The sequence below is a fragment of the Salvia splendens genome, chromosome 1, assembly GCF_004379255.2.
Source record: "Salvia splendens isolate huo1 chromosome 1, SspV2, whole genome shotgun sequence".
In the NCBI taxonomy this organism is placed as follows: Eukaryota; Viridiplantae; Streptophyta; class Magnoliopsida; order Lamiales; family Lamiaceae; genus Salvia; species Salvia splendens.
Genome location: NC_056032.1, coordinates 122,494 through 183,698, shown reverse-complemented (window position 1 = coordinate 183,698; position 61,205 = coordinate 122,494). Strand labels below are relative to the sequence as shown.

At 35.1% G+C, this 61,205-nt stretch overlaps 11 protein-coding genes across 22 annotated transcripts; 5 read left to right on the top strand and 6 right to left on the bottom strand.

Annotated features, from left to right (window-relative positions):
• The first annotated feature begins 2,199 nt into the window (after window positions 1-2,199).
• LOC121805698 (DExH-box ATP-dependent RNA helicase DExH8-like) lies at window positions 2,200-14,964 on the top strand. 9 transcript variants are annotated; one of them, XM_042205709.1, is made up of 18 exons: window positions 2,316-2,453; window positions 3,024-3,145; window positions 3,237-3,329; window positions 3,614-3,791; window positions 5,063-5,236; window positions 5,354-5,501; window positions 5,767-6,081; window positions 6,237-6,383; window positions 6,459-6,639; window positions 6,984-7,264; window positions 7,362-7,481; window positions 7,581-7,716; window positions 7,784-8,052; window positions 8,134-8,328; window positions 9,099-9,626; window positions 9,740-9,954; window positions 13,124-13,176; window positions 14,718-14,964. In XM_042205709.1, exons 4-18 carry the CDS (start codon window positions 3,712-3,714, stop codon window positions 14,912-14,914), a joined length of 3,039 nt encoding a protein of 1,012 aa, XP_042061643.1. In that variant the 5' UTR covers window positions 2,316-2,453; window positions 3,024-3,145; window positions 3,237-3,329; window positions 3,614-3,711; the 3' UTR covers window positions 14,915-14,964. The 9 variants fall into 9 exon arrangements, with proteins under 9 accessions (XP_042061586.1, XP_042061602.1, XP_042061626.1 ...); XM_042205700.1 differs by lacking the exon at window positions 3,237-3,329; XM_042205652.1 differs by lacking the exons at window positions 3,024-3,145; window positions 3,237-3,329 and having other exon boundaries at window positions 2,200-2,453.
• A 3,857-nt stretch (window positions 14,965-18,821) lies between these two features.
• Window positions 18,822-20,797, bottom strand: LOC121805667 (outer envelope pore protein 16-4, chloroplastic-like). Of its 2 annotated transcripts, XM_042205617.1 has the most exons (7): window positions 20,588-20,797; window positions 20,446-20,497; window positions 20,090-20,121; window positions 19,957-19,990; window positions 19,701-19,768; window positions 19,349-19,424; window positions 18,822-19,061 (listed from the first exon to the last, which is right to left on the bottom strand). In XM_042205617.1, the coding sequence occupies exons 1-7, from the start codon at window positions 20,657-20,659 to the stop codon at window positions 18,973-18,975; spliced, it is 423 nt and encodes a 140-aa protein (XP_042061551.1). In that variant the 5' UTR covers window positions 20,660-20,797; the 3' UTR covers window positions 18,822-18,972. The 2 variants fall into 2 exon arrangements, with proteins under 2 accessions (XP_042061551.1, XP_042061558.1); XM_042205624.1 differs by having other exon boundaries at window positions 18,822-19,424; window positions 20,588-20,795.
• Window positions 20,798-20,862: 65 nt separating this feature from the next.
• Window positions 20,863-22,885, top strand: LOC121805683 (60S ribosomal protein L22-2-like). Of its 2 annotated transcripts, none has more exons than XM_042205635.1 (3): window positions 20,863-20,990; window positions 21,088-21,336; window positions 22,507-22,885. In XM_042205635.1, exons 2-3 carry the CDS (start codon window positions 21,101-21,103, stop codon window positions 22,649-22,651), a joined length of 381 nt encoding a protein of 126 aa, XP_042061569.1. In that variant the 5' UTR covers window positions 20,863-20,990; window positions 21,088-21,100; the 3' UTR covers window positions 22,652-22,885. The 2 variants fall into 2 exon arrangements, with proteins under 2 accessions (XP_042061569.1, XP_042061575.1); XM_042205641.1 differs by having other exon boundaries at window positions 20,876-21,011.
• Window positions 22,886-25,060: 2,175 nt separating this feature from the next.
• Window positions 25,061-27,981, bottom strand: LOC121792870 (U1 small nuclear ribonucleoprotein A-like). The gene is made up of 5 exons (XM_042190993.1): window positions 27,825-27,981; window positions 27,551-27,723; window positions 26,498-26,591; window positions 25,805-25,893; window positions 25,061-25,539 (listed from the first exon to the last, which is right to left on the bottom strand). Exons 1-5 carry the CDS (start codon window positions 27,922-27,924, stop codon window positions 25,255-25,257), a joined length of 741 nt encoding a protein of 246 aa, XP_042046927.1. The 5' UTR covers window positions 27,925-27,981; the 3' UTR covers window positions 25,061-25,254.
• A 1,459-nt stretch (window positions 27,982-29,440) lies between these two features.
• On the top strand, window positions 29,441-31,361 carry LOC121805649 (protein SENESCENCE-ASSOCIATED GENE 21, mitochondrial-like). Its single transcript, XM_042205593.1, has 2 exons — window positions 29,441-29,622; window positions 30,954-31,361. Exons 1-2 carry the CDS (start codon window positions 29,549-29,551, stop codon window positions 31,153-31,155), a joined length of 276 nt encoding a protein of 91 aa, XP_042061527.1. The 5' UTR covers window positions 29,441-29,548; the 3' UTR covers window positions 31,156-31,361.
• Window positions 31,362-31,543: 182 nt separating this feature from the next.
• Window positions 31,544-33,481, bottom strand: LOC121805657. The gene is made up of 2 exons (XM_042205606.1): window positions 32,882-33,481; window positions 31,544-31,745 (listed from the first exon to the last, which is right to left on the bottom strand). Exons 1-2 carry the CDS (start codon window positions 33,178-33,180, stop codon window positions 31,565-31,567), a joined length of 480 nt encoding a protein of 159 aa, XP_042061540.1. The 5' UTR covers window positions 33,181-33,481; the 3' UTR covers window positions 31,544-31,564.
• A 287-nt stretch (window positions 33,482-33,768) lies between these two features.
• On the bottom strand, window positions 33,769-34,224 carry LOC121757191 (uncharacterized protein At5g01610-like). The gene has a single exon (XM_042152710.1). The coding sequence runs from the start codon at window positions 34,222-34,224 to the stop codon at window positions 33,769-33,771; it is 456 nt and encodes a 151-aa protein (XP_042008644.1).
• Window positions 34,225-37,276: 3,052 nt separating this feature from the next.
• On the bottom strand, window positions 37,277-39,263 carry LOC121792861 (ADP-ribosylation factor 1-like). Its single transcript, XM_042190984.1, has 6 exons — window positions 39,101-39,263; window positions 38,616-38,686; window positions 38,022-38,141; window positions 37,815-37,933; window positions 37,662-37,743; window positions 37,277-37,572 (listed from the first exon to the last, which is right to left on the bottom strand). The coding sequence occupies exons 1-6, from the start codon at window positions 39,246-39,248 to the stop codon at window positions 37,567-37,569; spliced, it is 546 nt and encodes a 181-aa protein (XP_042046918.1). The 5' UTR covers window positions 39,249-39,263; the 3' UTR covers window positions 37,277-37,566.
• A 6,448-nt stretch (window positions 39,264-45,711) lies between these two features.
• LOC121757181 (transcription factor JAMYB-like) lies at window positions 45,712-46,671 on the top strand. The gene is made up of 3 exons (XM_042152700.1): window positions 45,712-45,877; window positions 46,090-46,219; window positions 46,290-46,671. The coding sequence occupies exons 1-3, from the start codon at window positions 45,712-45,714 to the stop codon at window positions 46,669-46,671; spliced, it is 678 nt and encodes a 225-aa protein (XP_042008634.1).
• Window positions 46,672-47,686: 1,015 nt separating this feature from the next.
• LOC121804851 (probable pectinesterase 53) lies at window positions 47,687-49,137 on the top strand. 2 transcript variants are annotated; one of them, XM_042204549.1, is made up of 5 exons: window positions 47,687-47,934; window positions 48,005-48,115; window positions 48,193-48,391; window positions 48,485-48,720; window positions 48,969-49,137. In XM_042204549.1, exons 2-5 carry the CDS (start codon window positions 48,078-48,080, stop codon window positions 49,132-49,134), a joined length of 639 nt encoding a protein of 212 aa, XP_042060483.1. In that variant the 5' UTR covers window positions 47,687-47,934; window positions 48,005-48,077; the 3' UTR covers window positions 49,135-49,137. The 2 variants fall into 2 exon arrangements, with proteins under 2 accessions (XP_042060483.1, XP_042060491.1); XM_042204557.1 differs by having other exon boundaries at window positions 48,188-48,391.
• A 4,335-nt stretch (window positions 49,138-53,472) lies between these two features.
• On the bottom strand, window positions 53,473-55,744 carry LOC121804311 (gibberellin 2-beta-dioxygenase 2). Its single transcript, XM_042203806.1, has 3 exons — window positions 55,340-55,744; window positions 54,012-54,357; window positions 53,473-53,924 (listed from the first exon to the last, which is right to left on the bottom strand). Exons 1-3 carry the CDS (start codon window positions 55,714-55,716, stop codon window positions 53,685-53,687), a joined length of 963 nt encoding a protein of 320 aa, XP_042059740.1. The 5' UTR covers window positions 55,717-55,744; the 3' UTR covers window positions 53,473-53,684.
• Between the last annotated feature and the right edge of the window lie 5,461 nt (window positions 55,745-61,205).

The window sequence follows — 61,205 nt, the reverse complement described above, 5'->3', positions numbered from 1 at the left end:
CAAAAAAATTAAAGAGAATACTTTTTAGTGTGGATTTATAGATGTATTTTGAAAATTTTGGAGGATAAAAAATGAAAAAATTAAGTGAATATATTTATTGGGTAAGAAATCTAATTTGAATTCAATAATAATTTTTTAACTCTTTTTAAAATATTTGAAATGGTCGAAATAGAAGCCCACTTACAATGGAGCGAGTGGGCTGCACGGGCCCGAGGAGAGGTTGTGCATGGCAAGACCTTTGATTCATCATTGCAGCAAAAAGGGCGATTTCGTCGCCTTGGCGGCCCCCACACTCCGGCCCAACATCATGTGAGAGGGTTCAATCAGGGTACGCAGTAGCCCGTAAAGGGGGAGGTCTTAACCCACTGGCTGCCAGAAGCCCCCACACTCCGGCCTGACATCATGTGAGGGGGTTCAATCAGGGTACGCAGTAGCCCGTTAAGGGGGAGACCTTAACCCACTAGCTGCCAGAAGCCCATCTCCCAATGCCTCACAATTGTGTCTGAGAGATGGAAGCAATTACACGACAGCAGAGGGATTCGAACCCATGCTCATTGCAGCAAGATCTGCCCCTCCGTTGTCAACTGCGCTACGCCCCTGCAGGCAGCAAGACCTTTGATTCATCATGCTTCTTCAAATGGTGGGAGTCAATCGAATTGGATTTGCCTATTTCTGCAAAATCATTTTTGTACCACGAACTAAATTTATAAAAATTGATATTTTAAGATATTTTGGTATGAGCCACTTTTTGAGTCCAATGTAGTAGTATAAATTAAATTTGTACTAATAAATAAGTTATATATTTTTTTACTTTTAAATAATAATAATAATAATAATAATAAATTTTCAAATATAAAATGTTAGTGGAATAAATTGGTGTAATGTGAGACCTACTTACCATTTATGTTAAAAATGAAATACTCCATCCCCGTCCACAAAAAATAGGGCACATTTGCCATTTTTGGCTGTGCACGAAAAATATGACACATCCAAAAAAGAAAAGTTTTCAACAACTTTTCTCTTACTTTTTTCCCTTCTCTCTTACTAATAATATGGATCTCACATTCCACTAACACTACTTCTTTCTTACTTTACCAATTTTACATTAAAACCCGTGTCATTCACAAAATGTATTATTTTTTGTAGCCGAATGGAGTATGATTTTATTATGTAACGGACCGAAATAATAAAAAATTTGTATGATATTTATAATACTCATAGGCCATGTTTGGTTGCCAGGATTCTGTCTGGGAAAGTAATCTGATTACTTAAATTTTAAATTCATGTGTTTGTTTCCGTTTTTAATCAAACTGGGAAAATAATCAAAATCTTGAAACAAGAAAAGTTAGTATAACTTTCCAGGATTTTGAATCCTAACTTTTCTTAGGTATTCTTTTTCCCAGTTTTAGGATTCTTACATATTTAATGCAATATAATACAATTTATTATTATTATTATTATTATTATTAGTATTATTATTATTAGCATCATCATCATTATTATTGTTATTATTTATTACAATGTTTTAAAAATAATTTAAAAGTATAAACCATACTTAATTTCAGGATAATAAATAACTATAATTCAAATTATCATAATTATAACTATGTTATTAATATTTATTTTTATTTTTATTATCATAATAACAAAAAATAATTTATTAAATAATTAAATATAATTATAATTATATAATAATATAATAATTATTAATTTATAAATTAGTAGTTAACAATAAAATTGTAGTGAAATTTTAAATTATAAAATTTATTCAATTAAAAAAAATTAAATATAATGAGAATAATAATAATAATCTTATTTATTATATTATTATTATTATATATTATGATATATAATTCATATTTAAACTATCCATCGTAATAATAAATAAAATAATATAATTATTATCATTTGTAATTAATAATTTATTAAATAATATGTATTATTATTTTTTATAAAAAAAATGATAAGTATATTTTTAGTTTAGTGTTAAAATCAAATATATACTTTCAAATCTTGATATTTTCCAAACACAGGAAAGTAAAGTTATTAGAAATCATATTCACGGGATTCATTTTCCCAGGAATCATTTTCCTTGCCAACTTGACTTTCCTGCCAACCAAACATGGCCATAGGGTTCTTTAGTAACAAGCCTATATATTAGGACAAACACGCGTCGAGGAGCGCGTCCTCGAAGCAAAAGCACCCTGGTGCACGAGAATAGACTCGTCGTTTACTCAGACAGCAGAAAAACCTCGCCACAACTCCACTAGGCAAGGGTTTTTGCTGGTTGCAAGTTTGATTGCTGATTTTTGTCGAAAAAATGGCGTCACCTCCGACGCCGTCCTCGCCTCAGTCGAGTTTCTCTGAACTTCCGGTTGCGGCGATGCGAAATAAGATTGTTGAGAAGATTTTGGAGAATCGCGTAACTTTCATCGTCGGCGAAACCGGCTGTGGTAATTGATTTGACTGTTTTTACTTGCGTTCTTTAGTACGTGGTTGTTGCATTTGTAATCTGTAGATGCTCGTATTTTTCCGAACTACAGTACTTCTGATTTTGATTCTCCCACTGTTTCCAACTGCTGGTTTTCGCTTTCGCTGTTTATTGCGCGACAATTTCATTTGAAACCGGTTCCATGGTTTGTATTCATGATCAGCAAAACTAGCTACGGCAATTGATTTATCGCTTCAACCGCATTTGGTGTCATTTGATATTATGCATTTTAAACTGTTCTATCTGTCATTTGTTTTAAACCGATTTTATTTGCATTCATTTCCCGATTACCTTTGCCAATTTTGGATTTGATAATTCCTTCTCCTTCCGTTCAGTTCTGCAATACTTGTTTTAAAATCGTCCTTTACTTGGCAAGTCACTGCCTATCAAGCTGTTCACTAAATTCTTATACCTTAGACAGCAGCTTTACTGGTACGGAATTGTTGTTGTGCAAAACTGCATAAAACATGATGGCAACATTTCATTGCTTGAATAATGTTATTGTACCATTGATTTGATTTGACTTGGTCAGGCCATTCACCTGGATGAACTGTAGTGTGGTGCGGAGTGGATGGCACAAGTTTTAAAAATATTGGGAGATGCATTTTAAGTGGAGATGAGTCTCAAGCAGTATTGAATGTTGGATACGTATTGGTTAGTGGTTTGTTGAGCCCACGAAAATTAAAGAACGTGCAGGGTTTATTTTGTAAATACTGATATAAGGAGTTATTATGTCTTAAAACAGAAGTACCACACTCTTGGTGTATAGATGAAAATGTCATAAGACCCCACTCTTTGTGGATGGAGGGAGTACCACTTTTCGGATCATGTGGAAACTGTAAATCAATTATTCTATAATAGTAGTCATTTGATTACATGACAAAGATTGGTAAATGTGTTTTGGCAATTATTTTCTATGTATGTACGTATAGATTGTTTCATTAGTAGACTTTTATGAGCCGTGTGGTTTCCTAGAAATAGAATTTTTCTTCATCCTAGTTTTGTCTACTTGCATTATTTTCAAATTTCCATAATGGTCTTACACATGGATATTGATTCCTCTTGTTGTCTACTTAAAATCAACTGCTTATATTATGATATTTTTTTTTCCTCAATTTCAAGGAAAGAGCTCCCAGATCCCACAATTCCTACTAGACGAAAATATAGAGCCCATACTTTGCACACAACCGAGGAGATTTGCTGTTGTAGCTGTTGCTAGGATGGTAGCAAAGGCCCGCAATTGTGAAATAGGTGGAGAGGTCGGGTACCACATTGGTCACTCACGGGTCTTCTCAGCTAGGTACTTTTGTTGTTAATGTTTCTGCAGCGATAATTTGTAAGTCCTCCAAAGGCTATTATGTAATCATATTTCATTAATTTGGGGCCTCTTGGGAGTCAACTTCCCTCGATCACAAGGAAAGTGTTTCTGCATATGCAATGCCCAAAGCACCATGCTTGGATACTTGGTGATCTTCATGATCTGTTTCAATTTCATGATTGTAGGACTTCAAATTTATTTATTAAACAGGTTTCTTTAATTTCCATGTATAGGCATTAGATTAGTAAGCTTTAGTAAGGGGAAACGAATGCTCCCTCTGTCAGCAAAATGTTGTCCACATTTGAATCGACGCGGGTTTTAAGAAATGTGAAAAAAGTGAGTGGAATGTGAGTTCCACATTTATATATTAGTTTTATAATAGAATGTGAGTGTAAAGAGTTAGTGGAAAGGAGACTCCATTTACCAAAATTGAAAAAAAGCAAAGTGGGCAACATTTTGCGAATGAACCGAAATGGCAAAAGTGGACAACATTTCACGGACGGAGGGAGTATTAGATTATATGACTTAGTTTGATCTTTTAATGTCATTTCCTTCTTAATTAGGTCTCATATTACGCGTCATATCATGAGGCGGCTTAGGGTGGAATTGACAAGTCATTGGGAGAATGATTCTGAAAAGTATACTGCGAATTTTGGCTGAGAGTTGATTAATGAATATTAGTTTTGCATTGTTACTCGAGCTATAAATTGACTTTGAATAGCAATTACACTCTTGAAGAAATTAAAGTAGAAATAATACAACAATTTTTTGGTTTTTAACTTTAACGGTCCGCATTATCTCATATGTGGTGCCGCAAATATCTCATAATGGTGGTTCAAGTTCGATCTGATTTTAGGCTTTTCCTCCTCTGCATATCACTCTTGCATGGTTGATATCAAGGCTTAGTGTGCCTTATGATACTTAAATCAATGAAACACTAAACCAGGGTACTGAACACCTCATGTTTAAATGTCTCTTTCCTCTTTGTGCCTGCCTTAGGATGTAGGGTATTGTTACCCTTTTTATTATATTGCAACAGCTTATCCTCTAACCCATCTTCTTGGTTCTGAATGTCGGTCTAATCATTTATCATCAATCAGGGTCTTTCCCTGTTCTTTCTGCTTACTATTATTGAACTTAAAGTCCTTGTGTCGTTTCTTATTTGTCTGTACTCTGTAATTATTAATCACCGTCTATGCTGCTTTATTCAGCCGCTGTTATTGTTTTCTGACTAGATATATTTTCTCTTTCAGCTCCAAAATTGTTTTTAAAACAGCTGGGGTTTTGTTGGACGAGATGCGAGAGAAGGGATTCAAAGCCCTTAGATACAAAGTTATTGTTCTTGATGAAGTGCATGAAAGATCAGTGGAGTCTGATCTTGTTCTTGTTTGCATAAAGCAGTTTTTACTTAGAAACAAAGACTTAAGGTTAGCAGCTTTTTTCATTTAACTATCACTCATTGTTATCCTAATATATACAGCTCTATACAAAAGCCAACATGATAGTGAACCTTGATATGATTGATTCCTTCATGTCGTTTGTAGGGTGGTTTTGATGTCTGCCACTGCAGACATTTCAAGATATCGCAGATACTTTGGGGATCTTGGTAGGGATGAAAGATTAGAAGTTTTGGCAATCCCAAGCACTGAGATGACCACCATATTCCAAAGAGAAGTATTGTACCTTGAACAGGTATCACTACTAGAGTTTATTGGGTTTTCTGTCAACATGCTGGTCATTTTCAGTTGAAATTTCCCGGCATCGTAGGTTCATAATTATAATAGATTTTCATACTTTTCCTTCTTGCCAAATATTGTTATTTTCTGTTTTTTGTCTTTTTACTCCCCAAACAGTGGACAAAATCTTTTCTATATATTACTTTCTATATTTCAATGTTATGCCGATTTTGTGATCAGAAGCAGCTATTATGCTATTAAAAGTCTCTCTGTGTTGATAGATAAGTGAGCTTCTTGGAATGGAAAGTGAGAATCTTTCTTTGAAATACTGTTCCGCGCCAAGCCCGAAAATGGCCCAAGCTGATCTGAATCCTGAAGTGCACAAGCTTATCCATGATTTGGTGCTTCACATTCACAAAAATGAACCAGATATAGGGAAGAGTATTTTGGTTTTTCTTCCAACATACTATGCACTGGAGCAGCAGTGGTTTCTCCTGAAACCCTTTGCGGAGTCCTTTAAAGTTCACATTTTGCATCGTAGTATTGATACTGACCAAGCGCTCAAAGCGATGAGAATCTGGAAGTCCCATCGCAAGGTAATATCTGTTCTATGTCCCATTGCAAGGTAATGTTTGTGGATGATGATAAACAAATACACATTGTTCAAAGCCAAGACGTCTCTGCAATATTATCTCAGAAATTTATAAACTTAAATGTTCTAATTTTAGCTGAAACATCACTGTTGATGCAGGTAATCCTAGCCACAAACATTGCAGAGTCTTCAGTCACAATTCCCAAAGTAGGATATGTCATAGACTCCTGTCGTTCTTTGCAAGTATTCTGGGACGATAGTAGGAAAACTGATTCAGCAGGGCTTGTTTGGGTTTCAAAATCTCAGGTATAGTGACCTATGTATGGTTCATCTCATGTTTGCTTGGTGGTATTTGTTGACACTTATTTTTGCATGCCATAGGCTGAACAACGCAGAGGGAGAACTGGTCGGACTTGTGATGGCATTGTGTATCGGATCGTGACTGGTTCCTTCTATGGCCAACTGGATGACTATGAATCTCCAGCAATTCTGAACTTATCATTACGAATGCAAGTCCTTCTCTTATGCTGTGCTGAATCTAAAGCTATTAACGAACCTAAAGGTGATTACCTTTTAGATTGAACTTCTTTATCTCTGAGAAGATGATAATTGTTTTACAACCTTTCTCATTGACTTCCAATATCATGAAACAGAGTCAAAGTGTGAGGCAACTTGCAGATATGGGTTTTGAGTGATAGATGATAAAATTTGCTAATAATGGATCACCTTTTACACTATGTTGTGCCACGCTTGTATTCCTCATGTGTTTTACCATCTTATATTACCTTAAAGTTTTGTGTCCGTTGTCAATTCAATGTCTCACATTGATTGAATGGGAAGAATGCTTTTATCTTATATCCCAGTCATGCTTGCCAAATATGACAGATATATGTATTGTTTTATTAGTGTTGTTACAGAAGGCCATGGATCCTCCAGAGCCTTTTATTGTTGAGGACGCACTAGAATTGCTGGTTCACATGGGTGCATTGGAGAAGTCATCTTCTAGGGGACGTTATGAGCCTACCTATTATGGACGCCTGCTAGCCAGCTTTGCTTTGTCATTTGATGCTTCTGTCCTTGTTCTAAAATTTGCTGATATTGGAATGGTACGTGAAGGCATTCTATTTGGTATATTGCTGGATCAACAGCCTCTGCCTATTCTGCGTCCTTTTGGTCTGGACAATCAGGTATCAGCTGCTTAGTGGTTACTGGTAGAGCTTAGCTTTTGGTTTCTGACCTCCTAGCTATCTCTTATATACTGATTGTGATGCTTTATTTCTTTAGTTTGCGGAATATGCCAATAATTATTATAGTGGAAATAGTAAGATTACTAGCCTTGGTAGGAAGGAGGTGTCATACATGGGCAACTTCTGTGCATTTCAGTTTTGGCAACGTATGTTGAAGGTAATTATTACTCATTTATGTGCTTTGTTGGATTTGAATCATACTAATATTTTCAAATTATTTCATTTTAACCATGTTAGTTCAATGTCTTTCGTATAGGACAAGTTCCGGGTTAAATACCTCATGAACATCGTTAAGTCAGATGAAGCAGTAGATGTGGAACTTCAGAGTGAAGAAGAGTGGTGTTCATTTCACAACCTTGTCCTACCTGCTCTCAATCTTGTTAATGAGACGTGTAAGATTCTTCATAGCTCCATGACACCTGGTTTTCATTTGCTTTATCCCGAAAATGTTGTTTGCAGATCACGATATCCTGAATTTGGTGCACCGTTTTCGACCCAAGTTTCTGGCGATGTCTAACAGTATACCAATTCATTTTGACCCCTTTGACTTTCATCATTCCTGTAATCTCAAATTCGTTGAGAGCAAGGAAGCCAATGCTTTGATAGTGAAGGATGAAGAGCTTGAGCATGATAATGTAACAATGAAATGCGGTGCTGTTCCCTTTGTTGGACCTTATGACTTTCATGCAGAAGAGGTGGCGAGAAAGTTTGAATCTATAGTCAAAGAGGTAAAATACAATTTGGTTTTCCACATGTAGCTTTTTGCGACATAAAGATGACCCCTTCTTAAATTTCCGTGCTAAATATAGATGAGAATCAAGCTTACTGAAGATGTATCAAGAGAACAGAATACGTTGACCTACGATAATGGACCATACACTGCTGGGGGTGCAGCACTGTGTAGATATTTTGTCAATGGCTTGTGCAACAGGGGTATCCAATGCCCGTTTTCTCATTCACTTCAAGCGAAAAGACCCATATGCAAATTCGTTTTCTCATTGCAGGTATATGCTCCAGCCTTTGCTGCAAATGCATTTACCTTAAATTTGTTGTCTTTAGCCTATAATGAATTAATGAAGTCTCCACATATGATTGGCACCAATCTCTAATAACTGCTGTGAATATAACTTTCTGACAAGTGGTCTGATGCAGAGCATTTAATGATCTTAGGTTTTGAAAGAGCAAGGCATTTTGCTACTTTCTTCTATCATTCTAAGTTCTCTTCTTGGTAATAGGAACCTTATCCAGCTTCCTTCCTTTTTCCCTTTTCACTTTCACATAAAAGATGATGACTTGCTATAAAAGCTGTTGGAGCCGGTGAATGATGTCTGCAGCTGTTAACAACAGCCTGAAGAAACTTCATCTTGAACAATTCGTGGACCACGAATCCAAACTAATTAGTAATCCTCTTTCCCTCCATGCGCCTGACCTCTGTAAGATGTCTAGCTGGTGAACTTGGGCAAGAAGGTAAAAGGGAGTTATTTATGGAAAGTGATGACATCTCATCCTTTTGATGTATCTATCTAGTGAGATTGGTAATACATAGAAATATGTGTGTGTATATGTAATACTATGATGTAGTATAAGATAAGCACCAAACCTAAGAGAAGCAACCATTTAGTCTATACAGTAGTAAACTATTTCAGGATTTTCATGGTATTCTAAGTTGAAAATAAATTTTGTTTCACTTAATAGTTTGCTTTTCCATAAAATTTCCTACTTCGGAACTCTATCATTCCTGCTATTGCATTTGATGAGTAGGACATCTTTGCAGGGGTGCCGTTATGCGGATTCATGTTTCTATTCTCACGATGCTGATTCCATAACTATTTCTTCTAGTCAATCGAGTTTGTGTCTCCCAGAAGATGAAGATGTCAGTAAAGAGTTCCTTCTGCAATTCTTCCCTTCATCTTCTGATGAATGTGTGCTACTATTAGATGACATTAAACTTCATTTTTCTTCATACTTTGCTCAACTATACAATCGTTCCTCTATAATATCCACCACTTCCGAGACTGATCCCTTCCCTATCGATTCACCGATGAAAAGCATAAAGGTTCTGTGGGGACTTAGCCACCCGTGCGAAACGATCATATCTACAGAAGCAAACAATCTGATTCCGTGGAGTAAAGTCAAATGTGTGCTCTGGTTTCCTAGATTTGGTCCTGAATATGGGGAAGGACACCTGAAGAAACTGGTACAAACTTTTTTCAGTTATCTAGCCATCCGGATTTTGGCAGATGACCTGAAGGAAGTGCATGTTATCCTGACCATGAACAATATGAGATTTTCAAACTTAGAGGTAATTGAAATGAGCATTTGGTTGAGTCCTTACATATGGAGGTCAGGCACTATCAGTCTTACATTTGGGTCTTATTTGATGTGTATATATTGAGTGTTTCAATGTTGTATCAGGTGGAAAAACTGGCTAGGGAAAGCTTTTTCTTTCTTAAAGCATCAGTTGGGTTTGATGAATCAAGCTTCGGGGAGTTGTTTGATGAGGTTACCACGAAAAAGTCGATGTTGGTATCAAAGCCCATCTCTTACGTTTTTGAACTGTACCCACCCTCGGACATACAGTTTGGTGACTTTAAAGCTTTACTCTGCCAGCAGCTACATGGTGATAAACTGTAAGTAGTTTCATTTTTAACTGTGGCAGATTGTTTCACAGAGGTTATCCGGTGATAGATACTTTTATAAAAAAAATGTGTATATACTCATGCGGCATTACTGGCAGTGTTTAACTTGTCCTGGTTTCCGCTGGAGAAGAGACATATTTCTGGGTTTTGATATCCATTTCGACACAGGAGGCAGAGAGATACTATAACTAACTTTTATGTTGTCTTTTTGTGAATGGCTTTATTTCATTTCCTATTCCTATTCCTATTCCTATTCCTATTCCTATTCCTATTCCTATTCCTATTCCTATTCCTATTCAGTCGTAATACTATCATGGTACCAAAAGAGTGGCTGGTCCCACCCTCAGTCGACAAATCTAATCAAGGATTTTGTGACAACGACTATTTTCCGGCATTTGATATCAAGTCGTTTGGCAGAATTAAGTCTGAGCTCATCTTCATCATTTTGAGTTCGCTGTACAACTATTAATACTATAATGATGGGAACAATACTTCATCAACGATAATTAGTGCTTCAACTTTTTCTAATTAAAAATTAATAAATAAAATGACAAATCACCTGTTTAGTTGCCTTCTCTTTTTCCATAAATTAATTCATTTGTATTTTTTTAAATATTTTATTTTCTCTATTATTTTAGTTTTCACACCTTTTTGCTTTATTATTTTTCTAATAAATTCAGTAAACATTATTGTCCCACAATAAGAGTTCTTTTTTTGCTATTTTCGGTCAATTTTTTTTATTTTTACACATTCATTAATTCATTTTATTTATATTATAAAATTAATATATAAAATATGACTCATATTTTATTAATTTTTCACTAACTTTTTTTATTACATTTTTTTAAAACTCGTGACAAGTAAAAAGAAGTATTCTAAATTTCTAATATTATAGGGTGGGGGGAGTTGTATTTTCTACTCCAAATTAGTATATTATTGGTTTAGTAAAATACAGGCTATAAACTAAATTTGCATTATAAATAAACTTTTTCGAAATATAACTAGTCATACTATTAGCCAAAACATGTTTATTTGCACTAGGAACTTTTAGCAACAAGAGGGGAGATCGGCCGGTAACTTGTGCTTGCTAGCCTTGAAATGCGATAAAAAAATCCCGTCACCTTATTTATAGGAGTAATATTTATTTTTAATCGAATATATAATGCAAATAAGGAAATGACTAATCACTGGCGATGAATATATATATATATATATATATATATATATATAGTTGTGATCATATGATAACCCCTAAATCACGTAATAACTCTATAATCAAATCTGAACCACACATATTTTCTAATCTTGTGGTTGAGATTCAAACTTAAATTTACTACATAAAAAAGTCGCAGAGGCTAAATATGTCATTTCCCTCATTTAATTTCTGAATTTCGCTCCATTCTTTCACTATCTCTCAGTTCGATTCTCTCTTCTCAGCGATTTTGTTTCCATATTTCTCGCCTATTTTATTTACATAGGCTCCAGATTTTCTTCCGATTTGGTTTATTATTCCATAATCTCCAGATTTTGTTTCCATATTTCTCGCATAATTGTGACCGGGAAGATATTTACAATTTTGCATATAAGTTGATAAAATGATACTTTAACCTGACAAAATGACATATTATGCATTGCCGATTATGTGTTAACATGATACTTTTGGCTTATAAATGTTAGGTTTACTGCATAGAATGATAGTTTTGCCTGATAGAATGATACTCTGAGTTGATAAAATGATAGTTTTGCCGGATAGAATGACACTCTGAGTTGATAAAATGATAGTTTTACTGATTTGTAGGTATGTACATTCCTGTTTGTGATGATGCTTTGAAGCCAATGATTGGTATGAAATTAAATACATTAGTAGAAGCAGTTGATTTCTATCACTGGTATCATTTTATCATTTGAAACTATCATTTTATCCCCTGAAACTATCATTTTATAATTTAAAACAATAATTCATCATGGAATAAGGCATGAATTGATGATACAAAACCAAGTATGAAGTAAATTCAAAGTAAATTCATCATGCTGTCATATGTAACTCTAAATCTACACTAAAAAACTATAGAATCTAAAAAAAACGAGAATCTCTGGCAAAATGATAAAATCGAGCAAAAACAAAAGTGAAATAAGTAATAAACTTAATCCAGCCTTCCTTCGATGATGCTTGAGCGTTTTCCTTCGACACATTCCAGAATTTGGATGATTTTTCCTTCGAAACTGAAGAAGCAAGGGTTTGAAATGCGATTCGGAGGGTTTGAGTGTGAGAGAAATTGAATGCAGTGTTTAATTCACGTTTTCTTCTTACCCGCCCAATTTTATAACTAAATGACAATTTTGCCCTTAATATATCCGAAATATGATAGTTTTATTTGATAAAATGGTAGTTTTGTTAGATTAAATCCAGACCACATATTTTTAAAATGTGTGGTGGAGATTTAGTTATAGGGTTATCACACATATTGGAGTTATCATTATAATGCACCCCTATTTATATATATATATATATATATATATATATATATATATATATATATAGGGGAGCATTATTCTCCTTTTCATCCCTAAGATCATTTTCTCTTCTTAATATTACGCGTTAGATCTTATGCATCAACGAATCAGATTGATTCTACAAATCTAGTTCCGCGTTGCATTATAGAAGGTGTCGTTATGCATTACAGGGGTAATATAGACATTCGGCAGAAAATGAACCACCATATTTTGTTAATTGCGAATTTTGAGGGATTTGAAACAATCCGTCTATTCATCTTTTCTCATTCGTTAATCACACATCCGAAACCACTCCCTCCACTCTCTCCACTACCGAAAACCCTAGATCTCACTCCCCTTCGCCTTGTGTGAAGAATTAACAGCAATCTACCACGCGTTCGGCGACAACTAGCCACCGGCGCTAACATCTGCTCCAAAACACCGATACCTTTCGACTAGGTAGTTTTGAAAAGGGATTCCGGTATTTTTGTTTCGTGATTTTGCAGACACGAATAGTTATAATTGAAACTTTGAATATGTCGAGGATCATAAATTTCAGACATAACTTGTTGTTTATTTATGGTTTTCTCTGAATCTGTCGTCTACACATTGGGTTCGGTTAAATAGTCATGAATCCCAGTATATTATGTTTTTTGTTTTCTGCCAGATCCAAAATGCCTAAGAGAGGCATACCGCTCTCTCAAGTATCAGAGGCTGCAGGTAAAATTTGCGTCAAACCTTATGCAATTCAATATCTTATTTGTTGATTGTGTGAAAGGGTATTAGCAACTCGGTTGATTCTGCATTATCCATGTTTTGTGGTGTGGTGACTAAAACAGGAAATAGTTCATATGTGCATTTTTTAGTATAGACTATGCATTATGGACCATAATTTATGCATTATGTGTACTAAATTTAGCATCACTCGGGATATTGGGAGTGTTGTAATATATGCTCAGTTAGGATTCATTTTTTTATTATGTTGTGTGGGCAATGCATTGTGCAAATGTAATCTTACATTTTTTTAGTATGGGCTACATTATATGCATGTTATTATTTATATAGTTTAATACATTTTGTGTGTAACTCCTGTGCATTTTCATTTTGAGAAGATGCATTATCAGTTCCTATGTGCATATTTTAGTATAGACAATGCATTATGGAACATAATTTATGCATTATGGTTACAAAAATATGCATTAGGTAGGGTATTGGATGTGCATTTTTTAGTATAGACTATGCATTTTGGAACATAATTTATCCATTATGTGTACTAAATTTTGCATCACTCGGGATATTGGGAGTGTTGTAATATATGTTCAGTCAGGATGCGTTTTTTTGTATTATATTGAGTGGGCAATGCATTGTGCAACTGTAATCTTGCAATTTTTTGAAGTATTGTCTGCATTATATGCATGGTATTATTTATATAGTTTAATACATTTTGTGTGTAACCCCTGTGCATTTTCATTTTGAGAAGATGCATTATCAGTTCCTATGTGCATATTTTCGTATAGACAATGCATTATGGAACATAATTTATGCATTATGGTTACAAAAATATGCATTAGGTAGGGTATTGGATGTGCATTTTTTAGTATAGACTATGCATTTTGGAACATAATTTATGCATTATGTGTACTAAATTTTGCATCACTCGGGATATTGGGTGTGTTGTAATATATGCTCAGTCAGGATGTGTTTTTTGTATTATATTGAGTGGGCAATGCATTGTGCAACTGTAATCTTGCAATTTTTTGTAGTATTGTCTGCATTATATGCATGATATTATTTATATAGTTTAATACATTTTGTGTGTAACCCCAGTGCATTTTCATTTTGAGAAGATGCATTATCAGTTCATATGTGCATATTTTAGTATAGTCAATGCATTATGTTTACAAAAATATGCATTAGGTAGGGAGGGTATTGGATGTGTTGTAATATATGATCAGTCAGGATGAACTTTTTTTGTTATGTTGTGTGAGCAATGCATTGTGGAACTGTAATAGTGCATTTATTTGTAGACTTGTCTGCATTATATGAGTGTTATTATGTATATAGTTTAATAAATTTTGTGTGTAACACATGTGCATTTTCATGTTGAAACAATGCATTGTTTGTAATATTTAATGCATTATTAGGTTGTGTTATTCATTAATTCATATGATATATGCATTAATATGTAAACATCTGTAAGCATTTTGTAGTCTACTTTATTGAAAACGTTATGATAGATTACTTTGTTTGTTCAATTTCAGAGAAGCGTCTAAGAACAGAAATCGACGATGCAGTAGATGATGTTATTCCAGTTGCGTTGGCTAAGAAGTTGAGGGATAGGTTGGCAGAGGGTGTCCCTAGTACGTCCGCAGGTGATGGTGAACAAAAACAGATTAAGGGACGAAAGAGTGATCGTCTGTACTGTAGGCGAACATTCAGCCGAACAGTATGTGAATGATGTTTATTCAAATTGCATTTATTTTAAACGCGGTTTACGTTAATTTGCAATCCAGTGTGTATTATTTTATTTATCTATGTAGATGTACGATTAACTCTCATAATCCTGAACATAAACCACATAATGTACAAATCCTTGTGCATAATGCAATGCCTACACTAAATAATGCATTTGTATATTATACACTAAATATATTAATCCATATACAGAATTCGACTCAATATGTTGTGCATCATATATGCATATAATGGCATTATTTATAAAAGATTATGCATTATTAAACTTTGTGTGTGTATTTGGGTGAATTGGTTTTGTGGTAAGTCACATGGATTAAATTTTATAGTTTATGTCGTTAACTTGCGTTTGGGATATTAAATTATATAGCAACCTATGTCAGCACGTATCAACTTAAAAATTAGTGTGCATTATTTTAATTGACTACATAGGTTTACTGTTAACTCTCATAATGCTAAATGTACACCCCATAATGTATAAAGCATTGTACATAATGCAATTTCTGCATCATATAATGCACTTATATATTATACACTAAGTATATTAAGCCATATACAGAAAACGACTAAAAATGCTTTGCATCATATCTTTATATAATTGCATTATTTGCAATAGATCATATCTTTATATCAGCGGGCTCTCGGGAAAGAGAGATTGAGTTAAACTAATGCTTATTAATAGAGTAAGTGACCAGTTTAAAATCTACTAACAAACCAAAAAATGGTTCTCAAAAAGCAAGTAAACCTTGAATTTCTATTACAACCATTCGACTAACGAGAAATATATGACCAAAAAAAGAACAGTGTTGTCAAGTTCTTCGACGCAACCTACGAATGCACGTAACACCTCGATGTCGAACTCAAACCGTCTAAGAAACCCATAAAACATCGAAATCGCCTGCTTAGACACAGTTTGCCTATCGTCAACGGAGGAATGGGTAAGCAGGGGATCCTGAAACTCCCCATGTACAGCCTTGGCTAAGGGAGTCTTCATCCATCGGCTTTCACAGTATTTCTCCAGAATTTTTTTCACCCTTCCTCATCGCTTGTTTGCGCGTATCAAATCCAACTACGCGGGCATATATCTCGTAAAAAGTGAAAGTAAATTCCAATGAATGGAATTTCTGACCAACCACATGCTTCAGCTCGGGAGAACATTCAGGTATAACAACCACTGTACAGAATAGGAAAAAAAAATGGGTCAGCATAAAAGTACAACGTTGCCATGTAATATGCTGACAATTAATGCACGATTTTCATAAATTTATTCGGTAAAATATTTAAATTGGACAATTACGTGATTTATGTATATGTCAAACGCACGCTATTCTTAAACGTTGTTTTTAATGTGTACATACTATACCCTACCCAAAACAAGAAACGTGTGCCAAATATCAAAACTACTAACCGATATTTAAGCCCTAGAGGAACGACGAATACTAGCGGTCCTATATTTATTCGTACATCCTATACATTGCAAATAACATATTATGCATTATACAGACAATATAATCCATTACGCGTATTCAATTGGTGCATCATTGGTACCAACTTTATTCAGTATACTATGTACATTGGAAACTTACGTGATTTAGTTATAGGTCAAACACAAGCTATTCTTAAACGTTGTTATCAATGTGTACGTACTATACCCTAGCCCCTAGGCTTATTAAACCCTTGGGGAAACAAGAAACATGTGCCAACATCAATACTACAACCCAATACTTATACCCTATACATTGCCGCTCACGTATTATGCATTATATAGTCAAAAAAATTCTTTATACTTCATCATTTTGTGCATTACATGTATCGTTTTAAACTACTACCCTAGATAAGCCGAGAGCGAAACCCTGAAGGAATGTTTCATAATCGCGGTCGCTCATTATTTACTCTATCCTGTACATGGCATTTCATATATTACGCATTGTATAGTCTATATAATTCATTATACATTACTATTTGGTGTATTGTTAGTATAAAATTACAGTACTACACTAGCAACGCCGTTATCTACACCCACAAGTACTGATACATACTAACGGGCCATCATCATGGTTTTGTCTCTCACCCTATACTAAATCAGCAATCCCCCAAAATTGGGCAACCACAGGCCATAACAAGAACCTATCGGACAACAATTGAAACCTGGGCAAAAATTTTTTCGCAATATAGAACAATACACGAAATACGTGATCAACAAGTATCGGGTTAAAAAAACGGATCTGAATTGGTATTCATACCGCCGATTGATACACAAATACACGCATACGAATAAAAAAGAATTGAATTACCTTCCATTATTGAGAGAAAAACGATTGCAACAACGCCAGCGAACCAAGATCGAAAAACCTAGTATCCGACAACCGAGAGTCGACAATTGCAACGTCGAAAATACTAACATAAAAAATTGCAACGATGGAAGACGGAAAAAATTGATTCTGGAACGCGTGGGAATACTGAAAAAACCGTAAGATCTTCCAGGGAGGATTTCATGGAAATTTCCATAACCACCAACATATTATTTCCCTAATATGCCCTTACACGAATTAAAATTGATTAAAATGTAATATTTAAGTTCAATATTTTCGGCCTTAGGATGATGAAAATAGACGGTTGAGATCAAGAAGGAAAGAAGAGGAAATATGAGAAAAGCAAATGAATACATCCCTATATAGATATATATGAAATTTCCAAGTTTACTAAGAAAATGAAGGATTGGAAACTAGTACTGTAGTTAAATTGGAAAGAGATTTGTTTTGAAATAGGACATCCCTTTATTTGTGCATCTGTAACTGTAATCAAACAATTGATTTGCAATCAAAACAAATTAATTTGGTTAACCGTTACTATTTTTTCAAAGTAAAACGCAATAATAAATCAAATATAATACCAACATTAACATAATTTCTACTCATAAAACTTGTTTACGCTCTCAATAAAAGGATTCCATTGGAAATCAAAGTATAACAAAAAAATTTGAAATCCACAAAAGTAAATACTACTCCACAAAAGATGTCTTACTTGGCCATAATCTTTGTTTGTCTAGCAATATTAAGCCAATGCCAAGCTGATTTGATAGGTGATTTTTGCACCAGATCCAGCAATCCCTCTGTATGCGGTCAAGTTATAAGATTTGACCCTCGGTCAAATGGAGCAGATGCTCGAGGACTGGCTGAGATCGCACTTGAAAATGCAGTATCGGACACACAAGCCTCGATAGACGTGGCCAAGACGGTGTCCAATCCTAGTAACAAAGGGATAATCGACACATGCATTGAGGTATTCGGCGATGCTTTGGACACACTGAATCAGTGCAAGTTGTTGATACCGAAGCAAGATAGGAGTAGCATCAGTTCACTAAGAACCAAAGGATCAGCAGCTCTAACTGATGTTAATACATGCAACGATGAATTTGGAGCAAACGAGCCACCTCAATTGACACAAGCCAGTGCTAGGGTAGGGCCTATACATTTGTTCAATTGCTTCTCATTATTGCTAATACTTTGCAATAGCCAATTCATTGCAAGAATATGCTTGTGTTGTGTGCTTAGTATGGCCACTTATTTATTTCCACTTTGAGATTATATAACAAGTGATTTGGCATGACAAATGCGTATCGTCGAGTAATATTTTTTTTACCGTTACTGATATATCAAATCAAATAAATGATAGAAACCTCATTTCCTTGTACTTTCTTTCACCTGTTTGAATATCAAACCTCACTTGCGTATACTTTCAGATTTAAAGTATTCTATACTTTCAGAAAAGAATGTATTCTAGAAAACCAATACAGTACTAATTTAATCTTGTTTTTTTAACCATAGTCGACCCATTTTGAATACCATCCGCATGCATCGAATATATACTTGAATCAAGTTAAATATGAGATGTAACGAGATAATGAACCGATAAAATCATACCAACAAATCCAACCAGCAAGTTTTACAATGCGAGTCAACCTCAGAAAAACTTCCTTATGATACCAGTCAAATAAACATCCATATTTTGTTTACAATCCAGTAAACTGCACAGCTGCAAACATTACTGTCTCAATCTAGCGTAGGCATGGTAATCATCAATGACAGCTTGAGCTGAATGAGCTCCATTGCATTGTGGAGAAGAGTAGCTGCCTGTGCCAAATGTCTACATAAAACTGAGTGGCAAACCAATCGCACCAGAAACACAATTGGTAGAAATGAGCGCACATCCAAATACACAGGAGTGGGTAGAGCAGAGAATTTCATAGAAAATGAATATCAAATGAAGAAAACTGGACTGGGAATGGAAGATGTAAAAGTAATATAAGAGTCATGTTGACTTGCTTTGCTTGCCTCTATGGACTTCTTGAAGATTAAGCATCATACAGATTTTGAGTCTTTAACTAACTGAAAAAATGTACAAGACAGCCCAGTAATACCAGCGACTTGTTTCCAGTTCCGGGTTCCAGCACCAAAAGCTGCCCCAGCAACAACACCAGCTGACAAAGTATTAATCTACAATCATTTCAAAAGAATAATGGTTACAAAATTCCATTCATCAGCATCGTCTACGGGCCATGAGTTGTCCACTAACCCCTACCGAGATGGTCAGATGCCAGATAAAATGGACCTTCTACACTCAATTTGACAACTGTGACTTTTCTCAATCATCATGCTAATTGGTTGAGAACTACAAACTTGTACTATTTGATCTACTACATTCATTGTCATACTCTTCTACATGGAATCCCATATCATAAAGTGAAAAAAAGCAAGTATATATCGACTAACCCAGTCATTCCGGCGCCGATATCTTTGTATTCCACAGTGAGAAAAAGAAAATATTGCAGCAAATAGTCCTAGAATTATGAGAAACAGTAGAAACAAATAAACATTAAACGTTCTCAATATTGGTCAGTGAGATTTTAGCAAATAAAATAATGATATATCCAAAAGTTGAACATAACTCTTCAAAGGTGTCTACTTAGCAATTGTTTGAAGTAAACAGAGTGATCTGTTGACATAAATAGACAGGGTGATTATTTACCGCAATAAAACCCGCACTTGCCAACAGTCTTGGCCTGCCAACAGAATCATAGAGCATGAAATATTAGATTAACAGAAATCACAAATAACCGTAAAAGTTGAAATCTATAAAGATAAGTGCCAACGAAGCTTACAATGTGCGATGCTCGGTAGCTTCCAGATAGACCTACAAGTATTCCCAAATCAACATAAGCCCAAAATTCGTAATAGAATGTTAAGAATTGAAATCAAGTTCCAATTTAAACAGTGAAACAGTACAATGAACACAAAGCTCAAATAATTATTTCTTTCACCTAGCAAATGCATACTCGCCCTATTTCTACATTCACTTGAAAAAAGCGGACAAAAATTCATAAAATTTATATACGCCGTTGAGAAGTAACAATGAAATACTAGTATGAAACTAGACATGATTCCGCTCATCAACTCCCCCAAACACCTTACACAAAAACAAACAAAGAGCAACTGCAAAAGAAGAAGTCAAATTTACCTAGTCTTTTAGCATCAAAAGGGCCATAGCAAGCACCCCAGATAGCTCCAGCCTGGAATAAAGTTTGTTCGTTTTACACAAAAAAAAAAGAAAAAAACAGTCGAACCACTCGATCGAGAAAACGCCGATTTAGAATACTTACAGAGCCTAGACGTAATACGGAATCGACTGCGATGGAAGAGCATGGGATGTGAACCACTGGATTCGCCTCCATATTTTGATGGATTAATTAATTAGCTCCAACGGTGATAAGCAGCTTCTTTTCAATCAGCATCCGCCGGGGAAGAGAGGCGCGCCACCGCTGTGTAGTTTAATTTCTTTTACTATAGGAGAGTACCAAATGATTCCTGCTTTTGGATAGTAAATAAATGGGCTGGGTCATATATGGAAGCCCACGGGTAGTCCTATGTCATCCCCCTTGTTGTACGACCCGGTTTAATCAACCCGGGAACCCAACAATACCAAAACCCTAGCTCTCCCTCTTTTATTCTCTCTCTCATCTCGTACACACACGCACAACGCAGTTGGTGGTCGACTCAATAGACGTAAGCTCAACTCCATCTCCAGTAACTACTTTCGCCTCTAATGACATGTATCTAAGCTCGCACGAGCTCAATTTGAAAATTTCTGATTCGGTTGCAGGAAAGCGGCGAAAATGAGCAAAGGTGCGGCGCCGGCGGGAGCCAAAGGTGGGAAGAAGAAGGGAGCGACCTTCGTGATCGATTGCACGAAGCCGGTGGAGGATAAGATTATGGAGATTGCCTCGCTCGAGAAGTTTTTGCAGGAAAGAATCAAGGTCGGCGGAAAAGCCGGCGCTCTCGGGGATTCGGTCACCGTAACTCGTGAGAAAAGCAAGATCACCGTCACTGCCGATTCTGCTTTCTCCAAGAGGTGAACTAATTTTTTCAGTTAAATTTATTATTCGTACTCCTGGTTTTGTTAATAATAATAGTAGATCTCGTAAAGGTTGGAGTTTATGTTGACTGCTTGTACATATATGTCTGCTTTTCTGAATGCAGGATTTAGTGATAGAGCGTAGAGCTTTTCTATGCATATTATGCGAGTAAAAGTTTGAATTCTTAACAGATATCTGTGGCCTAGTGTTTTTATTGGTTGGCCCATTTATGATGCACAAATTTTTTTTATTATTTCCTACTTATGCTTGCTGCTGGCTTGCTCATATTCAAACATGATTAAATATGATGTGGAACAACTTATAATCTGGAGAGATTTTACTATGCAATTAAAAATATAGATATTCGCTAGTGGTAATTTTGATTAATTATAACTGTTATAGAGGGTGGTATATGTTGTTGGGTTGTGCAAGCATCAACTGGTTGAAATCATCTCTAAGTGTTTGTGATCAAGTTTATGAAATGGCCTACTATATTACTAAAGTAGTACTCCATCATCTTGCTTATAGATTTTTCTTATCTGCAACTCATTTACGATGTATAGCCGCTGCACATTGTTCGAAAAAATTATTGGTCAATAAGTATTCAAAAAATTATTGATCAATAAGTACTACTGGTCTTGTGATAAAACAGAGAGATTAAGATGGAGAAGCTATTTAAACAGGAGAACATTAGATTTGGTGTTTGCTTAACCTACTTTGTTTACTTTGTTATGTGACTGTAAGTCGAATGGCCTGTGTATGACATTCCTTGTTTCTCAAATTTTGCACCTTCAGAAATGCATCGCTTGACATTTGGTGTATGAAATTTCTACTTATAATCTTTGTTGGTGCACTTTCAAATGAAAAGGGAGGTGTAAAACTTTTCTGGACCATACAATTTTGGCGTTATAAGTGTATTTCTCTGAATTTAAAGAAGAGTAAAAGGACCCAAAAATGTTCTAGGTGCCTTTGGAAAAAGTGATTATTTTTATTATTATCATTGTTGTTATTGCTGTAGATTATCAAATATAGATATATATTTATATTTAAAAGTAATAGCAGTTGGCATTATAGAGCTGTATATTTTCTATTTTTGCTCCCCTTTGTTTCTCATTTTCTGCCAGTCTCTGTCATTTTCAATGGACTTAGTCTCTTTTTATCTGCAGGTATATTAAGTATTTGACTAAGAAATACTTGAAGAAGCATAATGTTAGAGATTGGCTTCGGGTGATTGCTTCCAACAAAGATCGCAATGTTTATGAACTGCGCTATTTCAACATTGCTGAACAAGAGGGCGAGGAAGAAGATTAAACGAGCAGCTTGGGGTTTCCGATGCTCCACTTTTTGAATCACTTCTTGCTGTTGGTTTTGTCTTTCATCCCAAAGTTTTCTAAATTCCCTAGATTTTGAGCTTGGACTTTAGCTATCTTGTTTTTAAAAAAAACTAGATCCCTTTTTGAAGAAGTGTATTTGTGGTACAGCTGTATTGCCTCTCTCGCTGGAATACTACATTAATTATATTGGGCATTGGCATGCCTTGGCTCATCTACAGATTATGCAGCTTCTGCTCCTACAATGAGCCACTGAGGATTGACAATGTCAGTTACCTCAGTTTCTCATTGCTCGTTTGATTGAATTCTTTGCTTCATCAGTAGAGGTTGTATTGGAGTATTTGTATTTAGGCGTCTCAAGTCCAAGATTGTTTTGCATATATATACGGCCTTCATTGTGAGATGGAGGATATTATGATATGTTTGAGTTTGACTCTATCATGAAACAAGATAATAACTCAAATTCTTCCATTTCCATTTCTCAATTGAAAGAATGCGATGCAACTGCTGGAGAGAAAATTTGAACATACAGCAATCCCCTCTCTTCAAAGTTCAACCTATCCAACGCCTCGACAGTGTTCCCCACATCCAAACCCCTTACCTTATCCTTAAAACCCCCATAATTCGTGGGCATTTCCTCTAGGATCACAAGTGGTACAATGTGCCGACCCACGCGCTTGCAAATTCTTCCGGGCAGAGCGGGGAGCAGGTTGATGATGCACTATTTATTAGCACTAAAAATACTTGCAAGTTTACATGGTAGAACTAGTATAGCTAAAGGTCAGTACCGGGATATCGAACACAGGGCTATCATATACTATGCGTCATATACTATCTAGAGACACGGAGTTTTGGATTTTGGTTTTATAAACTAGACATAAATATAAACAAATATAAAAATAAAACAATACAAAACAGGCTAAAGAAAGTAGAGTTTTATGATCCAACTACTACGACGTAATGATGATTAATCTCACAGAACCTTTACCTTTATGTGTCTCCAGGATTATTAGGAAAGTCGCGATTTTCAGAAGCCCTCTCTCAAGTGCACCTATCAAGTAGATTAGACTTTAACTATCAAAGTCTAATTCCAATAGATTAGATTCTAACTCCTTAAGTTCCTAAGACTCAAGTCCTCACAAAGGGTCCCCTCTCTCGAGTGCAGATAAACCTATGTGTTGTACTCGTTCCTCTTACCACGTAAAACTAGCTATCTCTCGATTAATCTAGTTAAACGGACATAGTTCTAAAGTTGGCTAGACAAAAGAACAATAAAAGCACGAGAACAAGCAAAACAGTCACAAGAGCTAGGAAAAAGGTTCAATTCAATAAATCAAAACATGTTCATAATAGTCTTCACCAAAAAATCAAAAAATGATGTTTAACTACTCATAAACAAGTAGTAAAATCAATAATAAAAGTACTAGACATGAAAGAAATTGATAAAACCAAGGTTGAATCTTCAATCTTCAGTCTTCTCTTACCTGGATCTGCAGGGCTCCGCTCCAATGGAAGATGGATGAATTATGTATGGAATATGGAATGGAAGAAAGTGTAGAGAGGGAGTAGGATTGGAGGCTCTGAGATGAGGATTATGAATTAGGTTTAGGAGTATTTATAGGCTAGAAAAAGGGTTAGTCTTGGTTATTTTCGTGCCCACAAGAAATGAGAGAGATTTGGTTTCACAATTTAATAATTTATTCTCTTTCTTGAATTTCCGCCCAAATTTCCGTCAGCTTTGACTGCATTGCGCAATGTTCGTAGAATTGTAATAACTTTCTCTACAGAACTCCGATTGAGACGTTTAAGGTATCCACGCGAAGCTCTTTCGAAGACGAAGAAAATGACATGTAGTGAGCACTGATTGGACTTCAAACTTGCTGGCAGAATGAGCTCAAACAGAGGCTGCTACACCTTGGCCTTTTTGCATCTTTTTTCTATCTTTTTCTATCATTTATCAACAAACACATTCAAAATACAAAATGTATAATATATGCAATTTAAGAACATAATTTGCATGATTAACATTTAAAACTAGTCAAATCTAGCCCTTAAAAACATGCAAGATCCATGTTTGTCAGTTGAGAGTGAGGGAGAGGTTGAAAAGAGAGGGGATTCGGACTTTGGTTGGTGAGGCAGCGATTTGCTTAGGGGAAATGGGAGAGTGGAGAGCACATTCTGTTCTGCCTCCGCCGTTTCTGAGCTATCATTGCTCATTCTTCAATCCATTTTCAAGGAATGCAGAAATTTGAGACGAAGAAGACGATAGATTACAATGTTTGATGTGTTTGCATCAAACATTGTAATCTATCATAACGGCTTCCTTACATCGCAGTTATATTTTGCACAGTAATTTCAGTCCTTATAATGGTATTACTACAACATAACGTTAATCAAACTGTGCACAATTGTAATAGGTTAATCCTCTGCAAGAAGTTAGAGAGCAAACACCAAGTATGAGACAGAAATAGAAAACTAAAAGTATTAATCTACCAAGTAATTACACTACGAATACACCGTACAGCTAGGACCTGGGCTTGGCTTAATCTGAGTGAAAAAACAACTAATCCTCAACGACTTGATCTATTTCTTTGCATAGGTGACCAACATAGGATGGTCCTCACTAATCTTAAATCCCTGAAGCCCCTGCATTGCAACTGTTGACTGCATCTCATTTTCATATTCTATGAAAGCAATTCCAGGCTTAGCTTCAACCATCCTAACTTCCTTAAATCCAGGGCACTGACTGAAGAGCATTTGCAGCATCATTGAAGTTGTTTGGTGCGGAAGATTTTGAATGAACAATATGTTATTTGGAGGGGCAGGACCCTCTGGAGCAGCTCTAGCACCCATTGGGATCTGGGATAACTGCACCACATAAAGAAGAATGATTTAGGAGCTTCTTCACAAACAAATAGGGAAAGATGATGGGAAGAAACAACATTTTCCAGAAGTGAAGCCCAAAAACACCTCAACAGAGAGAAAGTGGTGCACACAAATAAAATTTAGTTAGTTTGGGCACCCATGGCAAAGATTGCAGAGGAAATTATTTTCCCATGTGAATTTCAATAGACATAAATAGTGATAGGAATCTTAGATATAACTAATGAGTATCTCTTCACTGAACACTTACAGGAGGGGCTGCACCATAAGCACCAGCATATGCGGAATTTAGACCCGCTGCTGCTTGGTTCGCATCATGCTGATCCTTCTTCTTTCTTCCTATAATAGAAGCACACAAAGACCAGAGAAGAATAGTGAGTCTAGTAATTATGATTAGGTAATACCTAATACAAAACAAGTGTACCATATAAATTTGAGAGTGTTCAGCCATATACACATTTCATTATAATTATCTTGCTTCATTCAAATACATATTTCCATGATATGTCTCCTGGAGATTATCCAGTTACAGTGCCAAATAGTAATGATCTGGATTCACTTCTATCAATTCCAATCTGTCATCAATGTAATTTTGCTAGTACAAAGAGTCATTAGAGTAAGAAAAAGAGGGTTCATAGTTTGGAGTGGTTGGCTCATCTCACCCACACAGTGAATCAAGTACAAGAGAAAACCTCTATAAATCAAAACCAATAAACTTGTCATTAATATGCGCAGATCATAATCTGTTGAAAGTTAACCTCAGAGTAGTTATGCGAAAAGAAAATCATGCCATGAAGCAAAGAAGGTAATGAACAATTTACTCAATCAAAACATATTACTCCACAGAAGGCATGATCAGACACTTATTTCAGATACCATTCTTGAAAAGAAGCTCATGCTCCCTCCTTATATATGTCATATGCAACCTAAAAAGATTACTTACCTCTGTCATCATGCTTCTTTCTTTTTTCTCGAGGTACAAAAGTACCATCTGCCTTGGCTATGACATCAGACTTTGACTTGGCATATTGTATCCGCTGAGATAAGCAAAAGGTAAATAATTTCAAACTCGAACTCGAGGACTGTAGTAGTTATCAACGTTAAATGTTTTTACAACCACACACTAACGAGTAAATAATGAGTGAGAAGGTGAATGTTTCATGCACCTAATTTTGGAGTCATTACTTTCAGTGTCTGCTAGAGTTTTTACACCTCATGAGGAGGTCCAGCCGTCCAATAGAATGTGAGCAAATATAAATAAACCACATACACACACAAGGGGCTGGGTGGATATTATTAATTCATGCTTTGCTGACATTGCAAACAGGAAGAGCAATTAATAACGGATTGCTATTTAAAAAAAATGAAACTAACATAGCGATACAATATATTGACAACTTTCACTTCCAAAAGTCATAATCCTCTTTCTTAGTACCAAAGAAGCGATTCTATAGTTCAACATAGTTCCTTCAACGGTCTCAGATACCAACTTATCTATCATCTAGAAACCGTTAAACCAGTCACTTACTGAAGTGGGACTTCAATTATAAACACAAAACTTGTTGTAGTGTTTTTGCATCTTCGCTCACAGGATGGACTTCAATTATAAACACAAAACTTGTTGTAGTGTTTTTGCATCTTCGCTCACAGGATGGACTTCAATTATAAACACAAAACTTGTTGTAGTGTTTTTGCATCTTCGCTCACAGGATGGACCTTTACACATCTACACCCATACTCAGACCTCAAGGTCATAAATAACAAAATCCCAGAATACTAACGATACAGAAGTAAAACAGCATCCAAATTCCAACACCAGATTTTCGTAAGTTAAACTTCATACTGCAAATAATGCATGAACAAAGTCATGATAGCACAATCTAGAAACCAAATTCTGGAAAGTTAAACCTCATACTGCAAATAATGTAGGACACCAGAATGAAACTACAGCATCAAAAATGAAAGAAAAAAACTCAGAAATTAAGAAAGTTCATACCATTGGCTTGTCGTAGAACGGAAATCCCTGCATTTGACGAAGCGCATTGGAGGCGGAAGAGACCTCTTCAAAAACGACCCAAGCTTGGCCCTTATGCTTTAGGGTTTTGAAGGCCAATACCTCCAGTATTTTCCCGAACTGCGAAAACACCGCGTGCAGCGATTTCTTCAATTCTATCAACATAAGATTAAGCATAACCGAGGATGAGTCCACCAAACAACACAACAAACTCCTCAAAATGCCAAATTCTCAGCACAGCCATCAGAAAAAATACCATCGAGCTTAATTTTCTCGTTGAGATTATTAATGTAAATCGTCTGATTCGAAGCAGTTTCCGAGCCAGCGGGGGCGGGGGCTGGTGGTGCCTCTTCCATGGACACTGGCTCGCTATTTCTTCTCCGGTAATCGAGAATTTCAGCGCGGCTACGATTAGACAGAGATTCGAATATTGAAAGGAGGTTCGTAATTCGGGCCTATTTTATTGGGCTTTGTGTCCACCACAATATTATCCAAATACGTCTGGGCTAAGTTTATAGCCCAAACTTGACAGGTAGAAGCCCGGATATTTTGCACAGGCAATGTAAGGCCCAATGACTATTTTAAAAATTAAATTCTGTTTAGCTTTATAAGATTTCAAAATAGAATATTATTCAAATTTTCTCAATTATCCATCTCTGATCTAATATTTCACTTTCATATTTTACGTGACTGACATAATTTAACCAAAACTCTTGATTTAAATAACTGTTATCCCAAAATATAATATTAGGAGTACTAACCAATTAAACAAGTAAAAACACAACAATATTAAAATCTTCATAAGATTTTTTACCTATATCGAAATTGAACTTATTACCTAAAAATCACCAAATCACGTGTATCAGTTTAGTTTATAGTAAGACGATTCTCCTTTAATCAATTGTTGGAATGTGAGTCATTTCAAAAGCGTATATGTGGGGTTCGTGTATACGTTGTAATGAAAAAATAAGTAAGTTGTAGTAATTAATTTGGTTTGAACTTGGTTTTATTAATTTTAAAAACAAGTGTCACTTTAAATAACAAGAAGTGTTATTTTTTATATGAAATAACTTGTCACTATTATTTAGAATAATAATTATTCTTTATAATTACTTGGGTAGGTATATTATCATATTATCATATTATCCATAAATCAATATACCAACACGGTAACTCAGTTAATTGCAATAAGTGATACATATAATTACTTGGAATAGATACATTATCATATTATCCGTAGTCATAATAATAAAAATTGTATTAGGTACTGAAGTTCATTTCGAATTTTGGTGGACCATCATTTATAAGAACATCAAAGAATCATATTCCAAATATTTTAGTTAGAATGTGAGAGTTTAAGTTGTGGATGCAACAATTAGAATACAAAAATTAACTTTTAGGAGTATTTGGTATCAAGACTCTTACATCCCCTAAACCACACAGCGTAATTGTTAATCGGATACATTATTTGTACCCAATTCATGTATCCTACAAATAGACATAACATTCAACTAAGGAAAGTGTCTATCAAAATTTTGAATTCAAACTCAGATTCAGTGACATATGTGGACTATAGATAATAAAATCACAAGATATGCAATTGAAGTAGTATAAATTTGGATCGATATTTTTTTATTTATCTCACGTAATATTTGAAATTAAATTAATAAAACCGAACAGAATTTGTGGAACAAAACAAGAACAATGTACACCTCAATAAACGTAGTAAATGTTGACCACCAAATTGCGTATGCTTGAAATCCAGTGGATTTCCGACTACAACTCTCCATTTTTGGATTTTCCTTATACTTTTACCCCCTTCTCTCTATATATATGGCAGCTTCTTCTTCCATTCTCAACCCTTGGGCGCCTCCAAACCTTCTACAAAAAACACCACACCAGAGGTTCCCTTAAACAATATAATCCCAGAAATTATTCTCCAGATTTCCCATAGTGGAAATTAAAAAAAAAAACTAAAAAATGGCGCGTTCTTTCTCCAACGTTAAAACTGTCTCTTCCTTCATCGCCAACCAAATCTCCGCCGCTGTTACCAGGTTCGTTACCAGAGTTTAAAAATAGAGTGAACTACACCAAATGACCCTAACTTTTGCTCTTGTTACACCAGTGACCCCTAACAAAAAAAATAGCATCAGAAGGGTCTAACGTTAAATATAATCACGAATGAAGTTTTTTAGCCACTTTTCGGACGAAAATGCCCAAATAGCTTAAAGGGAATTTTTGGCAATCCCTAAATTTACTGACATATGAATTCTGTCATATTTCTATCAGCAGCTTCTTAAGTGATTTCCTAACAAGTTCTGATACTTTATACGTGATTAAAGTTTTGTCAATATTTGAAGAAAAAAAAATTCTAATGTCCCTCTATTTCTAGTTAGTGGTAACAATATAGTACTTATATCATGTAGGAAATTTATTGAGAAACAAAAATATGGAAAAGTGAAGTTATTTATGCAATAAAATCCGAATCAATAATACACAGAATAAAAAATATTTAACATTTAATTAAATGATACAATAATTATTTTATTGAAAACATTGACATTTAAAATATTATTTCATTATATCATCGAACTAATTTGTTACTCTAAGCCTAACTTTAAGACAATTTTTATGATTGATATTTTATTGATGTAATTTTGATTTAGCTCAAATTGAAATTTTTAACATCATATGAACATTCAATCTTTAGATATAAATTTGAATAGTTTCTTGACATTCATGATAAAATTGAAACGTGAGTTATATTTTGAAAAAATTCAAGCATGTGATATTAGGCTATTTAATCCTTCAAGATTTTTTTATTAACAATAGTATTTGAAATAAGACAATGTAAATTTATAAATTAATACTGCAAAATTAGGATATTTTCATAATAAATAAAATTGATCCATAAATCAATGTAAATAAAATAAATTACGGGAAATAAAAACATGGAAAAATACCAGAAAATGAGTTTTATAAGGAAAAAATGGTCTCATTTTATTGTGTTCATATTAATCAATGCATATAATGATAAATATGTATATTATAAAAAAATTAGAAAGTGTAAATAATGACAAAATTTTAATTACGTATGAAGTACAAAAACTTATTTGAAATTACATAAGAAGTTGCTGACAGAAATGTGGCAATAATCACATGTCAGCAATATAATGGAGTGACAAAAATGCCCTTTTAGGGTCTGATGGTGTTTTGGTCCGAAAAAACATGATTCGTGATTATATTTAACGTTAGGCCCCTCTAGTGCTATATTTTTTTTGTTAGGGGTCACTGGTGTAACAAGTGCAAAAGTTAGGGTCATTTGGTGCACTTCACTCTTAAAAATATAAATAAATAAATACCATAATTTAATTGATACGTACAGGAGGGGATACTCTGCTGCGTCGCAGGGGCGAGTTGTCGGGGCTGCGAACGTGGTGGTGAAGAAAGGACCGGTGAAGGTCGGGGAGAGCGCATGGGTGCCCGACCCGGTGACCGGGTACTACAGGCCCGAATGCAATGCCAAGGAGCTTGACCCAGTGGAACTGAGGGAGATGATGAGGAAGAGCAAGAACAACGCTAAATGAACCGCACCCGCCATGGGAACGGCCTTTCAAAATGTGATCTTATTCGCCCCGTTACTGGACACGGATCATAGATCAACAATGCGTTTAATATGACCAGGCCGTTTCCTGGTATTATTACTACTCTGTTTTTATGTATGCTCACAGTATTTTTGTTGCTAATGTTATTAATATAATAGTATACTCCTACTAGTAGATTTTTGTTTGAACTTTTGGAGTATTGTTCCGCATAAATCAAACAAAAGCTTGTTGAAAAATACTCCTACAAGTCAGTTGTTGCATGAAATTTGAAGTTGATTCATAAAGTGACTTACTGCTGAAATCAAGTCACAACACTAAATGAAATACTAGTAAAAAAAGCGATTTTGGGCTAATAGTCAGCGTATCACAGTTATAACACATCAATTCAATTTTATAGACGTAAAGTGGAAATCAAATACACAATGTGTCCGGAGAGGCAACCCATCAAATTTTTGATCCACTTACATGCTCCAATATCATATTTCATTTTCTTAGTAAACAAAATGAAATACAGGACTGACACATGACGGAGATGCCAACGTCGAATCGGGGGATCTTTTTCCAATAGAAACCTGAGAAGAAAGTTGGGAATAAATTTCTATTAATACTTATATATAGTATAAGCATATCAGAAATCAAAGCTAATCCTGAAACATGTGCTATCATAATCATCACAGAAGATGCAGGATTAGAAACCAAATTAGGTTAGCCGAAAAGGATGATGATTCTGCTGAAAAATCAAGCTCAGACAACTTCAATGCTTAAAAATATAGAAGAAAGAGGAGAGAATAATTGATCTCTTCCGAAATACTAAAACAAAAACTCAAACATGTCATTATCACCATCTCAATCAGAGTGACCTAGAGGAGATTTAAAGTTCATTAGAGTTCTGAGATGTAACACTCAAAAGAGTGGTAAGAGTCTGGGTTGGAAGTGTCTATTCATACACATAGATAAAACTCATGAAGTAATGCAATGACAGGCTCTGATATGAAACAGAAATGACAACGTAACCTATTCATTTGCTCCACCAAGTAACCATGGGCTTTTCCCAAATTCCTGTCTCATACACAAACCACAATTGCACTCTTGCAATTCACTCAACTGGCATTACTGCCCCATTCCTAAGCATCCAAAAAGCCTAGAATACAACCTTTTGCTCGTTCAGTTTTGCTGAACTCTCTTGTTCGTCTACAACTCTTTGAAGCTCCTTTTGAGAGTAAGACTAATGGAAGTAAAGCACGTTTACTATATCTTAGCGGAATAGTGGTGCAAAGGGTTAACCCCACTGAGCATCTTTAGTCTTTACAACACCTAGTGAATTCGGCAAAACTGTGCTTGGCAGAAAAGCCAAACATTATTTAGCTCTGCACAGCTTTGAAATCAATATTTACAACACCTTTGAAATCAATGTTTCTACCTCTCTGTTCTATCCAGAACAAACCAAACCAAACCACCCACTAATTTGGTCACCTACTATAATACAGAACCATTTCATATATGTACATATAATGAGCCCATTTTGTATTAGCTATGATGCAACTAATAGCATCAACAGAGTACATTACTGAATAACCCAAACTCTTAACAGAATGAATAGGCAAAGTGAAATTGAGCCCCACAAACTCCATGCTATAATACGCTATTCAGTTAAACAAACAAAGAACAAACTGAAGAATCTGCAACTGCATCCAATACATAGACACACCTCGGTTTAAATCGAAGAAACAAGAGGAAGGTTTTCCCCATCCAAAGCATTGCAATCCAATCCACAGCCACATTGCGGGCATATAAAGAAATTATGAATCCCAAAATCAGCAGATGCAATTCCAATTGGAGCTTGTCGGCGTTTCTGGTGACCTCCACAATACTCAACCAGATAAACAGCACTTTGACTTTAACACCAGATAAATCAGTCAACTTATTTTGACGTATGTAACCGCTGATCACAGAGCTGTACTTGAGCTGATACGAGCCTTCCAAAGAGAAACTGCAAGAAGCGTTCATATAGGCGTTGAATTTGCCGGTGGTCTCGTCCAGATCATAGTGTGTTACCCCTATTGGGAGTATACCGATAGGGAAAACCGTAGGCTTGGATTGCTTCGTACGCTGTTGGAACGCCGGCGACAGCGTCAAAGGGGAAGGAGAGAACAACGGCGACTTTCGATTGCATTCTGCTAAATCGTATATTTCAGATCGTCGATTTGATTTTATTGAGTTTTTGTAAATTGAGTTTCTACTAATTTTGGGAAAAGAGAGTAGTAACAACAACTCATCCGCGTTGTACCAAACATTATTACTACTACTAGTCTACTACTACTATTATAGAGAGGAGTACTACATAAATCTGATGAGTCACGCGCAATTATTTGGGCTCAATTTCCTTACACTACTATACTCCATGGCCCAATATGAACATTCGCATACAAATCCTTAACGGCAAATATAATGTATGTCACACCATTTCCTAACTACTGCAATAACATTTTTTATATGTGTGGATGTGATAATATGATGAATTGAAGTGAGATGCCAATTACGAATTGTAGTGCAAACACAGATTTAAATCGAAATCCGAAAACAATCTGACCTCCATCAAAGAGAGGCAAAAGGTTTATTCGAATTGGCGCATTTAAATCCGCAGCCGCAGCGCGGACTCTCCTCGAAATCGTTGGCAGGAAAACCGGCGGACGCGATCCCGACGGAGAGCTCCAGATTGGCGCCGTCCTTAGTGACCTCGACAATATTCAACCACAGAAACAGAATTTTAACCTGGATTCCGGTGAGATTCCTAATCTTATTGTTCGAGATCGTGCCGGTAATGGTGGTCTTGTATTTGAGGTTGTATCCCTGGATGGTGAAGCTGCACGTCTTGTCCAAGTAAACGGAGAATTTTCCGGTGGAGACGTCCAGCTTGTAGTTCGTCACCCCCTCCGGCAGCAGGCCTTGCGGAAGTCCGTACGATCCGATTGCTTCGTACACCGTCGGCCGCTCCGCCACGGCGCCGACGACCACGACGACGAGGAGTAGGAGTCGTCGGAGGGAAGACATGGGGGATTGAACTGAGCAACGGATGGATCGATTTCAAGTTTTGCTATGTTAGGTTTGACCACAACTCTGTCAGTAGCAGCCAAGTTGTGCGCATATTCTAAGAATCCGGACTACTTTTCTTCCTAGAGTGTTTTCGTGTCCAAACTCCAAACCAAAACAAAACTATGCTCTGTTTTTTTGGCATCATTCATACCTCAATTCAATTGCTTTGAACCCAAATTTAAGAATATACTACTTAATAAGATATCCACATTTTAGGTGCGAGCATGCACAACGCTGGACGGAGCGTCCGTCCGTCCGTGCCGCTGGCAAGAATGAGACCCACTGCCGCTGCGCTCGCGCCATTGGCACGGCGCTGCTCGCTGCATCGAGCACGTCCGTGCCAGCGAGCAGGCGACGTGGCGAGCAGCGATTGGGCAACGACATAGCCGTTGCCTTTGAATTTTTTTTATTAAAAATTCGGTATTTAATTTTAAAAATTGATAAAAAAAATATTTTCCAAATCCCAAAAATATGACCGTTTTTTTGCTCGTTTTTCTGAATTTTTTTGGATTTTTTAATTTTATTTTCCCCCAAAATCATCTATAAATACACACATTCATCATCCATTCATCACTTCAAATCATCTCTAATTCATCTCGCATACAAACTATCTACACCTTCATCTCTCACTCAAAACCTCAAATGGATTTCACCCATCTTATGGCGGAAGCGGAGCGCGAAGAACAAGAATACTACGAACAACATCGTGCCGCTTACGAAGCATATGTCGCGGCGAATACCCCCGCTCCTCCTCCTCCTCAACGAACTAGATCAACTCGCCGCTACATCCATCGTGACCGGGAGGGAGCCCACAAAAGGCTCGTTGCTGACTATTTTGCCGACCAGCCGCGGTTTCCGGCAGATTACTTTAGGCGCCGTTTTCGCATGTCAAAGCGCTTGTTTATGCAAATTGTCAACACATTGTCCGCACGTGTTGAATTCTTCCAAACAGGTCCAGATGCAACCGACCGGCAAAATATCACGCCGTTGCAGAAGTGTACGTGTGCCATCCGACAACTCGCTACTGGGCAAACGACCGACCTCTTCGACGAGTATTTGCATATCGGTGAGTCCACTGGAATCCTTTGTCTAAAGAATTTTTGCGATGGCGTTCGTTTAGCCTTCGGTGATGAATTCCTTCGGGTACCCACCACCGATGATTGCCAAAGGTTGCTTCGTCTTCACGAATCAGTCCATGGCTTTCCCGGAATGCTTGGCAGCATTGACTGCATGCATTGGAGGTGGAAGAATTGCCCGACTGCTTGGATGGGGCAACACTTAAGCGGTCACAAAGGCGGCGGCCCAACACTTATCCTTGAGGCGGTAGCCGACTACCGCCTATGGATTTGACATGCATATTTCGGCGTTGCCGGATCCAACAACGACTTGAACGTGCTCTATTCTTCACCACTCTTCAATGATGTGATGAATGGTGTAGCACCGACGATCGACTTCACCATCAACGGAAATACATACCACATGGGTTACTATCTCGCCGATGGTATCTACCCAAGGTGGTCGACTTTCGTGAAGACGCTCAGCAACCCGCATGACCCGAGACGGGTTCTTTTTGCGCAGCATCAAGAGTCCGCGCGGAAAGACGTCGAAAGAGCCTTCGGGGTCCTTCAAGCCCGATTCAACATTATGAAGGCCCCGGCTCGGCTGTGGTACGTGAATAATATTGCCGACATCATGTTCACGTGTATTATCTTACACAATATGATTATAGCCGACGAAGGACTGAGGGCGGCTAGCTTCTACGACGAGGATGAAGCCGGAAGCTCAACCGCGAGGTCTCCCCCACGCCGAGGTGTGCATACGATGGTGGGTCAGAGGATCGAGACAAGGCACACAATGCACGATACCCGAACCCACATTGAGCTACAAGAAGACCTAATCAAACACATGTGGGCGAAATTCGGCAACGAGTAGTGGTTTTTTTAATTTTAGGATTTTAATTATGTAATTTTTAATTTTTAGGATTTTAATTATGTCTTTTTAAATTTATTTGTAATTTGTAATGTTATTTCGGTTTTTTTAATGAATTTTCATATTATGGAAATGCTTTTGTTTAGTTGAATTTTAAATTGAATTGTGTTCGTCCTTGTGGAAGAGCACAGCTGTGAGTGTTGTGCTCTTGCCAGAGAGCAGGCAGAAAAAGTGGGGCTTGGCCCACAACCGTACTCGCTGGCAAGAGCACGGTTGTGGATGCTCTTAGTTCACTAATACATCTTCTTCAGATATCATTAAAATAAGTAGTCGAGGTCGATGTTCTTATCATGTGTAGTGTAGGAGACTCATATATATTAGACTAAATGCAATGTAGTGGTCACGACTCTCGTTGGAATATAATATACTAATACTTATGTGATATACTACATTCGTTTTAAAAATGTACTATATGAGATGAATTCAAAAAACTCAATTGATTACTCGAGTGTTGCCACTACAATTATTGGTGGCTTGAATTGTTTAGATCGTCAATATTGCGTTGAAGGCAGGCTTTATATTATAAGCCCATGCATATGATTAGGCCCATAATTGTCTTGTTTGATACAAAGAAGTTGCAATTTATGTCATTTCTTCTCGCTTACACCATTTTTGGGCCTAAAATTAGCCTTATTAATATTTTATTAGTAAACTTTTAGCTTCCGTATTTATTCACAATTAAATAAATACAATAAAAAATTATTTTACCCTTATATGGAAGATGGCATATTATTAAAATTCACATTTCATTATATTATGCTTTAACTCGTAGAGCTTTAATAAAATAAAACAAAGATTAATAGTTATTTAAATCATAAATATGAAGTTTAAAATTAGATTCTAAGAACAAAGTTCCCGAATAGTTAAACTAAAATTAGGAAGCTACAAACACAAATAAGTACTTCATATAAGTAAACGAAGCAAATAATGCAAACATGGATTAAACTTTTAAGTAGGTAGAACAAGTTCAAAAAATGGTGCTCATAACGTTACAGAATTCTCAGCGAAATAGATCCAGCAATCTCATGAGAATGAAATTTTATTAACATGATAGGCACATCAAAAGTGAAAATTGATATTGGTAGGCAGTTTCTGTTATAGAACTTGATTCTAGCATATCACATAACAGCAATACAAAGAGCCACACGGTTGACAAGAACTCTAAAAATTGTTTTTAACTACAGTGAAAGACAAAAGATGGTGATGTGGTCAACTGGAACCGTGGCAGTCAGCATAAAAGGCTACGACCCGAGTGATGAAGAATGAAAGCTCCCACAGGCCACAGTGTAAGGTCATCTTGAACTGAAGAGCTTAACTCTGAAAAAGAAGCAGTGAGAATATGATTATGCAATGGGGTGGTACAGAGACTAGATTCAATTGGTTTTTTCTAGAGTTGCAACTCTTACCTTGTTGGCAATGTTGTTGGACAACCAGTCCAATCCCTCATAGAGACCTTCACCAGAAGTTGCACATGTGCTCTGGATGTACCTGCACGTACGGAGTGCATAAGATTAAAAGATGCCTAACTTGGAGGGGAAGGTAGTCAAAAGAGACTATACCAATGGCGTTGACGGAGGGAATGAAGGCCCAACTTGTCAGTTATTTCTGCAGCATTCATTGCATTTGGAAGATCCTGCTTGTTGGCAAAAACAAGCAGGACAGCATCCCTCAACTCGTCCTGAAAAGAAACAAAAAGTTTCGCTCATTCTGTTGTGACACAGTTTTCTATTTGCTCATCTGAAATAGTCAAAAGAATATCGATATACCTCATTCAGCATCCTGTGTAATTCGTCCCTTGCTTCAACTACACGATCACGATCGTTGCTGTCAACAACAAAGATAATGCCCTGGGTGTTCTGGAAATAATGCCTCCACAATGGACGGATCTACATAACATAGTATATCAAATTCTGGTAAAAAAAGATCAAACTTGAAGGTGGTCAAGTTAACATGAGTGCATAAATTTCAGGGGAGAGGGGCGTATGGGGTGGAGATGCTTGCAATAATATACTAGCAATTATTGACTTTAGCACTTAATTTAGGCTTCTTTAACTGTTCACATCCTGCACATGCGGATATTAAGCCCCAGCTATATGCATTCTACTTAAATATTTGACACTTTATGCACACCATAGGGGCATAAACATTTCCATCAGAACAAGAGCAAGGCCTTTCTAATGCTTTAGATAAAGAAAGGACATAGCAATTGACACATTAACAATCAAGAAGCTTTTTTAACCCACGGATTTTCTTAAATTATAGTAATTCATAATGAATCCATGTCTGATGCAGGAAAAAAACCTAATAACATTGGATCATGTAACTACTCAGGAAAAAGAGCAAAACAGTGAAATGCGTACCTTGTCCTGACCACCAACATCCCAAACAGTGAAGCTAATGTTCTTATATTCCACAGTCTCCACATTGAACCCTGAACAACAGTACTTATTCTCATGAGATTAAGAGTCAGGAAATTTTAAATGGATTAGTTTAAAGGCAAAGTTGAATATACACTTAATCTTGTAAAATCATGGACTGAGACATTTTAAAAAGGAATGCACATCGCACACGCGCACACACACACACACATAGTAGGGTTTCAGTGATACTCCATCGAATTCTCTGTGAAAAAATAAGAATGGTGAACAAGCACATAAAAGCTTTGAACAAGAAATTAATGAATTTTTGCTCATAACAGGATTAAAAAAATAGGCATTGCATTCGTCCAGTGAGAAGATGCATCCACTGCAGATATTAAAGATCAAAAAGGTTAAAATGATTCTCATTTGTTACCAACATTTACCATTTTTGTAGATACAAAAATGTGCAAAATGATGAAACTTACCTATAGTAGGAATTGTGGTGACAATTTCTCCAAGTTTGAGTTTGTAGAGAATGGTTGTTTTACCAGCGGCATCGAGACCTACCATGAGTATACGCATCTCTTTCTTGGCAAAGAGCCGGCTGAAAAGCTTTGTGAAAGACAGCCCCATCTTTTAACTGCCAAATACCCAACCTACAAAGCTAGGATAAAAGAAAAGACGAAAACAAGCATATTCATTATCATCTGAAAATAATGATGTGATCTTATAAGACAAAACCAGCGAAATTGTATTAACTCATGTTATAGCATCCACTATAGGCAAAAGGGGGCGACGACGGGGCGGCCTATAGTGGGAGGAACGTCCGCCCCGGGGCGGACGAAATTTTGTGGAGCGGACGCACCATCGGCGGGAAGGGGGCGATGGAGGGGCGACCGGGCGATAGGCGCGCCGGCCTATAGCGGGGCGGTGCCCGGCGCGCCTATTCCGGGGCGGACGTCCGAATTTTTTTTTATTCAATTTAATTTACCTATAAATACACGTCATTCTTCTCATTATTTTCACACCATTCCACCTCTCCCTCACACATATTTTCTATCACTAGAATTTGTGGTCTGAAATGGACGATTTATGGAACGACGAAAATGTAGTGTTTAATTTTAATTTCTTCACTTATAGCCGTTTGTTTATAATTACGTTTAGTCTGATAATTTTCATTACTTATAATTGAATTAAAATTAAAATGAAAATTAGTTATAAAATTTCGGGGCTATTAGAAGTGTCCGCCTATAGTGGCGGAAACAAAAATTTGAGGCTATGGACAAAAAATTGGGGCTGTGGACAAAAAAAGGGACGGGGCTATTGGGAAGGCCGCCTATAGTGGATGCTCTTAACTTCACTCTAGCCATTCTTACCCAGGATACAAGATCACCAGAACTGATTCTGCTGATCAGGCAAAATAAAATGGAATCATCAGGATCGAGAAAATTGAGGACAAATAAGCACAAGAAGGAATTCAAACCACCAGCTCATGAGATCCACGATGAAGTTATAAAAATATAATGAATCCAATTTTTTAAAGTTCAAAAATGAAATCTCGCACAAATCATACCGGATTCTACATATCATATTCATAGGACCAACACAAATCGCTGTAATTCAGCTATGTAGCTGCCCGACGGGAATCCACCGCGCACAGCAACTAGCCACACCGATCGAACCATAGCTACGTCGCTGTCCAACGGGAATTCACCCGCGCACCACAACTACTTATGCCTTCCCACCATCTCGAACTAAAGATGTGCGTCTGCCCGACGGAAGACGTTCCGCGCACAGCACCAGATTTGGTCGCCGATGTTTTCGACTCTCTTCATTGTGTTGTAGTTCCCATCTTGAGGACAAGGTGAATTTCAACCGTGGGGAAGTTGATACGAGCTTTATTTAGTTAGTTAAATTAGGGATTTGTATATCTTTTCCATATCTTTGTTTATTTGCGTATCTTTTCCATATCTTTATTTTCTTGTTCATTAAGTTAGCTATTAACATTATAAATAGGAGTTATTGTAATCATTTGACAAATCAATCAAGAATATCAATATTATCGTTCATTCTCTTCTCCAAAGTGAGAAACCCGTCTTGCTCGACGGGCACTTGCCCGCGACAGACATTTATTGATCGCCGATCTACGGACGCCGATCAACCCGATAGGGGGTTTATCCTATCAAATTGGTGCTTTCATCACGATCTCACCCTCCAACACGCCGATCGAATCACAGCTATGTCGCTGCCCGACGGGAATCCACCGCGCACAGCAACTAGCCACACCGATCGAAGCATAGCTACGTCGCTGCCCGACGGGAATCCACCCGCGCACAGCAACTAGTTATGCCTTCCCTCCATCTCGAACCAAAGTTGCGCCGCTGCCCGACGGAAGACGTTCCGCGCACAACACCAGCACAACACCAGATTTTGTTTATGATGTTTTCGACTCTCTTCATTGTGTCGTAGTTCACACCTTGAGAACAAGGTGGATTTCAAACGTGGGGGAGTTGATACTCGCATTATTTAGTTAGTTAAATTAGAGATTTGCGTATCTTTTCCACATCTTTGTTTATTTGCGTATCTTTTCCATATCTTTGTTTTCTTGTTAAGTAAGTTAGTTATTAGCATTATAAATAGGAGTTATTGTAATCATTTGACAAATCAATCAAGAATATCAATATTATTGTTCATTCTCTTCTCAAAGTGAGAAAACCGTCGTGTTCGACGGGCACTCGCCCGCGACAGACATTTATCGATCGCCGATCTATGGACGCCGATCAGCCCGATAGGAGATTTATCCTATCAGGTACCCAACACCCTAATAATATCATTATTCAATTTGAATCCAATGGAGACCATGAAATGACAAATATGTTACCTGTATAATCTCAAAACTGCAATATAAATACCTGAAATATTAAACAATAATGTACAAATATCGTTTTTGCATATCCAAATAAAAGTTAAATCACATGTCCCTTACATCATTTCAAATCCTGGAAAACCAAATGTCGGCAAAAGGCGAGCGGCTGCCGTTGGAGAGTGAGTGTACCCCTTACGCATTTGGCGATATTTTGTCCGAAAAAATGTAAAAAAATACAAAAGCAACTTAAACTAGCCAAGTGTATAGTAGAAACCGCAAATGTACGTCACAGTAAGAATAGAGCCTAAATATGTAGATACTTTAAATATTAATGCCTGTATCTTTAGCTCTTTTTACTGCAAAGATTGATGAAGTTATATTTGATGTTTGAAAGATTTGTTGAATACTAACAAATCAATAGTAGCTCACAAAATATTATATATATATAGGAATGTAATCAAATGTAAATTTTAAATACTGTACAAACTCCAAACTATGATCTGCACCGTTAAAAAATATCAACAGATTACAAAATAATAGCAACATAAAATATCAACACAGTGTCAACAGTTGACACTGTGTTGACATTGTGTTGAAGTTGTGTTGCCACTACATTGAAAAGTTTGCAATATGAGTTTGCATTTTATCACTACTATATATATATATAGAGTCCAATTATTCACAAATTCACTCTTAAAGACCGAACCACCGAACCATACCAAATTAGGGTTTTTAGATCTAGTTTTTTATGGATGAGAGACACAAATTTATCAATTATTTTCGCCTTCATCACGAGCCTATTTTAATTCAGTCGAAGGTAAATAAGTCATACTAACATGTTACGAAGATTTAACTTCATTCCAGTAGGTTTTTACTTCATTCCAGTAGGTTTTTACTTCATTTCAGTAGGATTATTACTTCATTCCAGTACGTAAATGCGGTTTCGCCGTCGCGTGCCGTTCTTTCTCTCTACAATATCTATCACCACCGCCACAACACTGATATGGTGTAATAAACACATGGAATGATGCAATAAATTATTGGAATGAAGTATGTGTAGAAGCATTTGAAGTCCTACTGGAATAAAGTAAAAACCTTATCCAATGAAGTAATAACGTTTCTGAATGAAGTAATAAACGCACTTGAATAAATTGCATTTTTAATGTAAATAAAGTAAAAACTCAGGTCAATGAATTCAAATGAAACATATGTTTAATCATTTCGAAACCTACTGGAAGAAAGTAAAAACATGTTGTAGTTTCAAGGTATTACGTACGGAATGAAGTAATAAACCTATACAATGAAGTAAAATGGGCTTTTAATGAAGACCGAAAAATTTACACAGCAGCACATCTCATAAAAAAAATATATCTAATGGCCCAGATTTGGTCTCTAGTTCGGTCTTTAGAATTGGTTCGACATTGATCACAACTCTATATATATATACATTGGCGGATCCAGGTGGGGTCGCGCGTGGTCGGCCGACCCCACCGGCGGTCCACCGAACACTGCCGGAAAACATCATCTTCGACCTTTGACCTGGTGCAGTTCCGTCTCCGACCCCACGGCCAACTTCAACTCTACCCGAAGCCTTCCGCCTTTTCCAAAAACTAAGAGGAGAAAGGAACAATACTAATAAGAATAGAGTAGAGATAGATAAGGGGAGGGGTTGCAGAAGAAGCTGATGTATTCTCAACGAAGAAGATGAACAGAGAGGTTAATATTGATTTTTGGGCTGAGAAGTGGTTAATACTCCTATTGATTGTTGGGTTAGAAAATCTATAAGTAAAAAATCTAATTGATTGCCTCTGGTCACTCGCCGTTAATACTGCTTTTTCATTTAATTCGCCTACCAATAATTTTCTAAGCCATGTAGTATTAACTTTTTTTCTCCTTAATTTTCCCACAAATTTACATAAATTCCTAATTTATTTAAGTTTATTAGTTAAAAAAATCAGTCAATACTGTCCTTTTAAAATAATTTTATCTTTATTACAAGAGTTACAACTTTCTTTATAAATAAAAATTCTATATTTCTACCCAATTATTATTTTGATTAAATAGAAAGTTATAGTAGGAGACTAAGATTAAGATTTTTGAGGGGCATAGGCTTTGCACAAAAAACATTGGTGCGTTATTGATATTCTTTTAATCATGTTTTATTATTTTTTTACTTTTATTTTGTTTATTTGACCTAATTTTTATGAATATAATAATTATATACTTATGTTTTTTTATTATTGATTTTAATTACCATCCATATTAAATTAATGGATAAATTTATTTTAAAAATATCTTGAGTTTGTATCTGTTCTCATGAGTTTTATCTGTTCTTCTGGTGCTAATGTTGAACACAATCAACGACTGAAAGATATATTTGCAATTATTTCCAATAATAAAATTTCGGCCAGCTTCAAAATATGAATATTCGTAAAAGTTAAAAATATGAACTCGTAAAAGTCAACTATCGTGATAAAATAAAGATAATTTTATTTGTAATGTATTTTTATAATATATATAATATTATTATATTAATTATCTCGTCCGACCCCACGATTTTTAAATCCTGGATCCGCCCATGTATATATATATATAATAGAGGCATCACATTAAACCTCTTATTTTATAGAGAGTGTTTGGGTTCATCTTGACTTATGTGCTTGCATGTAGTGTAGATCGTGCTTCATATCGTTTATGAGATCCGTAAATAAAAAATAGCCATATCTAGAAACATTCTAATTCCTATGATTTTTGTTATTTTATTAATTAAGAAGTTTGAGTAATTAGAAAATTGAGTGGTACAATGTATAGAATCAGCCTTGGTTCATTACATATTTACAGATCAGTGACTTTAAACGAGATAAAGATAAGTCAAAAAGAGAAATATAGACGTGATTGGGGTTAACAACATTAAAAAAACACAAAGTATAGGAAAAAAATCTTTTACTTTTGAAAGAATAACAAAAAGCCGTTGAAAAACTTATGTTAATCCTTTCCCCTGCTACATTTAAATTGTTTTGTACAGTAATTACCAATTCACTTATAATTACTCCGTAGTTTATATGATGCCCCCCCCCACACTCAGTTAAAAAATTGGAATTTCTCTCAAGACATGCAAGAAATTTGTTTTAGTGGAACTATATATATGAATTCGAAATTATGAGATTATAAATTTTTATAATATTTCATTGTAATGGTAGAGGATTTTCCACACCAAATACGAAAAATGGACAATATAAATAAGAAAAATAACTTGTCCCTCATTGGCTCTTAGTGTGTTCGTCACATCAACCACTCCCCATGCGGTAAATATTTCCACGGAAACATTTTTACGCCATAAAAACTGATATAGAAGAACCACAAGCTAGAAAAAAATTAAAGTATTAATACCAAATTCATAATTTTCACCTTTTTCTGAATAAACATCCAATAATCAAGATCTGCAAACTAGGCCGGAGAAATAAACTGCACCAGCAAAATTTCATGCCTGGAACTTTATGTGTAAAGCCTAAGTTGATCAATTTGATTCTTAAATCCCATGAAAAGCAAATTACCTAGCTTTTTTTTACCGAAGGTTGAAAAGCATGTATATTAATGCAATAAAACTTGTCCTTATTCCTCGTTGGATGCCAATACATCACTATATGTGATGTAGGCTCTGAACTCTTTTTTGACTTGCACCCTTTCATCGAAAGATCGACCGAGAAAAAATCATACTAGTACTTTTCAAGTCAAAATATATAATGCTAGTAATATTATTTGAAACTAGTTATATTTATAATTATATACTTGTGCACGGCGTATTCTTGACCAAATTCCTGCTTGTCCGTACTGGGAGTTTATGATTATTTCTTACATAATTAAGTATTGAGTATCCAGTTAAAACCGTAGATTTAAAAACATATAAGCAGTGATCGAATATTAGTCAACAAACTATCCCATTTTAATGAATTAATTATGTTAAATGGATCGATAAGTGGGCTAGCCACCAAAAGTTAAAGAAGTCAAATTATTCCCCAGAAAAATGTAGTGATGTTGAATGAAGAAATTAATATTCCTCACTTGTATCGATAAGATTTGTTTCATAGTATGGTGACCTTTCCATTTTTAATCATATAGGTTAGTGATCAAAATCCAAATATTCAGTACTAGTATAAATAGCAGGCATACTAGGTGTATGATGAGAGAGACATCCGTGCAACCTCGATCAAATCATCTTTGTTTACATAGATGGGCGATACCTTGGAAGCTAGAAATGGCAACTCAGGTATGAATAATAAAGAAGAGATATTAAGCGTGAAAAAGGGTACATGGTCTTCGCATGAAGATTCCATACTTATCAACTACATCGCAGTTCATGGCCAAGGCCGTTGGAATGTTGTTGCTCGAGACTCAGGTACGATCCGTGCAACTACAAACTCAAATGATGTAATCAATGCAATCAAGTAGATATTTGGATATATGTTACTAGTACATTAATTTTTATACTAGGCACACACATGCATGCTGAAACTTGCATGTTTATTTTTTGCATATATTCTTTTGTTGGTGTTTAAAGTATATGATTTAAGTGAATTGAGACGATCATATTATCAATAATTAATAAAGGGTTGAGGCGGAATGGCAAGAGTTGCAGATTGAGATGGAAAAACTACTTGCAACCAAATGTTCAACGAGGGAATATTACAGTTGAGGAGCAGCTTTGCATTATGAAGCTCCACTCCCTCTATGGAAATCGGTGCGTCTAAGATTACATAGTACTCCTTTCTAGTATTTTGTAATCAGTTTAATCAATTAAGATATCGCAGGTGGTCGAAAATAGCTAAGTTGTTGCCTGGTCGAACTGATAATGAAATCAAGAACTATTGGAGAAGTCAAGTTTTAAAGCCTGCAAAGCAGCTGAAATACGACACAAATAGCATGGAGTTGAGGGAGTTCGTTCGTGACATATGGCTTCAAAAATTGTCTGAAAGGATTCATGCTAATAATAATGATAATAATAATAATAATAATAATAATAATCTTGCAAGTGTTAGCGGGGTGATGATGAATTACAGTGCTGAAAGTGTTGGAATGGATTATTGGTCGAATAGCATTTCATGTGATCAAATTGCAGTCGAGAATAATTTATGTAATAGTAGTAGTGACTGCGGGTTTCATGATTACATGCTCGATTTTGGGCAGCAGTAGTATTGTATTATGGCCTTGAATTTGATAGCCCCTCCCTGCTTAATTCGGTGATGGTGTTTTATCAAATAGATGATTTATTATTGGGCATGTATGATGGATCTAACTAATTCTTGTGAGCTATATATTAATATATACAGTATATATACTTATGCTTTGAAATTTAAGGGATGGCAGAAATTGGGAAATCGATTCTTCTGTTTCTACTCATGTTTCATCTTCTCCTATTCTCGCATCATTCATAAGTCATAACTAACCGGTATATGCATGTATTCAACGATATGCATATAATTTACTTTAAGGCTACTAAAATAAGTAGAAGCTAGAATTGAAAATATTGTAGTTAATTAATTAAATATATAGTAGTACTAGTACTTTTTGTAATATGTATGCATATATATATATATATATATATATACTGCGTAGATATGAATAAGAAGAGAAATAAGAAATTAAAAGGATATAGAAGCATATGCAAGAAATGAGGAAGTTGACTTTAGATGTGGTTTGAATGTAGCCAGCACTAGAGGATGTTGAGTGATGGATCACAGCTATATATGTATTATATGGTGCACTCATTGATTGTTGCTATCTCCGTTGTCTTCAACCTTATATGCTATTGCTAATGGCTAATCTATACAAATGGGGACAATATTTGGGACCTCTCACTGCCATATCCACCACAAGTCCCCCCTTTCACTAAAATGCCTGGCCTCTTCTTGCGACTACGTACCATTGAAGACGACTTAATTATAACTGATGCTAGAAAAAAGAGAGTTAAAAATGAGATAATAATATTAGAGGACATTAATAACTACTCGCAACAACATTAACATAAATAGCTGACATGAATATATCCCATCAAAGCATAAATCCACTAATTAATTTGGATGAAAGCTTAAATCCAATAAGTAAAATCGAAGGGGCATTAGTGTGAAAAGTGTGAGTATCACTAGTATTTGTAGTGCCATTTTGTCCACTATTTGTTCATGCAATTGCAACCTACAGTATCATCACACAAACAATCATGCCTCGTAGATTTCATGCCCTATTCACCGTTAATCTCTTCTTCTTCCTCTCATGTCCGAACACACTTTCCTCCATGGACTCCGACTGGAAGCTGTGGCTGGCGAAGTCGAATAGAACACAAGTAACCGTGAGCCAGGATGGGAGCGGAGATTTCATGAGCATCAATGAGGCAGTCAGCAACATTCCCCTTCACAATACTCGTAGGGTGGTTATACGCATAAATTCCGGTGTTTATAGGTCCGTATGTCCACTAGCTCTATAGTACTTGTATTATTGTGAGACTAATTAAATGATGATTTGATTGTAGGGAAAAGGTGAGCATCCCTAAAACGACACCGCATCAACGGTGAGGACATTTCAAACTGCTACTGTTGCCGTTGATGCTGATTATTTTATTGCAATCAACGTCAAGTTTGAGGTGATCATATTTTTCAAATCATTCATACCTAGATTTATAGTATGGAGTATTCATTAGCAGTTATGAAATCAGAACAGCGTGCCGCACATGGTGGGGAGGAGAGGCGAGCAGGCGGCGGCGCTGCGGATATCAGGGACAAAGCCGGCGTTCTACAACTGCAGCTTCTATGGTAGTCAAGACACCCTCTACGATCACAAAGGCCTTCACTACTTCAGCAACTGCTTCATTCAAGGCTCCGTCCACTTCATCTTCGGCTATGGCACATCACTCTATGAGGTGACCCTAGGTCTATATATATATAGTAATTTGGAGTACCTTTCAATATTAATCAACAAAAAAATTAAGTTATACTACTATTTTTTTTGTCAGAATTGCTATCTGAACTCGGTGACGAAGAAGGTGGCGTCGGTCACAGCTCAAAAGCGGTCGGATTCATCAATGGCGAGTGGGTTTTCGTTCAAGAATTGTACAGTAACAGGGACCGGATCGATCTATTTAGGAAGAGCGTGGGGAGATTATTCGAGAGTCGTGTTTTCTTACACATTTTTGGATAAAATCGTTCTTCCCCAAGGATGGAGCGATTGGGGCAACACATCTCGCCACCAGTAAGTCGTCATAGCTACACTACACTACACTACACTACACTTGTGTGTATATATATATATATATATATATATATATATTACTCCTACTACTCAGTTAGTATGCTATTTTAATTAGGATATACATAATTCATCTATCGACATAAACTAACCTAAAATGTGTCTTTTTACCATGTTTTATTTATTTATCTTCCGTGCCCTAAGTACTATGGTATATATTTTTTACTAACTTAAACTTTTACTCCATATAGGAAAGTGTATTATGGTGAATACAAATGTACCGGAGTAGGAGCAAACGTGACGGGTCGAGTAGCGTGGGCGAGAGTGCTCACAGACGACGAAGCCATGCCATTTATTGGCACTTACTATATTGATGGCGACTCTTGGCTTATAAATCCTTCTGCCTATCTCATTTGACTATCTTCATCCAAATTTCATGATTCTATTTAAAACATGTTGATGGATTTTAACATGTTTTATTTGCATATATATGGTCTTTGAGTAATTTTTTACAACGGATTGGAGTACTAATTAAATTAATATGCATCTCTCTTTAACGGCTTCGAATTATGCTTTGATGCTATTAAATATACGTGTGTAGCTTACTTCGGGCATTGGTTTCACTATTTTCCAACTAGGAAAATTAATTTTTCAGAGTCAAGGCAGTTTCTCAAAATTATAGACTTAATTAACCTCAAAGTTAAATACTCATGGGCTTGAGTGTAGATTTTTTTTTTGGTTGATTGTTGTTGATTGTAATGAAGTCTTGGAAATTAGTTTCAAAGCAAATTGCTGAAATTGGTAATCTGTTTTCAAATGGGCTAAAACTTTAAGATTTGGTATAGCCCCCAAACTACTAGGAGTATTTGCATGAATATATTTGGAGATGAAACGAGACTCAATGAAATTTTGAAACTATATATAAACCCCTTATCTTCTGGTTGAATACGAAAGGCCAATTAAGTCCAATTTTCCTATAAATCTCTTTTCTTAACCAACAAACAGGTCATAGGTGTATATTTTTAGTTTATAGCCATAAAAATTCTATTTATAATATTGATAGCCAAGGCTACCAAACAATTTATAGGGGGTGTTTATTGGGTGTATATATATTTTTAGTTTATAGCCATAAAAATTATTATATTTATAATATTGATAGCCAAGGCTGGTAAACAATTTATAGTGGGCATTTATTGGGTATGAGTTTTTCTTGTGTTTCAATTTATTGGTACAGTAATAATTATGCTTTGAAAGTTATTTTAACATGAGGTTGTATTTGACATTAAATATTCCTCTCCAGTTTTTTGTAACCGGTAGTTGTAGTTGTAGATAATCTGGGAGTAAATGTAGAGAATCTATGAGTATTTGGAATTTGCAAGATTGTTCGTGTGTTCCTTAAAGTGCTGTATAGTGTTGCCTTTACTGATTTTGTATAGTTCGTCTATATTTTTGTGATGGTATATAAATAATCAATAAAAATAGGATACACATATATAATATTTTTCGATTAATTGCTTCCAAAATGCTCATACTATTTATTACCTTATTTGAATTTGATGCTATTCAGTTGTTGGTTTAACTGCACGATATATACGGAGTAATATTTCTCCTAAGTTTGATGTAAAATTTAAAAGTATTAACTGTTGAAAATATCTCGATTGTAACTTAGTATTGCATTTTGATCATCGAAAATGATCATGAAATGTTTTAAATTTATTGTCACAATTTTTTTTATTTTTGTAAATGTTGATTACAATACCACTACAATTAGAAATGTATTGTCGAAAGCATTTGAATGAGAATTTCACATTAAATTTTGGAGAACCGATAAGCAAACTTATGCCAAATTTCAAAAGGAATAAAGTTTATATTTAACTAAAAATCATAATTTAATTATCGAACGTTATGAGTTTGCAAGCGCAATTGTTTCTTAATTGTTGGATGTGGTGAACTCGATTAGAGAAAACAATAAAAAAACGAAGGTTGGGACTTAATTGTGACATTATAAAAGCTGGATTTAATTTACCCTATTAATTATTCTGTTCAAGAATTGAATCAACATATACAATATTGTTATCTATGTATAGTTACGTACTACATCAAAGAAGCAAGCGTGACCTATCATATATAAAACTCGAAATATTACCGTATCATATTATTACTATAATAAATTAATGTTGCTAATCATTGGCCAACTAACAATTTAAAGTCATGATGCCCTATAGCGACAATCATTGGCCAATACTGTAAATAGCTGTCATCACTTTTCTTCGTTGTGGGTATGATTTGTTCAAGACAACTAGCATTTATTTTTATTTTCTCTATTTAATGTATGGTGAACGTTAGGAAAGCTGTCTAGTGGTTCGACCCATATTCATTCATTCATATTAGTTCGGTGAAGAAAAATAAATTTTTTAAACTTAAAAGTTCATTTAGTATTTATTACACACAAAATGCCCCATTACTATGTATGACGATAAATATAATGTAGTGATTTAAAAATTGGACCGATCAGTTCATTTGGTCATATATATAGTGTATATACTACCGAACACTTTGACCATCATGAGTCGGAAAAATTGGTCCGTTCAATTATGAACCAGCCGATGGGTGAATCGGTTCTTTATTTTTTTCAAAAAAAGGTACTCCTACTATTTATTTATTTTTGAATAAAACTAGTAGTTATAGCTTTGATGAATTGAGTTACATTAATTTTCAAATAAAAAATGAGAGCGAAGGGATGATTATTAGTATGCATGGAGTATCATACTTTTGGTTTATAATTTTTCAGTTTGTTGTTATTTCAATTAATTTTTTTTATTTGATATTTTAACTTATTTGCGTATTTATTGGCACTTAATGTTATTGAGATTAAAAACATGTGTTTTAAATGTTTTTATTTATCATTCACTATATTTGCTAGAGTATTTCACCTTGATCAATGGTGAGCTTTATCATTTATTACTATATATATTAAGGAAATGAAACTTGTGGGGTCAGATATAGTGACAGTGTTATTGTTATGTTCCAACTACAATGTCTTCCTCTTAGTTGCATCATTCGTCATCGCCCTCATCATCCCGATCTAAGTAATCAAACTGTGTGTTATGAATATCATCGCAATTGTGAATTCTTCTTTTCCGGCTTTGAATGACATCGCTTGATAATCGCACCATCTCGAACAACATGCATCCCTTATTGCTTCACTTACAAAATTTGAAGTTGTTAAAGTAAATAGTAAGATAAATTAAAAAGATATTTTTAAAATTGAAATTTAAAATGTAATTTTGTTACATTTTTACTTAACGATCGATGATATATTGCAGGTATTTAAACACATTTACCAATTATATATGCATAATATTGATATCTTAGTTGTATGACAAAAGACATCATAATCAAATATATCACATCTTGACACATATGTATTACATGGCAAATAAAATTAAAGAGACCACCCTCGATCAAGGTATATTACGCCTATAAAATGTGAATTATTTGCTCCACAAACAACGAGAAATAATATCTTGTTATATTCATCACCAATAATCATAATTATTTTAGACTTTTCGGGGTGTGGTCTACAATTGCAATCAACATCATAGGAACAAAGCACATGGCAGAGATTATGTGGGTTCTAGGTAATATAATTAAGAATTGACACATATTTATAATTACAACTGAAATTAAACAGAAGTTGGCAGATATTTAATATGAAATGAAGTGAAGTCATTTAGACGTACCAACTAGTTTGATAGGTTTTAACTTATGAATGCAATAATTACCTCTATATATATCATGTTAATCATCGTAGTTGAACAATCATGTCGACCTCTTAAAAAAGGGTCCATATGACAAAGTAATTACAGTCCCCCTGTCCCACGATAAGTGAGACGTTTTTTTTCCGTTGCTTAATGATAATAAGTACTTAGAGTGGAGAGAAAGTAAGAAAGATAATAATATAGAAGATAATTGTATCTACATTATTCTTTTACTTACTTTACTTTCTCTTGATTCTAACTATTTATTAATATTATTTTTACAAAATAATGGCCGAATAAAAACACTTCACTTATAGTAGGACGGAGGGATACTATATTACTCCATGCATGATGCACGCAGTAGCTGTCATGTTGACAACTTTTATGCCTAACCACTAATCCATGCATATATATGTCTTAATTAATTTGGCTAAACTTATGGCCCAATATTTCCCTCCAATAAATAATGGTAAACGTTGAATCATGTGTAGTTATACGTGCATATATATAGACAGACATAAAGACCCACCACTGTCACACCTGATTTAGAATTAATCTTTTAATTAAGTGATCACACTTTTCCCCAAATATGGAGTTAAGTCTAAATTATTAATCCCTATAATTTATTATATTAAATTAATTTCTACAAGCAAGTAGAAAACAAAATATGAAGGCTTTAAGAAAACCTATTTACACATGCTGAAATTATAGATTATAATCATAAATTTATAAACTTGAATCGAAAATCAATAAAACTTAATTATTAGATGTGAATAACCGTACAGGAATTTCTTGCCTCTAATAATTGCACCATAGCCCATGGGCACAAATAGATTTTGTTACTACTCCTAGGAGTACTATATAAGAGAGGTTGACTTAGGTCCATATGGAGTACTACTATATATATCAATGAACTGAATAAAAAGGGATAACAGCTACAGTTAAATTCCTTAAATCATGGAACAGTTAGTAAGTACATTATAGAAAGAGGAATTTAAGTTTATTTATTTTGGATGACAAGCACTTGAATTCTCACTCACTAATTGAATCAAACCTTTGGCCATCAACCTAGCTACCTATAATAACTAACCTGTATAGGGAGTATAATACAATGAAAATAAAAAATTGTAGTATAGAACATGTACATGTGCAACATGCCCCCTATATATAATTCAAGATTTAATAAAAATACTTAGTGATTGAGCGTTATTTTGTAAAGAGATGGAGGCGATTATCCGCTAATCTCAAAGAATATGCGGTGCTTTTGAACTCTCCCCATGTGAATGCTCTATAGAGAGTCGGGTTTTGGATGGACACGAGTTCTGGTATCGGAGAAATACTCGCGCTAAGGGGTGGAGCCGCAAAATACATCATTGACATCCTTGGCTTCGTCGAGTTTGCCACTGCTCTGTGTCTCACACTAGTAAATCTTCCGTTGGTTAAAGCCTGTTTTGAACAATAAATAAATTGATCATTTAGTATTACGTAATACTAGTAGTAGTAATAATGGAGTATTGAAATTTGTAAACCAACCTGAAAGGCGTCTCCTACAAAAACGCATAATTTGTCTGAATCGGGTGGGACGGGAATCCACAAGCCGTCCCCAGACAAGATTTGGAGGCCGGCTACGTTGTTGGATCTCAAGACGGTGAGGATCTGAGGGTCCGAATGCTCACCAAACCCGATCCGAATCTTAGACGGGTCATCAAACGGGTCGACCGAAGGATAGTGATTGATCCTGAAGCAAGAATCGCTGCTTCCATCTTCAATAAGCTTACTAAAAATAGATTTATCCTGGGCCCACAGACCTTCAGCCACCATTTCTAGAATTTCAGATGACATCTTCTTCACTGCTTCTATGTAATCATTCACAGCGCCGCTGCAATAACAATATTTTTAACCATTTAAAACTTATTTTGATTTTTTTTTACTAAGATTGGAAAAGTTCTGGATACGCCTCATGATTTATGTGTTGACTTTATATTATAGTATAGAATCCATTCCATTTAATTATATATCATGAGTGGATGTTTGACGACTCTGCAAAAGTGATGCCTTTTGCTCGCTTAATCACAAAATGCTGCTGCCATACAACTTATTATTAGTGCACAAATTATAATGCTATCTTACACAATTAATTAAGTGGGACCATAATATATAATTGCTAGTCAATTCGATTGCAAAGCCAATATATGTCTATTGTTTAAAGATGCAATTTATTCCTTGCTTTTTGGGTTGATGTGATGTGATGCATTATGAGGCCAACTATACAAATACTATAAATTTCTCCATACAAGTTTTCTTTCAAGTTTTTTTACGTACCGGCCTAAATCTTAAATCCTACTCCACTTTATACCAACATCTGACTATTCTAAGGAAATCCTTGTTTCTTGATTTTCTTGAGTAATAGGGATAGGGTCGTTGTCACTACATCGTGTTTGAATGCAACGAATTAATGATCGTCATTTAAATCCAATAGAAAATAAGACACAAAATTTCCCGTCTTCCTAAAGGGATTCTAGAAAGTAGAAACTGATCTATTTTGCTTTTAGTATAAGTCCGAAAAATGGTTCTTTGATTTTCAAAGTTTTTAAAAAGAAAAAGAAAATTTACTTATTTTAATCACAAACAGGGTTGTTACACATTACTCAATATATTAAAGTTTATATAGTGTAAATAAATTAATAGGAGTAGTACGCTCTTGTGCATGCAAGCAGCTCAGTGATGATTTTCTTAACAAGTAACAACAACATACTATTATTACACGGACCTAGTCTTAACTCCTAGAATTGATATAAAAAAAGGATGTATATATATAAAATACCTACGTACTACTCCGGTAAAAGAGAAGAATTATTTACCTGAAGGCGTTAGGACGGGAGGAGATTGTATTGGATCTGCGGGAAATGGACAGAGGATTGGCCTCGAGCAGGAGATATTCGAGCTCTCCTTTATCGCCGTTGAAGCCGATGTTCTTACAGCCATAGCCGAAAGGCGAGGGTGGCCCGGCCCGTTGCTTCTCGCATGCAGTTTTTGCGAAGAAATCCCGGACCTCGCTGTCGACTCTTGAGATGATCTCTTCGGATATTCCATGGTTTTTGACCTGAAAAAATCCCAAGTCTTGGCAAGCTCGCAAGATTAGTTCGGTGAGTTTGGATCTTTCCTGGCTGAAATCAATCACCGGAACTCCCACGGCCATGGTTTTCTTCGTCCGCAGAGGAGCGGGAGATGGAACCATTCTGTGCTTATTTTGATGAGAGAGAGAGATATTTGATTGCAGTTGGAAGGGGATTTTTGCAGGGTTGGGTTTGGCGGTTAAATAGAGGGAGGCAAGATGGTGACCGCCTTCAACCTTATTTTTTATACTTCCTCCGTTTGTCAATAAATGTCCCAATTTTAACCGATGCGGGATATCAAAATGATTTGACTTTATGAAAGAAAGTGGAGAAAAAAATTAGTGGAAGGTACTAATTTTATATATTGATTTTACAATAAAATGTGAGTGAAATGAATTAGTAGAATGTGGAGTCACTTATAAAAAAGAGTAAAAATGAAATAAGACATTTATTGGTGGACGGACGAAAAAAGAAAAACGAGGCATTGCAAACATTAAAAAACTCTGATTCGAAATAAAATACTACTACTAGAGACTAATAATATGTGTTTTTGTGCGTGTGAGTGCGAAAGAGAGAGTCGAATACAGTCCGGATGCTACAATCAGTAAAATCCATTTAGTTCCGACAGTGGATTGCAATTTTTTAACCATTAAAAAATACTCGTACTACAGTATGAATTTTGAGATGCATGTTGTGATTCGGTGAAAATTAGTTGTGAGTCTTGTGACTAGTATTTGGATGTATTGTTATTATATTCTTTGAGAAGGAAATAAAATTTTGTGATTTTTTATTTATTACTATTATGAGAGACGCAGGACAGCCTAGTAACTGGAAAGCGGCTCGACAGAAGAAGACATCAACTGAAATCAACAACATAGAATGAGATAAATAATCAGCACATATAAATTAAATTCTTGGATGATTCTGAGGAAAGCAAAAAAATGAAAAAAACAATTTAAAACGAATATGATGTCTGATCGAAGGGAGAAAAAGGGCGGCAAATATTAGGTGAAAATGTGTCACAGGTGTTTTAGTTGTAACGGCCGTCTGTCGCCTAGCATTAGATTATTATAGTAGATGTCACCGTTTTATTTTTTATTAATTTAGTTCTACTATACTACTATAATTTAATTTGTATAGTAAATCTGTTCAAGCATTAAACGCGTAGTTGTCATTGTTCTAACTTTTCTTTCCTATTATTTTAATTCTTGATCCAGACAGATAACACCAAATCCATATGTTTTATCTTGTTCACACGAGGAACTCAAAGCCCGCATCTAATTTTTAATTACTTAATTAATTGATTATAGTTATGCACATAGAAATCCACGTAGAAAAGGGTAATCTAGCTTGAATATTTTTACCTCTTCACATCATGTGTTAGTTTGAGGAAAGATTGTTTCTTTACTGTGGAAATATTGAAAGATAATCAACTTGTCAATCGATTTGTTAGTTTGCTGGTATTAGTACTATTTTTATTTTTAAAAAGTGCTCGCTAATAAAGATTTTTATAGTGTAGTACGAAGAATTGTTGTTAGCTAAGTGAGTGATATTTGCTTGGTATGAAATATCCCTCGACGAGACATTCATATTACGCCCCTTCTCGAGTTACCAAAAACATAAAATAATAACTTCATCATTGCCGGAGATGAAGATGATCATGCAAATGCAAACTGTCCATTGTCATAATAGAACTCCGTAAACTTAATTAGGTATATAACCTTTTCACTTGTGTCCGGCACCATTTGTACCACAAGAATAAAAAAATGTTCAAGGATGTTTTTAGTCGATCAAGGATGCTAATGTGTGTTTCTAAATGCACCATCTATGCTTTAAAAATGTCTTCAATCTTGGTGTCTCAATTTAAATTAAGGGATGCAAATGAATGCGTCGAAGAAAAGCAAAAACTAGCTAAATGACAGTTTGATAGAAAATATAAATAAATAAAATAAATGATAAGAATACATACTTTAGGTCAATTAAACTGTCCATTAGGGTTTAGTAGATTATTGTGCACTAAGCTTAAGTACGCTTTTCTTTGTGCCTTCAATTTTGATTAATTTTCAAAATTTCCTACCGTAAGTAATTGCTCTCTTATTTTGTGTTATTATAAGTGCAACTATTATACTAATAGAGTAAACGGCAGTATATTTAGAAAATAGAAATACCTAGCATGTTTACTTTTTTTTTGATGTAGAGTACTATGTGACTAAAATGAACTTTCTCAGTATAATGAATGATTATGGTAGCGCTAATTTCCATTGAAACGTAATTAAATAATTATTTCGAAAAATATTAAATACTAGCTGCGCACATGAAACTCGGTAATTGCAAAAGCTAAAAACATGTGAGAAGTTGTTAAGGAGTAACAATTTTGACCCAACCACGACTTTAGTTACACATACCAACATTATTAAAACTTTAATCGACTACTGCTTTAATTAATTAATTATGTAGAACTAAGCACTACCTTAATTACTTCGAAACAGCTCTACCAGTTTCGGGGTTAGTCTCACTTTTTGGTTGAATCATTCTAACCTTTATAGAGGAGTGGTCAGGATAGTGTCGCCCCTTTTTGAAGTTTTTAAATTTTAACTTCACATATTCTTATTTATTTTGATGGGAAAGTTATACACTCCGTACTCTTTTTGTAAATGACAATTGTTTATTTTCTTTTCTATAATGGCCAAGACATAAGTAGAAATTCTTCTTTATGAGACATAAAAATTAGCTTCCCAATTTCTTCTTCTTTATGAGACATGAAAAAAAAATCAGGATTTAAAAGACGCATAATTTTCATGTGACTCGTTAAATGAAGTTATGCGTCTCAAGGATTTGCCAGCGATGAATTTGAAGCAATTCCCTGGCTGAGACAGTGATTTGCTGGCATCGTCTTCGTTCTTCTCAAAGGTGACGCATAAATGAGACGCATAAGAGTTAATTATATGTCGCTCACTTTTGCAGATTTTAAAAATAAGCTTTCCAACTTGGGAAGCATATTTACATAATTAGCCCAAAGGAGAAGTTCGTCAAGTTAATGGCGTAGCCTAACAAGTGATATTGAGGCTACTATTATTTGAGTTTGAATTTTTATAGTATAACAAATGAACATAAACTTAATAGTCACATCATGGTGGATTCGAATTTGAGACATTCGGTCTCAGGCATTATGATACAGACTAAATAGGAGAACTCAGCCCAAAAGACTAACTTGCTAGGAGAGATGGCTAATTTAGTCTATATACCCACACCAGTTGTTCTCACAACCGATGTGGGAATTGAGTTCGTAACACATTATCGATTATTAGGGCAACTCACACACACAACGCACTATTTCTTCTTTGTTCATTCATTAGATTTTATAGTATCTTTTTTTACCTTATTCCTTATTTGATACTCTCTCTGTCCTATAATAAGAGTCACATTTTATCATTTTGGTCCATCTCACAATAAGAGTCACATTTCACTTTTACCATAAATGGTAAATATGTCTCACATTCAACTAACTCACTTTACTAATATTTTATTATAAAATCAATATAAAAAAGTGAGTCTCATATTCCACTAACTTTTCCAACCCTTTATTCTTTACATTTATTATAGATCGTGCCCATACCAAATGTGACTCATATTGTGAGACGGGGGAATAACATAATAGTATTATAGTAGTAGTAGATAATGTTTATAAATCACCATCCTCTCACTTTATATATCTTCAAATTAATTTAAATTCACATTTTTATTTAAGTGCGAAATTCATCAAGTGCACCATTGAAAAAGTAAAAGTTACACATTATTGAAAATAAAAAGTCAGATAATTGAAATTATGAAATTACACGCTATTGAAAGTCAAAAATAAATAATGAAAATTTAAAATACGAACTTCATTCATAATTAAATTCAATTAAACTCAGAGATGAAGGAATTTTTTACTTAATATCCTAATTAAAATAAAAATGAAAAATATAACATTTTATAAAAAGAAAGCAAAAAAAAAAGAAAAAACACAAAATTAACAAAAGAAAAGCTACCATGTGTGATTTTTCGTATACTATCTAAAGTTAATATTATTACATTTACTCACATCACATCCCATGGTGGTGCATGTGAGCAGAGCTATTCAAGTCTGTGATAATTCCCGGGGCATGCATGTGCTGATGTGCGACGGGTGATTCAATGTTCAAAATCTTATTGAGTTATAGTATGAACGACTAGCTTGAAATTTTCCAGCGTAATTAAGATTTAAAAACAAAAACTAAAAAGTTGTATGAATATAAAGATTAAAAGAGCAAATATAAGGTTATAGTACATGTACCTACCTGAATAAAATTATAATTTAAATAGTTTATTTTATGTACTGTAAATATAGTATTTTATAAAATGAAATTGATCGCACCCCACCATCTTCCCTTTACCCCCACACCGGTCTTCTTCAACTCTCGCGTCCTCCCTCAACTATCATCCAATGTCACGCACACCCTAACTCTAACCCATGTTCCTTTCGTCGTATCCACTGTTGGTATAAGTATTTCTCCCTAACCATAATCCTTGTTTTACTTTATAAAAACTGTAATTAATATATGTCGTGTAAAAACGTAGGTGTATATTTGCTAAAACTAATCCAATCTATTCTTACACTCTAGTTTGTAGTACATCGTATGAGCATGTAAGTGTTCATTAATTTAAAACAATTTAATGCACATTTTTGCGTGAAATAATACTAAGAGTATTATTCATATTGAGCAGTGAGTACTCCTACAATTTATGGCTAATTTAATTTCTCTTTTACAAAAGTATATAGATATAATATGTATTCATTTAAAAAATTATTTTTTTAAAAATTTCAATTTTTTTTATATTATTGCAAACTGATTAGTATATAATTTATTTTAAGTCAATTAATAATTGTAAATAGTTTTTCAGTATAAAATATTGAAAAAAATTAATTATGTATGTATATTTATTATCACTACTCTTTCCATTTCGCTTTAAATATTTATTCCCATAAATTAAGGGAGAACACGTGAATGACTCAATAACGGCCGGCCGTTTAGTTTCAAATAGAGACATTCAATTCAATGTTGTTTGGCGAATCATGATGATTAAAAATTTAAAATGATAAATTTACATAATTGTATGTATATAATTATTTTTTTTAAAGATTTTACATTAAAAATTAATTTATAATAATTAATTGTTTTAAAATAAATTTCATACTAATTATTTTATAATACTTTGAAAAAAATTATTAAATTTTAATTTAAAATATTTATATATTTAACAAAAAAATATTTTCTTACTAAATATTGTATAATTAATTCAAAGTAAGCTCAAAATCATGTTACAATTTGACATAAAATTTTTATATCACTTCTTTCTTATTACTATACAATAAATAATAAAACTAATTTTTAATCAAATTTAAAAATTTAAGAATATTATATACACGTACAATTTATGTATATGTATCTTTTCTCAATTTTTAAAAATAGCTTTACGTATTACTCCTATTACAATTATTTTGTACACTCACTAATTGTCTGCCGCGTGGAATGCTCGACGAACGCCTTTGGTCTAATCCAGTGTTTTAAGAAATTAATTACGCTTTTAG

What these genes read in the sequence shown, in the direction of transcription:
- LOC121805698 (XM_042205652.1), top strand. Translation starts at nt 2,321, where the DNA reads ATGGCGTCACCTCCGACGCCGTCCTCGCCTCAGTCGAGTTTCTCTGAA. An exon ending in AAGTATTGTACCTTGAACAG is followed by an intron (nt 5,502 to 5,766) that starts GTATCACTACTA and finishes CTGTGTTGATAG; the next exon opens with ATAAGTGAGCTTCTTGGAAT. An exon ending in TCTGGAAGTCCCATCGCAAG is followed by an intron (nt 6,082 to 6,236) that starts GTAATATCTGTT and finishes CTGTTGATGCAG; the next exon opens with GTAATCCTAGCCACAAACAT.
- LOC121805667 (XM_042205617.1), bottom strand. Translation starts at nt 20,659, where the DNA reads ATGGAGGCGAATCCAGTGGTTCACATCCCATGCTCTTCCATCGCAGTC. An exon ending in CCGTATTACGTCTAGGCTCT is followed by an intron (nt 20,498 to 20,587) that starts GTAAGTATTCTA and finishes ACTTTATTCCAG; the next exon opens with GCTGGAGCTATCTGGGGTGC. An exon ending in TTTTGATGCTAAAAGACTAG is followed by an intron (nt 20,122 to 20,445) that starts GTAAATTTGACT and finishes GAATACTTGTAG; the next exon opens with GTCTATCTGGAAGCTACCGA.
- LOC121805683 (XM_042205635.1), top strand. Translation starts at nt 21,101, where the DNA reads ATGAGCAAAGGTGCGGCGCCGGCGGGAGCCAAAGGTGGGAAGAAGAAG. An exon ending in GATTCTGCTTTCTCCAAGAG is followed by an intron (nt 21,337 to 22,506) that starts GTGAACTAATTT and finishes TTTTATCTGCAG; the next exon opens with GTATATTAAGTATTTGACTA.
- LOC121792870 (XM_042190993.1), bottom strand. Translation starts at nt 27,924, where the DNA reads ATGGAAGAGGCACCACCAGCCCCCGCCCCCGCTGGCTCGGAAACTGCT. An exon ending in CGTTCTACGACAAGCCAATG is followed by an intron (nt 26,592 to 27,550) that starts GTATGAACTTTC and finishes TGCTTATCTCAG; the next exon opens with CGGATACAATATGCCAAGTC. An exon ending in CTTATGGTGCAGCCCCTCCT is followed by an intron (nt 25,540 to 25,804) that starts GTAAGTGTTCAG and finishes TATGTGGTGCAG; the next exon opens with TTATCCCAGATCCCAATGGG.
- LOC121805649 (XM_042205593.1), top strand. Translation starts at nt 29,549, where the DNA reads ATGGCGCGTTCTTTCTCCAACGTTAAAACTGTCTCTTCCTTCATCGCC. An exon ending in ATCTCCGCCGCTGTTACCAG is followed by an intron (nt 29,623 to 30,953) that starts GTTCGTTACCAG and finishes TGATACGTACAG; the next exon opens with GAGGGGATACTCTGCTGCGT.
- LOC121805657 (XM_042205606.1), bottom strand. Translation starts at nt 33,180, where the DNA reads ATGAACGCTTCTTGCAGTTTCTCTTTGGAAGGCTCGTATCAGCTCAAG. An exon ending in TTTCTTCGATTTAAACCGAG is followed by an intron (nt 31,746 to 32,881) that starts GTGTGTCTATGT and finishes CTTTCTTCTCAG; the next exon opens with GTTTCTATTGGAAAAAGATC.
- LOC121757191 (XM_042152710.1), bottom strand. Translation starts at nt 34,224, where the DNA reads ATGTCTTCCCTCCGACGACTCCTACTCCTCGTCGTCGTGGTCGTCGGC.
- LOC121792861 (XM_042190984.1), bottom strand. Translation starts at nt 39,248, where the DNA reads ATGGGGCTGTCTTTCACAAAGCTTTTCAGCCGGCTCTTTGCCAAGAAA. An exon ending in CACCACAATTCCTACTATAG is followed by an intron (nt 38,687 to 39,100) that starts GTAAGTTTCATC and finishes ACTGTTGTTCAG; the next exon opens with GGTTCAATGTGGAGACTGTG. An exon ending in TACACAGGATGCTGAATGAG is followed by an intron (nt 37,934 to 38,021) that starts GTATATCGATAT and finishes GTTTCTTTTCAG; the next exon opens with GACGAGTTGAGGGATGCTGT.
- LOC121757181 (XM_042152700.1), top strand. Translation starts at nt 45,712, where the DNA reads ATGGGCGATACCTTGGAAGCTAGAAATGGCAACTCAGGTATGAATAAT. An exon ending in TGTTGTTGCTCGAGACTCAG is followed by an intron (nt 45,878 to 46,089) that starts GTACGATCCGTG and finishes TAATTAATAAAG; the next exon opens with GGTTGAGGCGGAATGGCAAG. An exon ending in CACTCCCTCTATGGAAATCG is followed by an intron (nt 46,220 to 46,289) that starts GTGCGTCTAAGA and finishes AAGATATCGCAG; the next exon opens with GTGGTCGAAAATAGCTAAGT.
- LOC121804851 (XM_042204549.1), top strand. Translation starts at nt 48,078, where the DNA reads ATGCTGATTATTTTATTGCAATCAACGTCAAGTTTGAG. An exon ending in CAATCAACGTCAAGTTTGAG is followed by an intron (nt 48,116 to 48,192) that starts GTGATCATATTT and finishes AAATCAGAACAG; the next exon opens with CGTGCCGCACATGGTGGGGA. An exon ending in GGCAACACATCTCGCCACCA is followed by an intron (nt 48,721 to 48,968) that starts GTAAGTCGTCAT and finishes TACTCCATATAG; the next exon opens with GAAAGTGTATTATGGTGAAT.
- LOC121804311 (XM_042203806.1), bottom strand. Translation starts at nt 55,716, where the DNA reads ATGGTTCCATCTCCCGCTCCTCTGCGGACGAAGAAAACCATGGCCGTG. An exon ending in TCCCGTCCTAACGCCTTCAG is followed by an intron (nt 54,358 to 55,339) that starts GTAAATAATTCT and finishes TTGTTATTGCAG; the next exon opens with CGGCGCTGTGAATGATTACA. An exon ending in TTGTAGGAGACGCCTTTCAG is followed by an intron (nt 53,925 to 54,011) that starts GTTGGTTTACAA and finishes TGTTCAAAACAG; the next exon opens with GCTTTAACCAACGGAAGATT.